This window comes from Palaemon carinicauda, unplaced genomic scaffold (assembly GCF_036898095.1).
Source record: "Palaemon carinicauda isolate YSFRI2023 unplaced genomic scaffold, ASM3689809v2 scaffold24, whole genome shotgun sequence".
Classification (NCBI taxonomy): Eukaryota; Metazoa; Arthropoda; class Malacostraca; order Decapoda; family Palaemonidae; genus Palaemon; species Palaemon carinicauda.
In genome coordinates this window covers 181228-253316 of record NW_027170031.1, presented here as the reverse complement: position 1 = coordinate 253316, position 72089 = coordinate 181228, and the positions used below count along the sequence as shown (strand labels likewise).

The following is a 72089-nucleotide window of genomic DNA, read 5'->3' as shown; positions in this document are numbered from 1 at the left end:
CCTAATGTTTTATTGCTGATAGCTTTTATGCTTTAGCCTCAGTGACTAATTGACCAGATTTAATCTTATAATGAACTTTCAGCTATTGTGTGTAAAGTAGAAAATATTACAGCACACGTCCATTTTCAATTTGAGACTGTGCCAGTTGATTAAGGTATGAATTAATGAAGATCAAAAATGAAAAACTAATATAAATTGATCTTTGATTAAAGGTACTGCCTTTAGTGCAAGCTGCTTGTTGCTAAAATGAGTATAAATAACAGTTCAAACTGAATTTGCTTTGTATAGTGTAGGCAATATTGAACAAGCTAGCTTTGCAACAAACATCTTGCACTAAAGGCATTTTTTCAAGAGTCCTTAATAAAGACTGAATTACATTTAAAATAATAAAGTAAAATGTACAAGAGGATACAATAAAAATCAAAGAAATAAACATGGTAATTTTATTAACATATATATATACCTTACATAAATTAAAATTTAAAATGCCTAAATGCATCTCTTGGGTTGCACAGGGCAGGGAGTGCAGTGTGGCCACCCACCTGAAGAGGAGGGAAAAGGAAAGAGGAAGAGTTGATGGAGAGGTATGGGATCCCAGACACTTCTTTTTCATAACCCCCTTCTCTCTCCCTCCCTCCCTACCCCCCTTTTCTTATTGACTTGTGTGTATGATTCTTTCCCTCAGTGACTCTCCTCTCTCTCTCTCTCTCTTTCTCTCACCCAGGTCTGTGATCCAACCTGTTTTCTCCAGATGTTCAGTTCTGTAACTTTGGTCTGGAATACAAGGCCTTTAATATTGCCATGTTAGGTGGTAGAATTGGCTTGTTGGAATATGATGTTTTAGAGTGACCCTCAAATAGTTCAGGCCAGTAAGTTTTTAAGTGTCCATCTAAAAGGGCTTAGTCATGTTCCTCATAAAAAATTTGGGTGAAATAAGTATTGCATTCAAGAATCATAAACTTTCTCAGAGTGAGGTTACTTTGATCCAATTATTTTTGGTTCAGAAGTTTTCTAATGAATAAATATCAGAATTTAACCTGTGATATTATTTCTGTAGATTATTCAAATGCAAATCTAGAAATGGTGGTCAACAGAAAACACAAGTACATGATTTGATGTATATTTACATGAGAAAATAACAGACTTTACATGGATAAGGAATTATTTAAAATCCTTCATGTTTCCCAAAGGAACAGGAAAGCACTGTCTCTAAGACTTAGCAAGATTGTTTTTTATTATAAAAAGAGAAAATGAAAACCCAACCAAGGCCCACCCCAGGTCCCACCTAGTAACAAATGATTAAAGCAGTTTTCATTCTTTAAAAAAATGTGTTACTAGGTCCTTGAATGTTTTCATTTTCTCTTTTTTTTCTTTTTTTTTTAGCAATTTATTTTCATACACAGATTCACATAGCATAATTATAAACTGCTTATTTTACTGCTTACATTCTAGCCTTCAATATCACTGGTTGAACAATCTTATAATAAACTCAAACTAAACTTCAAATTACATTTTAAAAATTTACTCTAAATTTGCTGCTTGTCTTAAAATAATAAACTCAAACAAAACTTTAAATTACTTTTTAAAAATTTATTCTAAATTTGCTACTTTGTCTCAAAATTTCTTTGGTTGCTAAAAAGGCCACATTATATTCAGAAGAGATAAGATACAAAATTTTTTATCTAAAATATCATCCTCGGTCAAATGCAAGTAAAAGTCACTTCAATAAAATGGTATCAAAAGACCTTAAAGCATTTCTCGCATTAGCAGTAATTGCGGAAATATTTCTATTCAATTTCCATTAAAAACTGCCCGAAATCCGTAAACACCAAAATGTACAGACAGAGACACAGAACATTTCATGGGTCACACGCATCCATCTCTTGAACCATGAGAATTTTCCAAAGAGAACCATAGCCAATATTTGACCGAATCCTATGCGAACCTCTTACGCTCGACTTGTAACAAATCCTGAATAGAAGAACCATGGTATCGTCAAGTGCTTATCAAAGCTATGTGAGGAAAACGTCATCAGCTGAATACAGTATGAAACACTTGTTTAGGCTTGCCATTATTAATCGGCATTTCAACTCCCTTTCAGTTTTTTAAATATGGAATGCTGATGCCCAGGGTATATGAGTCACCTCTGTTCAACAAATAACCAAATGACGTTTTAAAACCAACTTAAGAAACACTTCCAAGTATTATGAAGTAAATTAAATCGTGACAAATCAATTAAATTGGTTTTGGTTCAGCATGTAAATATAATAATTTTGTAACTTTATCTATGTTACAAGGAAGAAAAATACAGTACAGCACTGCAAGATACAAGAAAGCACAGTAATTACATCAGGGTACAGACACCTACTGTAACTTCTCAAATCTTTGATCACAAAATTGAAGATCTGCTTCCAATAATTCACTACATAAGTAGTTTCATTGGAAAGTACCAAACTGTATATTAATGCCCTTCAGTTACAATCTATATCTCATGGTACTTAAGTCCAAAATAAAGAAGTGAACTAAACAAAAAACCTGACTACGAAACACGGTCATCGAGTTACCAAAATCCAGAAAATGCCGATACAAGAATATCTATTAAAAGTAAAGAATCACTTCTTGCATATGTTCTGCAAAGAAAGGGCTATTCATCAAACCTGTCCAAGATATGAACTTGCTGTTAGATTAGATATAATCTTTACATTATTGCATTGAAGGAAAGATGATGAAATCCCATGCAAGAGAGTACAATATCCTACATTGAAAAATTTCTTTGGCATCTCAATGCAATAAAATCTGAAACTATCATAAAGAAAAGAGATCCCAGCTGGAATAAAGGTGGCAAAAACATACTGCATATATGCAGTGTAACATGAAAAAGATGCCATCCTCTAAAATAAGTTAATGTAAGTCATCGCGAACATAGATCAGATCTTTAGGGAAATTCCCAAACCATGGAAAGAATTCTTTAACTGCGAAAGCAATCATGAGATTGACTGGCACACGCCTAGTTCGAAGGATTATGCAACATTTCCCAGATCTAAAACCTATAGGGCTACTACGTAAGAAAAGATTAGGGTATGACAACCTTAGAGGATTTTTTCAAGTACGTAAGGCATAACGTGGAGCAACCTCATCTTAGAAATCAAAACTCAGAAGCTTTTAAGAGAGACCTTAGAAGACTTGAGAAGCCAGTATAAGAAACTGTAAAAGCAAGGTAACGAGTAGTCTATGTACTTGAGTACCAAGAATACTTAAAACTTCATTTCCAAAAATTATTTTAGATTCTGCATATATGAAATACCAATGAGGTTTTATGAGTCAATCCCACAAGGATACGAGGCTAAGGATGCAGGAGGACAATGCCTGTACTAGGAAATCAAGAAATGCTACTTTTCCAGTGCTGTAGTTCCCTCCCAAACCTCTATTAGGAAGATGCAATAAGAGGAAATACAAAGAGAAGCAATTCCCTACTCAAACACCACTGCAAATTAGAAACCTTCACATTGCCAACAGTAAACCAAACTAAAAAAAAGACCCAACCTCTCATCACTATACCTGGCAAATGTGGAGTACATGGATAAATACTACAAACGGAAAAATTGATTCTATACGACTCAAGTTACCTTAAAGCTTGAAATGACCTTCAACTTTCCACTAATAGGACTCCACCAACATAAAAGAATAAAAGTCCTGTCTATCGGCTTCTCTCTATGCACTTTTATAATCAAACAGTTCAACTACGGAGCATTTGGCATCCTTAATGTTGCAGATGCAAAACAAAGAATCAGATGACCATAAAAAATTTCTATAGGAGGTGGATCACTTCATCAATACTGGAGATTTGAGTACAGAACTAAGACAGATGTCAACCAATAATATCTGGTTTCTCATTGCCACTATCAATGTAGTTTCATTTATGGATTAACTTTGATATAAAAATATCTACAAATACACTTCTACCGTCAATATTTCCTTTCCAAGTATCCGTGTGTATGACCAATTCAAAATGGGAAACCAGACTCAAAACTTATTTCCAAAGAAACAAGGGAAAAAATAAAAATGACGGACTTATTGTCAGAAATTCATCAAAAAAGGCTATCTGCCACTAGAATTATTTAAGAAAAGTAACGAGAGAGACAATTCCTTCACAGAACACTGAGACAAACAGCATTCAAAGATAATGCCCTCAATAATACAATTCAAACAGGATTTCATTTCCTTTTGCTCTTTCTACACCTAGCTATCTGATAACCAGACTTTTCTTGCTACAATTTTCATCTCTCAATAAAGATCCTCCGATGCCTTAGATGACCGCGGAGGTAGCAGCAGTAGGGGATTCAGCGTTATGAAGCTTCATCTGTGATGGATAACGGGGGAGGGTGGGCTGTGGCACCCTAGCAGTACCAGCTGAACTCGGTTGAGTCCCTTGTTAGGCTGGGAGGAACGTAGAGAGTAGAGGTCCCCTTTTTTGTTTTTGTTTCATTTGTTGATGTCGCTACCCCCCAAAATTGGGAGAAGTGCCTTGGTATATGTATGTAATAAAGAACAAATGATCCACTAGTCAAAAGAAAGTAGGAAGTTGTCTTGGTAGTCAAGTGGTAAAAATACTAAAACCTTATTTAATCAGAAAACCTTTTTAATCAGCTTCAATTAAACAACAGAAGGCAGAATAAAATAGTCAATAAATAAGACTTAAAAAGACTGATTCCATTTCAAATTAATATCAATGGAGGCAGAAAACCACCACCGATATACTATTCATGCAGTTTTAACCTTCCTTTAAAGAACGAACATGACATTGGTTTATACTTGCAGCCATCCTTATTGGAAAAGGTAATTAAAGTCACCATGGACATAGATGAGAAGTTCTTTAGGGAAATTCCCAAAGAGAAAAGATCTCTTTAACCAAGAAAGCTCTTGTGAGACTGATAGGCACAAGTCTAGTTCAAAGAACTATACAACATTTCCTGAACCTAAAACCTATAGGCTTAATATGAAAGAGAAAAATATGATGGTATGACAAATCTAGAGGATTTATTTGAGTACATAAGCCATAGGTGAAGCACCAAGCAGTAAGGTCACGGGTAGACCCTGAACTTGAGTACTGTACCAAGCATGGCGTAACAAGCAGTAAGGTCACGGGTAGACTATGAACTTGAGTGCTGTACCAAGCATGGAGTACCAAGCGGTAAGGTCACGGGTAGACCATGAACTTGAGTACGGTACCAAGCATGGAGTACCAAGCAGTAAAGCCACGGGTAGACCATGAACTTGAGTACTGTACCAAGCATGGCGTACCAAGCAGTAAGGTCACGGGTAGACCATGAACTTGAGAACTGTACCAAGCATGGAGTACCAAGCAGTAAGGTCACGGGTAGACCACGAACTTGAATACTGTACCAAGCATGCTTGAAATTCCATCTTAAAAAAATTAATTTGTATTAGACTGCATATATACAGTGTAACATAAAGAGGTGCCATCATAAACAATATAAATAAATCATGTATGGACTTTTTGCCTTCCTGTTTACTGTATAGCCAACAGTAGATTGCACACAAAAAATTGGCTTCTTGAGAATATCTTTTATGATTTCCAGTGATTAGTCTATCGACAGGGAATGTTTTAATTCTTTCATTCTACCATGATACAGTACTGTTGTCGTGTCTGGTCTTAAGGTGCTGACTTTCATATCAATTTGTTGGACAATAACTTGGTATATTAAATTCATTATTCATGATCTGGATATTCCCTGGGAACTTTGTTGAATGACTTCTTTATGCATATTACATGAGATTCTTCTTTATTCAGATTTTCTCAGTCTGTACCATCTTATATGTAGAACTAGGTGATAAATTTTGCACATTTAGACATGTTTTTAATATTCAAATAAGCCATATATTATCCTCCTCCTAATATCTGGATTCTCTCTATACCTCAGGATCAGAGACCCAAGGGGGAATCGATTCAAAGATAATAGCTTCTGGTTGGCCCGGGAATCGAGCCCGGGTCCGAGAAACTGAGGTGACAGTGACATACCATCTAGCCGTTTATTCTAAGAGCTTTGCCTTCTCAACACTACACAGTATTCTAGAAATTTTATTCCACCTGTGACCAGATTGTAGAATGACCTTCCCAATCGAGCAGTTGAATTAGTGGAACTTCCGAAGTTTGAACTTTCTACAAATGGTTTTCTGTTGGACTCTGTTGGACAGATTGACTTAAGTCTTAACATTATTACTGAACCATGCTGGAGCATTTAGGCTTGTAGCATCCTGCTTTTCCAACTTGGATTGTAGCTTGGTAGTAATAACAATATGTCAGGAAAAACAATGAAGAGAATTCCACATCGTGTATCTGGGTCTTGAAATAATAAAAGTCACAGGAACATGAGAAAGATTATCCAGGAAGATTTCAAAGAGTCTATTGGCACCCTGAACAAAAAGGTTAAGGATATTGTCCCTTAACTTGTGAAAATTTCAAAAATTGAACCCTCCTAAGAATCAGAGAAGCAGTAATGCTATACTGTACTTTAAGGTGAAGTACCATATAGCTTTTGAAGTTTTACCCGTTTTCATCAACTGGGTATGAGAATATTCCTTGCTTTTTTCAAAATTAGGACATTCTACTCTGCAGAGGACTATCCGTCCATATGGAAAAGGAGATACTTATCTTCTTTGGTGCAAAATTAACTACTTTGTATGCATATAAAAAAAGCACTTTACTACCGAGCATTTTTCTTGAGAAGACAGACTGGACGTGAACTGTAAAAGAAGAAAGCTCCAAGTCTATGTGAGAAGAAACAAACACATGCTCATCTTTGGTTCAAAATGAACCGCTTCGTAAGCATATAAAAAAAGCACGCTTACCACCGAACATATTCTTTGAGACAACAGTCTGAACATGAAACGGTACAAAAAAGGGATTTTGACGAAGGAAAAATCTATTTCTGGGCGAGGGATCTGTGTCGCCCAGTGAAATGCTCCTTAAGGCACCATTTCAAAGGTATAAATACTGCTAAATATACCAGAGAAAAAAGTTACATGGAATGCCAGGAATATATCCAGCTCGCTCACCCGTAAAGGGTGTCGGTATTAAAACTGGGGCGAGTGATACCACTACCAGAGGTTCCTTTCCAATTAGACTTCTCCCTCCTCAAAATCCCCCGTTACTACGAGGTGTCGTTCAAAAACTTTAATGTACAGTATATGTGAGGTTATGGAAGGTGGATGGTAAAACTAGAGACTCTCACTTATTTTCTCTAATTCTGCTTTCTATCCTGAAAAATCAAATTTTCAAGATTTAATTTAATAAAGACTTCAAGAAGTCTCTGTTATAACTATTGCAGTTGTCATCTTCATCAACTTTTGTTTATCCCTTTCTTAGATGATTTTAAAAACAATGTTTTTTCAAGTCCATTAGATCATGACTTGAATCTGATAAGCAGATGACAAATTGAAACCAGTCACAATTTGATCTTCCAGAAAGGAGAGATGACCCTTAAATGGGTCGCACATAATGTTTGCTCTTTCTTTTCCCACAGCCCTGGGTACATTAGGCTCTTTGAGGCGTCAATTTGAACCCTCGGTTTTGAACGGCCGTCTGCTCTCTTAATTCTATCTGGTTGCATTTGTATAACTTCAACTCTGCATTGTTCCAGCACTCACTTATTTCAAAGGACCAAGCCTATAGAATCCTATGAACCAACTAAGTGTTCTGTTCTACTACAATGGAACAATGTAATAACAATCTCACATCGATAAAAACAATGGAAGAATGGGAAAGACCTTAATAAAAGTTATAGACGTTCCCATGTAATGAAATGGATTGTACTGGTATGATAAGATTTAGGCAACAGGCCTGAGGCCAGGAACTTTTTACTCTGTCCATTATCTCTCTCCATATTTGTTTAAAACATGGGAAAAGTAAAGTAAAGGAACTTTCACAATACACTAAATTTGTCTCAAAACTTGAGCCAAATGTGTTCTGCATACAAGATATGTATGTTTATTTATCATTTCCATCAGTAGCATCAGTAATTTAACTATAATCTTTTGTCTTTCTTTGTCTCAAGACATAAGGGGTGGAAAGATACAGGACTTTGAGCCAGCTTCTATCTCCCAAAAATATGGTAACAGTACCAAGAGTTCTTCAAATACAACAAATAAACCGGGAATAAGAATGTCAGCACAGCAACCAGATGAGATTAAAGGCCAAACATCCAGAGCTTTAAATGTTCCTGGAACAAAAACAGGAAACAAAGGACACAACCTTTTCTGGGATACATAGAACAAATACAGTGATCCCTATGATTCCTCCAAAGGTCCATAATATTCAACCGACAATGTTTCCTAGATTCCCAGACATCTGAAAACCTACCAGTTCTTAAATGTTCCTGGAACAAAAACAGGAAACAAAGGACAAAAGCCTTTTCTGGGATACATAGAACAAATACAGTGATCCTTATGATTCCTCCAAAGGTACATACTATTCAACCGACAATGTTTCCTAGATTCCCAGACATCTGAAAACCTACCAGTTCTTAAATGTTCCTGGAACAAAAACAGGAAACAAAGGACACAAGCCTTTTCTGGGATACATAGAACAAATACAGTGATCCTTATGATTCCTCCAAAGGTACATACTATTCAACCGACAATGTTTCCTAGATTCCCAGACATCTGAAAACCCACCAGTTCAGCGACATAGCTAAGACAAGAACGAGACGACGACATGACACCCCTATTCAGAATTTCCTACAGGGCCGCTAAAGGTCTAAACGGCAATACTAACTATGGCCCGCAGTGTCCGACGCCCTGTGGACCAAGAGATCTCAACGCACCCGCAATATCAGTGAGTCTGTCTGTACAATTGGTGAAAACAGTTGACGAGTATTCCTAATGACAATTTAACAGAAATTCAATTCAATTAATGCAGCTAAAGAATATTATACACTCTTTTAAAGCCATTATACAAAAGTGGGTTTTACATTTCATGTGACTCGTTTAAATGATAATTTACAATTCATTTTACATCTCAGTTCAACTGAAAATAAGCGACATTTATATCAACCAAAGAAATTGAAAAACTTTCAATACTATTTAATTACAAAGAAATGCCATTATCCTTTTTTACCTTAAACACTAAGACTTGAAAATATTGTCAACCAGATTACATTGGTTAGATTGTAAGTTGTAATTACAATCTTGCAACCCATTTATATGAGACAGTACATTTCTGTGTTCCTTAATGAGAACAAGAAGTATTTAAAATAAAACCTAGAAAGTGTTAAGCATTACATGTAAACTCATATTTTCTCTTGCAATACACATCAAATCATGAACATAATCATTTCTAAATTTGCTTAAAGAACAGAAATAGCACACAGGATAAAAATTACATATACATTCATTAGAAAAATTTCAGTACTAAAATAATTGGATCAAAATAGCTGCACACAATGAAATAAGCAAATGATTTTAACAAATGCAATACTCACTTCAGTAAACAATTTTTTATGAACATTATAGGTCCTTTTACTAAAGAACAAACTTACTGGCAAGAACATTTAAGAATCAATATTCAATTAAGTCAATTTAACTAACAAGGCAATTAAAGACATATTTCAGACCAAAATTAAAGAACTGAACATCTTGAGAAAACATTGGAAAGAGACCTGGGTGAGAGAAAGAGTGAGAGAGAGAGAGAGAGAGACACTGAGGGAAAGAATCATACACATAAGTCAATAAGAAAAGGGGGTAGGGAGGGAGAGAGAGAGAGAAGGGGGTTATGAAAAAGAAGTGTCTGGGATCCCATTCCTCTCCATCAACTCATCCTCTTCTTTCCTTTTCCCTCCTCTTCAGGTGGGTGGCCACACTGCACTCCCTGCCCCGTGCAACCCAAGAGGTGCCAGAAGGCAAATAGTTTTATCTTTCGGAAAGCTGTTGGGAAAAAAACGGTCAGTTAAGATTCCAAAATCAATTACAGCTATCACAACAAAACTAAAATCCTAAATTTCTAAAGTAATTTGTATTTTTCCTAGCTATACAAACCCAAGTCCTTTACATAGGGAGTGTGTTTTCAGCTCAAAGCTGGACGTCCGCTGAATCGCTGAACAAGCATTTAAGCAAAAGGTGGGAGCGAAGGCAAGAGCCCACCCCCTTACCTGTCATAGTCTCTTCAATTATGACCTTTTGGCTCAAAACTGAGAGGAGTGGTTGACGGGATAAGTATAATCTAAAGAAAGCAGGTTTGTATTGCTAGGAAAAATACAAATTACTTTAAAAATTTGTGATTTGTTCCTACTCAAATACAAAACATCGTCTTTTAGGTAGGGAGACTCACTGCCTGGAGTGTCGGAAGTGGTACGTAAGTGGTACGTTCTTTTTCTTCCCTGGAAATGTTCAAGAACATTAGTACTTGGTCAAAGGCGGGATCCCTTTGCTGCCAAAGGGGTTTGCAGTCAGGAATAATATACCTGGCTTATGATGACCAAGTGCTGGTATATATTCTACCATCTTCATCCTTGTCTATGGAGGATGGGTGAGAACTTCCATAGGGTTTAAAGATGGAGCTCAGAAGTGTAGTTCACATCATCAAGCCAGATCAAGCGAGTAACACTTTGACCACTTTGTCCCTAAGATAGAGGCAGAAAGAATGGAGGAGGGGTCTGTCATTCTTCCTCCTTTACAGAGTTAAATTTATATGTTACCAGAGAGGAGATGCTTACTGTCTCCTAAGGGATCTGGGCTAGCTACCATCACAAGACCAAGCGCAAATGTGTCAAAAGCTTGAGTACTCCTCTGGAATAAAGGCCATGAAAATGCTCTGGTACATAAACTACCTCCTTTCCTGCTGCTTCCTCCGGTACCTTAGATGACCGCGGAGGTAGCAGTAGTAGGGGATTCAGCCTTATGAAGCTTCATCTGTGGTGGATAACGGGGGAGGGTGGGCTGTGGCACCCTAACAGTACCAGCTGAATTCGGTTGAGTCCCTTGTCAGGCTGGGAGGAACATAGAGTAGAGGTCCCCTTTTTGTTTTGTTTCATTTGTTGATGTCGGCTACCCCCCAAAATTGGGGGAAGTGCCTTGGTATATGTATGTATGTACATAAACTACAACAACCAAACCTTCACACTATGCTAACTGCAAGACTCCTCTTGAAGACGAGGGTGGAGCCTAGACCCGGACTTTGCAAGTTCCGGTCCTACCTGAAACCTAGACTCTCTCAGCAATTCAAGCGTTCCCATTACGGATAGACTTCCGAACTCCAAAAGAGATCGTGTTCTACACGGCTCTTTCTTGGTTCGGACCGTGCCAAGGAAGAGTCGCCGTCACTCAGGTTCTGAGCAGTCAGGCCTTCGTCAGACAGCACTGCAGAGCCCTCAGGGTGCACAAAAGCCTCTTCTCTCCGTGTCACTCCACACTTCATACAGGGATGGCAAGAAGACGGGGTTGTATCCTGGCAGGGTCCAAGTTTGGCCATGATCCTGGCACTATTAAATTAATAGTTTGTAAAGAAATAATACCAGTTTGTATGAAAATAAAATCAAGTTATACATTTTCATACTGATTCATTTTATTATAATTTCAACACTTTTACTATAGTTTAGCAATTAGCCATCTTACCCTTTGTCTCCTGGGATTCAAAGCGCTCCTATAATTGAGCCGGGTGGTCATGATGTGATAACATCATTATAGATGCCCCGTTGCAAGGAATACAGTTCAGCCCAATTTTCCCAAATCAGTCATCGGGAAGATCCATGGCAAAGTCGTCTACCTTCGGAGCAGAGGGCTGCTGTCGGAGGAAGAAAGAAGGGTCTTTAAGTGCGACCATCCCGTTAATGTCACGTCTAATCACAAACCTTCTTGACCTGGAGCTCAATTGCCGTATTCGTAGTCATCACCCGTGGCGCTTTTCTTTTTTTTTGCGTGTTAGAAAAACGCCCAACTCGCAGTAGACCAGACAAGATGTACCAAAACTGCATGACCTGAAATAACCCAGATTTCATTTGTGATGAAATCTGTGAAGTAACTTGCCAGAGTTGGCAATATACCTTACGCAGGGGATACTGTATCTCATTTTATTGTAATCATGTAAAGCCACAAGTCACATTGAAAACTGTGGAACAAGAATTCAGTCACAGTCGAGCTCTGAGAAAGCTGCCGAGCAACATTTCTCGTGTTCTCAATCCGGAGCAAGACCATCCTGGTATGCTCTGCTGTGGTCAAAATGAAATTTCTTAACAGGTGAAGTTGGCTGGAAAGATTAGATGTGATATTTCAATCTGGTTTAATGGTCAGTATGATGGCGTAAGCCTTACTGAGATACTTAATTTCATGATGAGCACATTATTATCATTAGTCATAGAATGACTGCAAATTTTGTATAAACTATTTTTGGGCTCAGGCCATGTCGTGCTGATGGAAGGGTTCCTATAGGTAGCCTTCTAAGGGATATTTTCTACAGTGATACTCCCATAGAATTAAAACCAAAGGTCTCCAGGATTCCAACTCCTGGCACGAGTATCCAATAAAGGATATCGTATATCAAGGGACGTATTTTTAGATACGACACATGGCAATCTTCACCTCGAATAGATTTAAGACTTCGATGAAAGGGGGAGGAGTGGCAAATAGGAAGGGGTGCCGTTCTAGGTACCTGTTGGATCCCCTTCCCTACTACTACTGTGACTCCATTCCTATTCTTGTAGCCTGCTAAGAGTGTGTGTGCTCTCCCTTAACCCGGTGTTTTTTCAAGATCTGGATTTTATTTCATCATGCAATCATCAGCATCTTCGTCATCTGGAAAGTTGAGTATTCAATCTTTCCTTGGTGTAATTTTGGTCTCACTTTTCACGGTTATATTCATTAATTCAACTGTGTTTTGGTGAGCATTGCCGATGCCGGAGGCAGCCATTTCATGACTGCTGTCACCCCTTATATTATTGTATATTATTTAGCCAGTCTGGCGACCTTTTCCTGGCTATACACAATGCACAATGTTAGCTATTTAGGCAATTCATATGAGATGTGATATTGCATACATGAACTTTAACTTTTCAAGTTATTATTTAACTTTACATCAATGTATTCGTGCAGGAGCCCCAGTGGTGCTCAATCGCCTTTGCCAGGGCTCCTACCGGAGCAAATTTACCTTTGCTCGTATTATGCATTTATAAAGTGTTTTCCCCAAGCAAGCAGACACAGTCGTTCAACAGCTACGCACCGACGGTGTTCAAGTGGTAGCTTACTTAGACGATTGATTGGTATGGGCAGCATCCAAGATTACTTGTCTGCAGGCAGCTCAAAAGGTGATCCAAATTCTGGAACACTTAGGCTTCAAGATCAACCGCAAGAAGTCTCGTCTCACTCCAGCTCAACAGTTCCAGCGGTTGGGAATCCAATGAAACTTAAAGTCACACCACCTCTCCATTTCCATCCAAGAAGAGGAGAGAGATAGCGGGGTCTGTCAGGAGACTAATCCGTTACAAGAGGATTTCAAGACGCCAACAGGAGAGAGTCTTGGGCTCTCTACAGTTCGCAGCAGTCACAAACCCAGTGCTAAAGGCACGTTTAAAAGATGCGTGAGGAGTCTGGAGGAAATACGCATTGAACGCTCGAAGAGATCAACTAAGGTTGACTCCGGCCTTGTTGTGCAGACAATTAAAGCCGTGGTCCACAGCCAAGAGTCTGGCGCGGATAGTTCCCCTGCAACCACAACAACCATCGGTAGTGATCCATACGGATGCCTCCTTGGAAGGATGGGGAGGTCATATTCACGACATGAAGGTGCAAGGGACTTGGTCGCGCCAGTTCAGAAAATTTCATATCAACATTTTGGAAGCTATGGCAGTGTTCCTGACGTTGAAGAGACTATCTCCTCGCAGATCAACCCACATCAGGTTGGTCCTGGACAACGAGGTGATAGTAAAGTGTCTAAATTGACAAGGCTCGAGATCACCTCACATCAACCATGTGATGTTAGCCATCCTTTACCTGGCAAGGAAGAAGAGATGGCACTTATCAGCAGTTCATCTACAAGGGATTCGCAATGTGACGGCGGACGCTCTATCAAGGCGAAAACCCATAGAGACAGAATGGTCCCTGGATGCAGACTCATTCTCCTTCATCTTGGGTAAAGTCCCAGAACTGCAGATCGACCTCTTCACAACGAACGACAACAAGACTCTTATCTCGTTACGTAGCCCCTTACCTGGACCCTCAAGCAGAAGCGATGGATGCCATGTCTCTAGACTGGAACAGGTGGAATTACATCAACCTGTTTCCACCAACCAATCTCCTACTAAAAGTCCTCGACAAGCTAAGATCCTTCCGAGGGACGGAAGCGGTGGTGGTCCCCAAGTGGCCCAAGAGCAATTGGTTTCCTCTAGTCCTAGAGTTGAATCTGAAGTTGTTCCCACTGCCGAATCCAGTGCTGTCCCAACTGGTCCAAAGGTCGACTGTCTATGCTTCATCCTTGAGAACCAGCAACCTGCATCTCATGATTTTCTCGCCTTAGCGGCGAGCAAAAAGTTTGGAATCTCAAGGGATAAAGTTGACTCCATCGAAGAGTACAAGTCATGTTCTACTAGGAAACAGTACGAATCGTCATGGAAGAAATGGGTGACCTTTGTGAAAGAAAGAAAACCGACAGAAATATTGATCGACTTCTGTCTTGCATTCTTCATACACCTCCACAAGCAAGGTCTGGCCTCTACTACAATTACTTCTTGTAAGTCGGCCCTGGCTAGATCACTTCTGTATGCTTCCGAAGTAGACCTCTCAGGTGGAATCTTTAATAAGATTCCGAAAGCATGTGCTAGGCTCAAGCCTACAGCCCCACCAAAGCCCATCACCTGGTCTTTGGACAAAGTCTTGCACTATGTTTTGAACCTGGAAAATGAAAACTGTACTCTAAAGGATTTGACACAGAAAGTTATCTTTCTGTTCGGAATAGCCTCAGGGGCTAAAGTTAGAGAAATAGTGGCCTTATCCTGGACTCAGAATGAATTTGTTTCCCGATCCTGCCTTTCTCACTAAGAATGAGCTACCCACCAAGAGGTAGGGTCCTTGGAGAATCTGCCCATTGAAGGAAGATGACTCTCTCTGTCCAGTAGTTTCTTAAGGTCTATATTCGAAGAACTTTAAACTTCAAGGGAGGACAGCTCTTCAGAGGTGAAACCTCAGGATCGAACCTGTCTAAAATAACTGAGAGTGAAGCTCACCTACTTTATTCGCAAGGCGGATCCTGACAGTACACCCGCGGGTCACGATCCGAGGAAAGTCGCTTCTTCGCTGAACTTCTTTCAGCATATGGACTTTGAGATACTTCGCTCATACACTGGGTGGATGTCATCCAGGGTCTTCTATAAACATTATACGAAGCAAGTACAAGAGATAAAACATTTTGTGGTGGCGGCTGGTAGTGTGATTAAACCTGCCGTCTAGTACTGTGATGAACAGTGGACTGTTCTGGGACTTTAAAGTGCTTCGGTGTGTGTGGGTATACGTACCCACTTGTGCAGATCACAACTATGGTTGACGCACTGTTCTGAGTAGGTGCATGTCTGATTAATACACCAGTGGCGAGTGAACGTTGCGTTACGGTGTTTTATGCATTTCCGAACACCTAACTACGTCAGATATATTTGGTTTTCAAATCTTCCATTGAGTAGCATTCTTTTGATAATGTCTTCTTCTTTGTCTACATCTTTTCCCACTTCTATGTGGGGTCGATGTTTCTGGCCAGCTTTCTCCATCTACCTCTGTCCCACACCTCATCACCGGTTAATCCCTTTGATCAAAGGTCATCCTTGATACAGTCCACCCACCTTCGCTTTGGTCTCCCTCTCCTTCTCGTTCCCTATATAAGAACACGTGTTTGATGTGTTGTAAGCTGGATCAGATACATACTTTGTTGTAACTACATTTTGATAATCTAGTTGCCTAATAAAATAGTTGAACTGTATTTGCGTTTTATTACTGCTCCCTCAGTTATAAGCTAATAAAGTTTGTTGGATTTTTACTAAACCTTTTATGGTGTTTAGGTTCTTGAAGTCACAAAATTATTTTCCTAAAGGAATAATCATGACCTTAGGGACTTAAGGTAAGTTAACAGGGTACGATTGAAACTCTACCCTTTTTGTTCCGATGGGAAATACAAACCCTTCTTGTCGACATCGACATATCCCTGCTGGGGGGCAGGATACACTAACTCGGCTTCAGGTTATGTATGGGTCAGAGATCATTGGATTTCCACATATAGGTCTAGTAGACCAGACGGGGAGAATCTATTCAAGGTAAAAGGCACATACACAAGCCCACATCTAATAGTAATTTCAAGGCATTTCTCTAGCATAGAGGGGCCTTGGGTGCTGATTATATGTATATATGATCAGTCATCAGGGAATTGTAACTGTTCCTTGCCGCTGCCATTCATGAGCGACCTTTAAACCTGTTTATTTTTTATATTTGCAGAGTTGGTGATACTTAACCCTTATACCCCCAATCTATTTGGAACTTTCCAACCCTTTACCCCAAGGCCTTTTTTTTTTCAAGCGCATTTTGCAATATATTTTAATTTTAAATTGTTCTAACAGCCTTAATTTTTGTCATAGAGAGGTCAGGTTGGTCTCATTCTTTTGGAAAATGCCTGCAGTTTCTCATAAGGTTATCAAAAATATGCAAAAAAAATGTATAAAAGTTTTTTTGCAAGGACGTACCGGAACGTCCATGGGGTAAAGGGAGGAGTTTTGTGAAACGTACCAGTACGTCCTTGGGGGTTATAAGAGTTAAAGAGACTCCAATGAGGCTTTAACTTAAGGAAAGTGCTTTATCCTGACTGTAATGGGTATTCTGGAAATCATGTTCATGAAATCATTATTGTATTGTAAAAAATATTTCTTCATCGATGAACAAAGATTGTCATATTTGTATAGATGCATTTTTCACACATGCATAATATATTAAGAATATGGTTTTGGTGATAAAAACATGCCACTATATGTGGTGTTATCGCATCTACCAACCGGATTCCTCCTCAACGCTCTTGGAAGACTTGCAGCACTATAGGATTGCTAAACCCAAGCCATTAGAGTAGATGCTTCTGCTGATCCCACTGCTGAGACAACTCGGTTGTTCAGGCATGCCCGCCTTCCTTCTTTTAATGCACCTGAGCATAGTTGCATGTAAGGAGTCAAAGATTTAAGTGGGATTCCTTGTTAGTCAAAAGGTAAGATCAACCCAAATCTCCCATCCCAACAGCACAAGAAGAGATGGCAATCCATAGACGCTAACCAGCGATTCTTCCAACAGTGCTCGATGAGATCTTTACCAAAGGAGCTCTTAGAAGGATGAGCTTCTCCAGTTAAGAAAGGCAGCTGAGAAGATTCTATCAGAGCTGGGGTAGTTCTGTATGACAGAATATACGCACTACCTCCTTAGGCTTGCTGATGTGATTACCTAATTAGTTGAATCCGATGCTACCCACACGGCCGAGTGTTTCGACCTTGGCTTGGGTAAGCAATTCAACTTTGCCTTGATTATCACAATCTCCAGATCATGATGGAAATGGAAAGTCGAACGCAATCTTGTCGCCACTGCCACACAGAGGCGAGGATCACCCACTCGAGACGTGCATCTACAGTCGTACATATCGCTTGTAGTGGCCCCAGGTTACTATCCATTTGAACATCTGAATGAACACCTGAGGAGCAGAAACCTGTTTAGCACCCAGAGGACTGAACTGGTACAGTGACTCTCCCCCCAGCTCCACCTCTTTGATGAATGCAAGAGTTGATGGGAGAAGTACAAGAGGAAGGCCTAGGTATGGGTTGATGGATGGAGTGAAGAAAGATCTGGGTGATAGGATAGATGTGAGAGAGGCAAGAGAGCGTGCTAGAAATAGGAATGAATGGCAAGCGATTGTGACGCAGTTCCGGTAGGCCCTGCTGCTTCCTCCGGTGCCTTGGATGACCGTGGAGGTAGCAGCAGTAGGGGATTCAGCGTTATGAAGCTTCATCTGTGGTGGATAATGGGGGGGGTTGGGCTGTGGCACCCTAGCAGTACCAGCCAAACTCGGTTGAGTCCCTTGTCAGGCTGGGAGGAACGTAGAGAGGAGAGGTCCCCCTTTTTGTTTTTGTTTGTTTGATGTCGGCTAACCCCCAAAATTGGGGGAAGTGCCTTAGTATAAGTATGTGATGTACTAGCTAACACCAAGGGCTTAAACGGAAAAATAGCCCAGTGAGGAAGGAAATAAGGAAAAAATATACTATAAGAGAAGTAATGAACAATTAAAACAAAATATTTTAAAAACTGTAACATCATTAAAATGGATCTTTCATGTATAAACTATAAAAATAGACTTATGTCAGCCTATTCATCACAAAAACATTAGCTGCAAGTTTAATATTTTGAAGTAGTGGGAGAAGAGTCACTAAGCGGAGACAGATACTTAGGTAATAAAAGTACACATCCTTCAGATCTACTGAAAGCAAGAAGTCTTCCTCTGGTGGAATTCTTTGAGCGTGATCCACTCCAACATTCCTCCTCCCTTTGTCTGAAAGGCCAGGGTCCTCGATGTTTAAAAAATGGATAAGACCTCTATACCCAAGATGGAGGGGGAGCAAAGGCCTGAAAATGTTGGTAAGTAACTATCCTGAAGGAATCACACAACCCAAGGTTCGGCTTCATGCTTCTGCTGAATTGCCCAAGGCACGACAAGGAATTCCCCTACTCTCGGATGTATAATGGGGGAGAATGCTGCAAAGCATAACCCTCTTCTTCACTTCTTCAGCCGCCCCACTGCCTGAAAGAAACAGGTAGGGTAACACGAAGAGCTGCATGCCCCAGTTCCTTCCAAGAGGTTGCGGGTGGTCCCACCAGTCTGGTACCTAGGCCCCCGGGGAGGGGCAATCACTGCAGACATCATCGGGGACACACTGACTACGTCCTTCAATGAAAGACCTAAGGACACCAATACTTTCCTTCATTCACACTTGTGATCAGCAGTAGCACAAATGGAGAAGAGCCTCCAACCTCCAATGGGGTGTGACAAAAACAAGAGGAACCTGACGTGTCATGGAATCTGAAAGATCGCAAGTATGTTTCATTGTTTAGAATATTTTTATTTGTAAAACTAATTCTTTTACTGAGTTTTTTGCTTAATATCTACAGTTTTTCAATGTATATACCATTAGCTTTCATATACCATCCTTCTTTATCATATAAATATGCATTTCCATTTGTTTTTAGGCTAAGAATCTCATTTATATGTATCTATTTGTATACATATGATTATGTATATGAATGTGTACATTTTGTATATCTATATCCATATTTACTTTATTTTTTATTTTTACTTAATTGATGATATTATTTTAGTTGTATTATTGCCCGAAGAGCTCTGCTCCACATGGGCTTGGACTGAGTCTTTTTTTTCTTTTTGTAAATTTTTGTATGTAAATATTTTTTTGTCCAATAAACATTATTATTATTATTATTATTATTATTATTATTATTATTATTATTATTATCGCCGACTTGGGACAGAGGGCGACTTGCTCCTGACACATACTCGCAGGGGATTGAGCAAGGAGAGTAGGCACAGGAGTAGCGAAAGCAATTGCACCCAACGATCGAAAGGAAGAAGCAAAGCTCTCTCTCTCCCCCTTAAAGCATACGCCTGACACCACAAAGGAGGCAACAACCTATAGTCGGCAATCAGAGACGATTGCAAACAATCCTCCCCCTAGCAGGAGCAGTGAGAATGTTTATATATAGCCGGTTAAGTTCATCCTCTCATGATTGAGTGTCTTGCTTCACCTTCTGAGGATCAACAACCAGAACGCACTTTCTGAAAAAGAAAATGAAAAGTTCTCTGACAGGTACATTGGTATTACTGTACTTGATGTGGCCAAAAACATAAGTGAAGAAACTTTGATAGGTAAGGAGGCAGGGCTCCACACCCTCGCTTTCACCCTAGGTTGAACTGCTTGTTAAATGATTCAACGGCCGTCAAGCTTTGCGCTGAAAACATACTCCCTACCTGTAGGACTCAAGTCTGTATTCGCATACGAACAAACACTCCCGATGAGTAGCTATGATCCAAGATTAAAACTTGCAAATTCCTAACTAAAGAATTTTACAATGGTTGCAAAGGAGTTTGGAAATAGCAAGAAAATTTGAGAGACTTTGACTTCTTAAACTTAATAACTATCAAAATGATATTGTTATTTCAACAAATGTTCAACTAACTTTTTTGTTAATACATGTTATTATGCTACGGTATTTCCATGGTCGAAATTTGCTAAAGCAAACTCCCACCCATAAATAGTAAAGTTAATTCTTTAAAATTCTACAAAATTAAGCATAAAGTAAAAATGAAATGTATACCCAAGTTCTCTATAGATGTATCTCAAAAAATGCTTAATGTTCGCAACATCATATCTTTTTTAGCATCTTTTTGAAAGATAGATAATGTTACACAAACTAAAATTAAAATACGTTTATCTTAGTTAATAGAAAAAACAATATCTGTGCAGGAGCAATGCTGAGAATGTGCAAGAACTCTAGTTACTGCAAGCAACATAAAAAAACAACCTAAATTTCAAGCATCGAGCAGAAGCACAAAAAAACATTTAGTTAATGAAATATAAAATGATTCACTGAAATAAGAAGAGTTGGATCTAGGGGACAAATCTAACTGCAGAGGAAATAAAAATATTTAAGCATTGTAAACCTTGAAGAGTCAATTACCGCAGTTATAACTAACCAACTCAGAGATCTCGCTACATAAAAAGTAAGAAGCCCAATAAGAACTATCAAACAGCACTTTGGCAACCATACCAAAAACTAACTTATCCCAAGAGATTAAATACATATAGCATTATCATTCAGATTATGATACAATAATCTATTTTTGTACTCTAAACTATTAGTGACCGACAATTGATTTAAATTTAAGTAATATTATCCACACTGAATCAGTAATAAAAAGAAATACAAAACGTAATAGATTTTACAAAAGTAATTTCTGTGACCGTGAAAATCTGTTTGGAAACCTGAAGGGTTCTTAACCCTTTTACCCCCAAAGGACGTACTGGTACGTTTCACAAAACTCATCCCTTTACCCCCATGGACGTACCGGTACGTCCTTGCAAAAAAAATGCTATAAAAATTTTTTTTTTTCATATTTTTTTTAATTTTTTGAGAAACTTCAGGCATTTTCCAAGAGAATGAGACCAACCTGACCTCTCTATGACAAAAATTAAGGCTGTTTGAGCAATTTTAAAAAAATATACTGCAAAATGTGCTGGGGAAAAAATAACCCCTTGGGGGTTAAGGGTTGGAAATTTCCACAGGGTTAACTACACACAATAAAGAAGGAAGCCTCCATGTTAATAATCCTTGCACTAATAACCATAAAAGGAAGCCTTTCTGATTTACAGGGCCCGGGCAATACCTGTACCTACGCGGAAACTATTATGATTAAACGTATTATCTATCGCGATCATGAATTCTTAAAAACTGTCTCATCTATAACTGTCATGAAATCTTAAACTATTCAATTCTCCATCAAATAATAAGGGGCAGTATTGTCTCTTCCTGTTTTCTCCATAAACTAAACAAGAAAAAACAAAAAGACATAACAAACATCATGAGCCGACATAAAGAATATTGTGGAGAAAAAACCACAACGCATGATTTATCTTAATCCTGTTTAAAATAAAACTGAAGGACTCAGCCCGTAACTATTTCCTAGAATTGTTTACAGAAATAACCTGTCAAATACGATAATGGAAACAGACGGCAATTCTAATATCAAAATCATTGAATACTGCCGGGCAAAAATAGGACCTACTTTTCTTTTAAATAACAAAGTGATGATATGTGTCATATGAAACCAATTCTACTTGTTTTACATTAAGGAACATCCTGTACTGTACATTAACCTTGAACTGATATCTGAAATTAGAATTTTAATAAAATCTCTTATTTCTCTGCTCATCTGATGTTCATATTACATCTTCTACAGAGGCCAGGGTTTATCAACAGGTTGTTTATATTTTTCTAAAATATTAAAATTCTTCCTTTTTTTTTCAAACAATACATGACCCTAACAAAGAAACAGAGCCCTCAAATATAAGTGGTAGGAAGCACAGATTGTCGCCTTTAGATAGGGTAGGATTAGAAAATTTTGGCCTCAAGCCAAGCACTGGAGTATCAAAGGCCATTCAGTGCTATATGATACAAATTAATCAATTGTATCTGTCGCACATAATTTCTCAGGAACGACACACTGTAAAAAGAAAAAAGAGGCAAGTAAAAAGAATATATAATAATTAAACAATTAAACAAAAGAAGGTAAATGAAAAAAAAGCATGTCAATGATGCTATCTTCCAGCAAATACTTCATGCATCACATAAGTATTGCAGTTCAACCTAGCTTAATTAAGCGAGTATCTTGAAGATTAATTCTCTATTCCAGGCTCAATTTCAAATAGCACTTTAATTGAAAAATTTAAAACTGCAGTTTCCAATACATGTAATGTACATTTAAATTTGAAAAATCACAAATTCTTAAAGATATAATTCTATGTTCCAGATTCAGTTTTAATTTGAACTGGAAATTAAAAGTACTTAAAACTGCAGTTTGTGAATAAAGTACCAGTAGTGTACTGTACCTTTAAATTTCAATTAGCATTGGAAATTGATACATTTAAAACTGCAATTTCTAGTACTGTACATTTAAATTCTAAAATATCACAAATTTTTAAAGATGTAATTCTGTTCCAGATAAAATTTTAATCAGCATTGGAAATTTTAGAATACTTAAAACTGCGATTTCCGGTAAAACATTTAAATTTTAAAAAATCACAAATTTTTAAAGATGTAATTCTGTTCCAGATAAAATTTTAATTAGCATTGGAAATTTTAAAATACTTAAAACTGCGATTTGTGCACTACTGTACTGTACGTTTCTATAAAAATAAATTACAAATTTGTAAAGCAATTTATATTCTACTTTACTATAGAAACCTGAGCCCTTCAATAGGAGTATGCTATCAGCAAAGATAGATGCGGCTATTATTAACGAGGTGGCGGTAGTTAGCTGGAGGGTGAAGGGTAAGCCCCTCCCACCTCACAGCCTAACGAGTTCCCACTTTGACCTTAAACCCAAGACTTGCAAGATGGTTAAAGGATCCAAGTTTGTATACTTAGGAACAAGTAAAAAGAGCAGCCAGAGATTTCAGACCTTCACCAATGAAGATTGTCAACATTTTACTCACGTTTACAACCCAAGCTCTTCCTCTTCCATATGGTGACTGTGAATTAATCTACTGTATACAGTGAACCCTCGCTACTTCGCGGTTCGACCATCACGGATTCACCACTTCGCGGAGTTTTTCATAACCCATATATATATACATATTGGTAATAACAAAATCAACATACTGTACTGAATAATCAATATAATTGATGCAAAAACTAACCTATACACAGATGTGTACAGTAAATGCGTTTGTTTCTTCATTATGATCAGAGAAACGTAAACAAAACATTGGTTGCCATTTTTTATCGTGCTTTTTGGCGTGTTTAGGAAACGCATGATATAAAATCGCCTTTAATATTTGTGCCTGTTTTAGTTTAGGGTACTGTAGTACATGCATTAAGTGTTCTGTACATTAAAGGGTAGTTTGTTAACAGTACTACGTACAACGGAAGGTTTTAAAAGTCTGAATATACATGTTAGATGTTAGATAAATAGGTAAATATGGTGTCACTACTTCGCAGATTTTCACCTATCGCGGCCGGGTCTGGAACCTATCTACCGCGATAAACGAGGGTTCACTGTAATAGCAATCATGAATCCGGATGCAAAAATCTAATCAATTCTAAGTTAAGCCATTTCTGACATATACAATTTTCATCAAAATTCATTTGTAACTTTCTGGGTCAGGCTGGCAACAAACAGACATAGGTAAAATCCCAAATTACTTCAAACTTTGTGATTTGTTCCTACACAAATGCAAACCTTCCTTTAACCCGAGAACTGCTACAAGCCTCAAGACCTACTTTCAAAGTTAATCTCCCAAGTCCAATTCCTTTCCTTCACACACACTCAAACAAAACAACGAGCGAACGAACAAACAACATAATAGTTATCACCCAAACTAAGGCAAACAACACCTTTTTTCTCTCTCGCTTCAACACTTCTATTCGAAAATTTCCTCATCTCTCCCTCCCCATTCCCTGGTGGTGGTGGTGGTGGGGGGGGGGTTTCTTCCACCCCTCACTCCTGGCACAGATACCTAAACATGGTCTTGGGCGGCTGTATGGGAGACTGCTATAAGCCTCTTCAGAGCGCAATTTTCTATCTCTTCTTGCAAATTCCCTTGTGAACTTAATTCGACTTTTATTATTTTTCTTATGATAAATCAATATTTCTGGTAGAAATTTTAATGTTTATAACTTTATTTTACCACCCCTCACTCCTGGCACAGATACCTAAACATGGTCTTGAGCGGCTGTATGGGAGACTGCTATACTGTAAGCCTCTTCAGAGCGCAATTTTAATGTTTATAACTTTATTTTACCTATATAATTATGTATAATATAAAACCTTTCCATATACGGACTTTAACTTTTTTGCAAGGGAAAAAGGCGAATTGTAATTATTTTCAGTTAAAACTGGTTTTATATTAACATATTAGAAACATAAACGATGAAAAAAAAAACATATAACAACATACATACACATACACACTAACGATATCACATCGTTATATATTGTGTAGGAAGGGAAATAAAACCTGTTTTAAATTACGACAACAATACCGAATGTTTTTGTTTTGAATATCCGCGAGTGTTTGTTTACAAAGTATAATTTTATTATAAGTAACTGAAGGGTTGTTTACAAGGAATATGAGTTACTATTATAATGTAATGTAATGTGCCTTATGTCCAAATGACTGCTTTCGTCACTGGCATACCCAAAATAAATGAGAGAGAGAGAGAGAGAGAGAGAGAGAGAGAGAGAGAGAGAGAGAGAGAGAGAGAGAGAAAGAAATGTTTTATATAGCCTGTATTCATTATTTATATCCACAATAGGAATTTTCTATATCTTTTGTATATACCGTATATACTGTATATTTTAATATGCGGTGATGCTTTTGATATACGCATTACTATATACAAATGCTTAAAAATGTCATATAAAAACCTATTGTCATTAGTCTGAACACATAGGCTAGGTCATGAGTTTATTAGTTACTAAGTTTATCTATACAAGATTCCAATAATAGTTATTATGTTTTCAATATGATATAATTATTGCTCTCTTTATGTACTTTATCCCTTTTACCCCCAAAGGACGTACTGGTACGTTTCACAAAACTCATCCCTTTACCCCCATGGACGTACCGGTACGTCCTTGCAAATAAATGTAATAAAATTTTTTTGTTCATTTTTCTTTTTATTTTTTTGAGAAAATTCAGGCATTTTCCAAGAGAATGAGACCAACCCGACCTCTCTATGACAAAAACTAAGGCTGTTAGAGCAATTTAAAAAAAATATACTGCAAAATGTGCTGGGGAAAAAATAACCCCTTGGGGGTTAAGGGTTGGAAATTTCCAAAAAGCCTGGGGGTAAAAGGGTTAAATATTATATTTTAGGTTATAACTACTATATATATATTTGTAAAAGACTATGATATTGCATTACTTTTAATCAAAATGTTCCTTCAAATATTCTAAGTTGGTTTATCAAAATTGTAAGTAAAAATATACATTCTCTCTAAATATGATATATTATTTTAAACAAATTTAAAATAATTGCAATGGTAACAATAGTCACTTTATGAATAGGGAGCCTTTGTAGGGTGACGGCCAGATCCCGTAGAAAACGGGAATATTCTGAATTGTGGCCGTCGTTCTAAAAACGATTTTGGCGGGAGAAACTAACTTAAAAAACCCACCTAACCTATGCTAAAAGCCGTATCCTTACCCAGGGGGCCTTCCACCCCCCCCCCCCTTACACAACAGTTTCCTTACCTACGAGTACGACAGGAGAAGCTAACTTAAAAAACCCACCTAACCTATGCTAAAAGCCGTGTCCTTACCCAGGGGGGCTGCCCCCCCCCCCCCGGACCCCCCCTTACACGACATATTTAAGATCCGTAGACCCTTTCCAAACGTTTTTATTCTATACACGATAACAGTCGGAGCGATAATAAGCAAATTAGGACGCTTGGCCGTAGCGCTACAAACTACCTATGAATAGATAAAGGAAAAAAATGAAGCAAATAAAGTGTTTGTAAATAGTAAATGTTACTACATCAACTAAAATTATCATTATTATTTCAGGAATAGATACAATTCTATATCATAGGATCTGCTTCCTCCGGTGCCTTAGATGACCGCGGAGGTAGCAGCAGTAGGGGATTCAGCATTATGAAGCTTCATCTGTGGTGGATAGTGTGGGAGGGTGGGCTGTGGCACCCTAGCAGTACCAGCTGAACTCGGTTGAGTCCCTGGTTAGGCTGAAGGAACATAGAGAGTAGAGGTCCCCTTTTTGTTTTGTTTCATTGTTGATGTCGGCTACCCCCCAAAATTGGGGGAAGTGCCTTTGGTATATGTATGTATGTATGTACTACTCTTTTCAACATATAGTAAAGGCTGTTTGTTAAAACCTTCATTACATAGTACGGAATGTAGTAAATAAAAATCGCTAACCTCTACCGGGCGCAAGCAGTCCCCTGATATCGTGGGTGATACCCAACATACTATCCAACCCCCCCACCCATGAAAGACAACCCAGACTCACCCATTGGTCATCACGCGAGATTCCACGTCGCGCTTTAAAATTAACTTTGATGGTTTATAACAAAATAACAAACAAGATGTAGGATAAAATATTTGGATGATATATGCACGAAGTTATTACAAAAACATTGGTAAAGTTAATGGTTAGATTCTGAAACATTGTATTTTTGTCAAGATAGCCGCACCACGGGACTGTAGTAAAATGACATTGCCGCATTTCTCGGGCTAAGTCAAAGCAAATGTTAAGCTACCTTGGGGGTGGCCTACTCACCACCCGCCAACTACTACAGTACTACCTCGTTAAAAGTTTAACCGGCCATTTCCAGCCTTGCCGAAGTCGAACGTTTGTATTGCGTGTAGGAATAAAAAAGGGTTTATGAAGCACAAAATATTCAAAGCTTTTTGAAACCTAACAAAAGATTAGAAAACAGAAAAGGGAACACAATGTTTGCTTACGGGTTGTTCAAGTCATATCCACACTACTTACAACGGCATATTCATCTAAATATGATTTTTGTTGTCCATTGGAAGATAATTCTCCATGAGAAGACTTCCCATGAACTGGAGCTTCTTTTCCAAGATGAAATCCCTAGCTTCTGTCGTTCGATATAGAGTCCTCACTTTCTTGCAGATACTCACTGCTGGCCGGGGCAGTCATACATCAAATGAGGCATCATTCACAAGGTCTGCAAAAAGAAAAAAACAATAATCAACTTACTCTCAAACCAGAATACTTCCTAATTCTGATCTTCCTCAACATGAAGAAAATCCTATCTTCAATATAAATGCATCTATAAGGTAGCAAGCCTTGTCTTTTACTTAATTCTCAGCCTAATTGCAGACTTACATATTCGTTAAGCTATTCCACAATGAAAAATAAAGTGTCTTCAAAATATGAACGTCTCGTCTAAAATCATGCACGTCCTACTCTCCAATTCCCATGAAACTTAAAGACTCATTTTCAGAGTACTGTTTTGTCTCTAACAGGCAAAACATCATAGGTAAATTCAGGTACAAAACCATAATAAAAAGTTTTTAGATTTAAACAGTGTTTTCAATAGACGCAGAAATAAAAAATTAAATATACCTATGCTGTGTAGGGACTTCTCTTTGAAGTGAGATTACAGTCATGCCTTCAGCTTCCAAATCCTGCCTTCGCGGGGTTTGTAGATAGAAAAGACCCGGTCTTTTTTCTTCCAACTAAAGAATGATGGAGTGTAAAATCTCTTCTTTTTTTTTTTCTCCAAAGGAAGACTTAAATAACTTTACGAAGGGATTTATCCGAATTGTGCGTCACAGATGCCAAAGAGACGTACATATCTCTTGAGTCGAGTGACTGCTCGAATGGTGTGAAGCTTCTTCTATGCTCCACTCGTTTTCCTCTGCTCACATGAAGATCTTGGCTGCCAATCAATAAGAAGTCTTCAGTAAAGTGCTGCCCACATTCTGTCAGTGCACCATTGCTGACGAGTTCTTTGAAGCCTAAGAAAACGTTTTATGACATCCAAGACCCTGTTAGTTGATGGTCCAGATGATATATGTCCAACCCTTAATTCAAAATTTCATAGGATAGATGGTAAGTTAACCACGGTACTGTTACCATAGAGGAGTCCAAAGATCTTTTACGTAGTTGGCCTGAAGAGTAGCCAAAACCATGAAAATTCCAAGTTGGAACAACTAAATCTGAAAAGGCACAAAAAGTTCATCCAGTGATATAAGATACACGAAAAGGGATTGCCAAAACTTGTGATAAGTCGTATTCACAACTTGACTAAACGACTAGAGTGGACAACTGCTCGATTAAGGATGACAATTTGATCCAGCCATTATATCAGGTGAACCAATTCCTCTTCTGTATCGATGACCATTCCCAGGTACTTGACTCTCATCACAGGTGCTGCGATTCAGGGCTGCTTGACAAAAAGGGACACTAGGCTAGAATGTTGTTTAAGCTCTTCCAACTGTTTCATCTCTTATCAGCCAGTCATGTTGTATTTTAAGGGCCTTAATAAACCTGGACACCCACGCTGCCACTGGCACAAAGTTATTTTGGAAGGGAAAATGAGTGTGGAACAGCCATGGGCTGGTCATACGCTTTGCTATTCTTCCATCAGCTGAGATAACAGTGGCCATGAGTAAATTGAACTCAAGAGTTGGCAGAGTTGTCCTTGCTGGAGCCAGATCCAAGTTCGGAGGGTGAACGGTTATAAATACATCCGATTAATAGCGCCACCAGCTCTGAAGCTCAGTTTTAATTCATGTTGAATAGTGATGAGACTGACTGTATCTTGAATCAAACAACGACCCCATCTCTTGAATCCAACACATCTGAAAAAAATTTAGACAATTAATAATCTTTCATATCATTGTATTCCAAACTTTTAATGTTATTATCTAAGTACTAAGATATGAGTTAGAATTTTTAAGACAATTTAAACAATTTTTATTCACGCATTTGACTTTATGAATGAATTTAATGACACTAGTAATACAGAGGGGCACCTGGGAGATCACTGTATACTTATGTTGTGCAAATCTCTGGCAAAATTTATAACAATATACTTGAAGACAATTAACATTACTGGGGGACATTTCCACATCAGAATGCTTTCCACAGCATACTAGATATAGAAACACTGTTTAAAGGGGGGTCAGAGAAGGGGAAGTCACACAAGTTGAATTAACCGTTTCAATTTTAATTCAGGAAGTGGCATGTTTTTGTTCAGCTGAACTACTTTCCTCTTGGTAAGGGTAGAAGAGACTCTTTAGCTATGGTAAGCAGCTCTTCTAGAAGGACACTCCAAAATCAAACCATTGTTCTTTAGTCTTGGGTAGTGCCACAGCCTCTGTACCATGGTCTTCCACTGTCTTGGGTTAGAGTTCTCTTGCTTGAGGGTAAACTCGGGCATACTATTCTATCTCATTTCTCTTCCTCTTTTGTTAAAGTTTTCATAGTTTATATTGGAAATATTTATTTAAATTTTACTATTATTAAATACTGTATTTCATTTTTCCTTGTTTCCTTTCTTTACTGGGCTATTTTCCCTGTTGCGGGCCCTGGGCTTATAGCATCTTGCTTTTCCAACCAAGGTTGTAGCCTAGCAAATAATAATAATAACTCATATTACAGACAACAAAAACCTGAAGGCTATTTGAAACTGAATTCCATATAATACTATATAAACTGAATCAGGATACAATATAGTACTTATCTTGGCATGAGAGAAAACCATTCTCATCTTGGGGCTTAGGATCAAAGACCGCTGCTCATCAAGCTCGGCTTCCTGTTCGCGTAATATGGTTATTCTTTGCTTGTAGAAATCTGGAATTAAAAAAAGAATAATTAAAATATGCTCTGAATGCTCAAGTAAAGCAAGCTTTGAATTTTCCTTTCAAAATGTTATTTTTATTAATAAAATAAATTTTTGAATATACTTACCCGATAATCATGTAGCTGTCAACTCCGTTGCCCGACAGAATTCTATGGAGGGATACGCCAGCTATCACAATACTAGAAGGGGGTGTATTTACCAGCGCCACCTGTGGCCAGGTACTCAAGTACTTCTTGTTGACACCTCCTCAATTATTCCTCGGTCCACTGGTTCTCTATGGGGAGGAAGGGAGGGTCGATTAAATCATGATTATCGGGTAAGTATATTCAAAAATTTATTTTATTAATAAAAATAACATTTTTCAATATTAAACTTACCCGATAATCATGTAGCTGATTCACACCCAGGGGGGTGGGTGAAAACCAGTGTACAAGATTAAAGGATAGCTAAGTATCCCATATTTCATATAATCAGTTATCCACAATAACAATGAAATAATAAGTACCTGGTAAGGAAGTCGACTTGAACCGTTGCTCTGCCTTTAATAAGATCGTCTTCCTTACTGAGCGCAGCGTTCCTCTTGGGAGGCTGAATCAACTCAAAGGTGCTAAAGTATACAGGGCTGCAACCCATACTAAAGGACCTCATCACAACCTTTAACCTTGGCGCTTCTCAAGAAAGAATTGACCACCCGCCAAATCAACAAGGATGTGGAAGGCTTCTTAGCCGACCGTACAACCCATAAAAAGTATTCAAGAGAAAGGTTAAAAAGTTATGGGATTATGGGAATGTAGTGGCTGAGCCCTCGCCTACTACTGCATTCGTTGCTACGAATAGACCCAGGGTGTAGCAGTACTCGTAAAGAGACTGGACATCTTTGAGATAGAATGATGCGAACACTGACTTGTTTCTCCAATAGGTTGCATCCATAACACTCTGCAGAGAACGGTTCTGTTTGAAGGCCACTGAAGTAGCCACAGCTCTCACTTCATGTGTCCTTACCTTCAGCAAAGCAAGGTCTTCTTCCTTCAGATGAGAATTTGCTTCTCTAATCAGAAGCCTGATGTAGTAAGAAACTGAGTTCTTAGACATTGGTAGAGAAGGCTTCTTGATAGCACACCATAAGGCTTCTGATTGTCCTCGTAATGGTTTTGACCTTTAGATAGTACTTAAGAGCTCTAACTGGGCAAAGTACTCTCTCCAGTTCGTTCCCCACCATGTTGGACAGGCTTGGGATCTCGAACGACTTAGGCCAAGGACGGGAAGGAAGCTCGTTTTTAGCCAAAAAACCGAGCTGTAAGGAACATGTAGCCGTTTCAGATGTGAAACCTATGTTCCTGCTGAAGGCGTGGATCTCACTTACTCTTTTACCTGTTGCTAAGCACACGAGGAAAAGAGTTTTTTAATGTGAGGTCCTTAAAAGAGGCTGATTGGAGCGGTTCAAATCCTGATGACATAGGGAACCTTAGGACCACGTCTAGATTCCAGCCTGGAGTGGACAACCGACGTTCCTTTGAGGTCTCAAAAGACCTAAGGAGGTCCTGTAGATCTTTGTTGGAGGAAAGATCCAAGCCTCTGTGGCGGAAAACCGCTGCCAACAAACTTCTGTAACCCTTGATCGTAGGAGCTGATAGGGAGCTTACGTTCCTTAGATGTAACAGGAAGTCAGCAATCTGGGTTACATTGGTACTGGTTGAGGAAAACTGTATTGGCCTTGCACCAGCTTCGGAAGACTTCCCATAAAGACTGATAGACTCTGAGAGTGGATGTCGTCCTTGCTCTGGCAATCGCTCTGGCTGTCTCCTTCGAAAAGCCTCTAGCTCTTGAGAGTCTTTCGATAGTCTGAAGGCAGTCAGACGAAGAGCGTGGAGGTTGGGAGTACCTTCTTTACGTGAGGTTGACGCAGAAGGTCCACTCTAGGAGGAAGAGTCCTGGGAACGTCGACCAGCCATTGCAGTACCTCAGTGAAACATTCTCTCGCGGGCCAGAGGGGAGCAACCAACGTCAGCCGTGTCCCTTTGTGAGAGGCGAACTTCTGAAGTACCCTGTTGACAATCTTGAACGGCGGGAATGCATACAGGTTGAGATGGGACCAATCCAGCAGAAAGGCATCCACGCGAACTGCTGCTGGGTCTGGAATCGGAGAACAATACAAGAGGAGCCTCTTGGTCATCGAGGTAGCGAATAGATCTATGGTTGGCTGATCCCACAGGGCCCAAAGTCTGCTGCAAACATTCTTGTGAAGGGTCCACTCTGTGGGGAAGACCTGACCCTTCCGGCTGAGGCGATCTGCCATGACATTCATATCGCCCTGAATGAGCCTCGTTACCAGCGTGAGCTTTCGATCTTTTGACCAAATGAGGAGGTCCCTTGCGATCTCGAACAACTTCCTCGAATGAGTCCCTCCCTGCTTGGAGATGTAAGCCAAGGCTGTGGTGTAGTCGGAGTTCACCTCCACCACCTTGTTAAGCTGGAGGGACTTGAAGTTTATCAAGGCCAAATGAACTGCCAACAACTCCTTGCAATAGATGTGAAGTGTCCTTTGCTCCTGATTCCATGTTCCCGAGCATTCCTGTCCGTCCAGTGTCGCACCCCAGCCCGTGTCCGATGCGTCCGAGAAGAGACGGTGGTCGGAGGACTGAACAGCCAATGGTAGACCTTCCTTGAGAAGAATGCTGTTCTTCCACCACGTTAGAGTAGACCTCATCTCTTCGGAAACAGGAACTGAGCCCGTCTCTAGCGTCATGTCCTTTATCCAGTGAGCAGCTAGATGATACTGAAGGGGGCGGAGGTGGAGTCTCCCTAACTCGATGAACAGGGCCAGCGATGAAAGTGTCCCTGTTAGACTCATCCACTGCCTGACTAAGCATCGGTTCCTTCTCAGCATGCTCTGGATGCATTCTAGGGCTTGGAAGATCCTTGGGGCCGACGGACAAGTCCGAAAAGCTCGACTCTGAAGATCCATACCCAAGGAGACAATGGTCTGGGATGGAACGAGCTGAGACTCCTCAAAATTGACCAGGAGGCCCAGTTCCTTGGTCAGATCCATAGTCCATTTGAAAATCTCCAGACAGCGACGACTTGAGGGAGCTCTTAAAAGCCAGTCGTCTGACGGAGCCGGACACAAGATCATGATACTGCTGCACAGTCTGTAAACTGTCAATCATGGGCAAGCGAGGAAGTACAGTGACAACCCGAATCTGTCTAGACTGTCTGGGTCGTACAGACAACTCCTTAACGGGTTGCTGAGGTTGCCCACTGCGTCACAACAAGTCCCTTCTGTTGGTTGTTGAACGTCTTCCCCGTGACACATTGACTCCGTAAACAAAAAATCCTCTAACAAGGACTAAGCTTGGACTGCATGTCATGCAACACAGCTCAAGGTCTATGGGAGCAGGTGTGGTAACAGACGGGATTAGCGGCTGAAGTGTAACCATTACCTTCCCTGTAAGCATGTTATGCTTAAATAAAAGTCCATAAGAGGTTATGCAGCTAAAGGCTCCCTCCAAATGACAGAGTCCTCAAGGGAATATCAGAAGGAGGGAGAAAAGAACTTTCTCATCTACAGGGACCTTATCCTAGAAAAGCTAAGTTCTCTGAGTGAGGGTTCACTGGTGCAAAGCAGCAGACTAGAAGGCAACGTTATGAAACTGCTTGACAGTCTAGTGAGTTGGCAACAACCCAAGATGTGTTGAGAAGCATGCGGTAAGGTATGCAGAGCATGATGTATGCAGAGTATGCTGTATGCAGAGCATGCTGAATGCAGAGCATGCTGTATGCAGAGCATGTTGTATGCAGAGCATGCTGAATGCAGAGCATGCTGAAAGCTGAGCATGTAGGAAGTAGAGCCTGCTGTAAGCAGAGCCTGCTGAAAGGAAAGCAGAGCGTGTGCATGGCGTTTAACATTTCTCAGAAATTCCATGACCAGTGCTAGAGTGCTTAATGCATGCTTGCATGGGGTTTAAACCATGGTATGCTGAACAGCAGAGTCAGAACGAGCTGGAACAACAACAGAGGTTTCCTCAACTTGAGGGAAAACCTGAGGTTCAGACTGCATAGGCTGAACAACAGACGGAGCAGAAGGCAGGTGCAAGGGTGAAGGAGGTTGACTCCTAGCAAGAGTTGCACCCAAGGATTGTACCAGCTGAGCGGAGGACGGAGGCGGAGTAGTCCGTTCCTGTACCTGAGTGAAGGTTGAGGCTGCGCAGAACAAGGTAAAGTTCTAGCAAGCTGAGGCTCCTGAGGCGCAAGTGCATGGTGTAGATGAGCTTGCCTAGATGAGGGTTGAACTCGGTGCAGCGCTGGTTGAGCAGACAGACTCACGGAGGGGAGAGGTTGTTGTACCCCAACCGAGAGTTGCACCACTGGAGGAGCAGCAAGGGGAGGAGGAGGAAGAGTGTAACTCTCCTGATCCCAAAGCAAGGGTTGCCTTAAAGAAGGCTGAGGCTGAACAACACTGTGAACAGCAAACTCCGAAAGTGGTTCAACATCGTACGCCTGGCAGAAGGAGCTGCGACTGGGTGCAGCGAGTGCAGGCGGGTGCAGCACAGGCTGAACGGGTGCAGGAGGTTGGTGCACCACCGGTGCAGGCGGGTGCAGCATAGGCTGAACGGGTGCAGGAGGTTGGTGCACCACCGGTGCAGGCGGGTGCAGCACAGGCTGAACGGGTGCAGGAGGTTGGTGCACCACCGGTGCAGGCGGGTGCAGCACAGGCTGAACGGGTGCAGGAGGTTGGTGCACCACAGGTGCAGGAGGTGCAACACTCTCAGCACGACACTCACGCATCAAGTCCGAAAGCTGTGCTTGCATGGACTGTAGTAGAGTCCACAACATCATACGCCTGGCAGATGGTACTGTGATCAGGCGGAGCGAGTGTAGGAGGAGGGAGTGTAGGCGGAGGCGGTGGAGCAACACTCTCAGCCCGACACTCACTCATCAAGTCCGAAAACTGTGCTTGCATGGACTGTAGTAGAGTTCACAACATCGTACGCCTGGCAGATGGTGCTGCGACCAGGCGGAGCAGGTGCAGGCTGGGCGAGCACAGGTGCAGCGAGAACAGGTGGAGGGAGTGCAGGCGGTGCAACACTCTCAGCCCGACACTCACGCATCAAGACCGAAAGTTGTGACTGTATGGACTGCAGTAGAGTTAACTTGGGGTCGGCAGACACTAAGTTCTGCTGAGGTAAAGCCTTAACAGCAGAGATCTGTTGTGGCAGAACCTTACTCCTCTAAGTCGGAGTGTAATCAACTGATGACTTAGGAGAGTCAGAGCTAACCCAACGACTGCATTCGGGTTGTGAACTTTAACTTCGTACGTCTGGCATAGGTCTGGACTTAACGTTTAAGAAGTCTTGAGACCTGAGACCAGCGTTACTCTGCCTTTATTTTCTCCCCTAATCTCTTCTGCAGACGAGCAAAAAAAAAAGGGCTCAATCGTCTGCGGGTGGGAGTGACGGTCTCGGTAAGACACGCCCACAACCACCGAGAATACTTCTGTGCGCCGATCAAGGCCTGCTGAACCCTTATGCCCTTCGACATTGCTTCTCCCCTGGGCTTGGGAGCTTGCAAGAGGTCCCGGACTGGGAGGACGACTGGCGCGCACAAAAGTACCCTCACGCACTAATCACTTATCACTTTGATTTCTGTTTGCACTTATTTCACTGAACTCGAAACTTAAGTGGTTTGTACCTGAAATACGCAATTCTATCCTTTCTCAAAGTTAGTAATTGCGAAAACAGAATTACAATGTAACAGAAAAATCTAATGAAAGATAAATCAGTGGTTGGAAAGAGACTAAACACTAGATCACTCTAGAAACGTTTAGTTTCTTCCCCTAAAGAGACTAGGGAGAAGAGCAAAAATCGATAATGACGTTACTCGTACGCCTGGCAGGCTTGAATGAAACGTTTATCCTCTTTCTCCCTCCGTCTCTATCTCTCTCTCTCTCTCTCTTGACTTAGAACCTGAGAGAAGAGCCCAATCATATATATCGTTAAAACATATTATTGTTAAAGGAAAAAACTGAAAAGTTCCTTTATTAGGATCAAAACCATTAAGTTAAGAAAGAATGAACAAAACGCTACTCTTACTGCAACGTGAAACCGTGAACATTCTTTCTCTATCGTAACGATAGAGTGCAAGTTGAACGTTCTGAACGTCAACAACTGCAGAGACAAAACAAAACGTTAGTTCAGCTTTGAAAACAGTACGAGACTGTCAAAGAAAATCTTTCAAACTCTGTGGCGGAAATAGCATAATATGTTAACAGGTAAAACCGAAATGACGGGCTCAAAGTTTATTAACTTCGGTAAAAGACCGCCTACTATTAGGAAGGTCGAATATAAACAAATATAAAAATTAATTTTAATGAGTTTATAATAAAAGGAAGTTAATCGAAGAGGCCTATAAGAGGCGGAGAGATATAAAATAAATCTATAACTTTGTTAAGCAAAATTAAGAAAGAGAGTCTATACTCTCTTAGACACCAACACTTCCGTCTAAGGGAAGGGTCGGCCATTGAAAGGTGAACGAGAGTTCATACTCTCTCGTCACCAAAATTAATCAAATTAATTCCAAAAGCTAACTAAGCTAATATAGAAGTTTTCCAGTAAAGCGACAGCCGAAATCAAAGAGAAATACTTCACCAAAGTCGTGAAAATACTCCAAGAACATAAGCGTATCCCAGAACGTCTTGCCGGAAGCACGACAGAGGAATAATTGAGGAGGTGTCAACAAGAAGTACTTGAGTACCTGGCCACAGGTGGCGCTGGTAAATACACCCCCTTCTAGTATTGTGATAGCTGGCGTATCCCTCCATAGAATTCTGTCGGGCAACGGAGTTGACAGCTACATGATTATCGGGTAAGTTTAATATTGAAAAATGAACTAGTATTAGCTATTGATTACATTTGCAAGTTTAGACTTTTACCTAGCCCTCAGTTAATCTCATCTAAGCTATGCAAACTAGTTTTGAACAGATAGATAAAAAAACTAAAGAATTGAAAACAAGACCAAAAATTCAGGGGATATAATTTACAAACTCAGTATTAGTAACCCAAATATGAAAGAAAATGAATAACTACGCAATACTGTATTCCAACTGATACAAAAAAAGAAATGTAAATTTTTTTTAAAAAGTATGATGTATTTTTCCTAACCTGAGACCTGAGACCTTTAATAGAGACATAGCATCAGCTAGCACAACGTGTCTCCTAGATGATAGCAGGAGTGCTACTATAGGACCTGAGATGTCGCCTGTTCTAACTCTCATTGCTCAAACAAGTGTGTTAACCCTTTTACCCCCAAAGGACGTACTGGTACGTTTCACAAAAGCCATCCCTTTACCCCCATGGACGTACCGGTACGTCCTTGCAAAAAAATGCTATAAAAATTATTTTTTCCCTATTTTTGATCATTTCTTGAAAAAAATCAGGCATTTTCCAAGAGAATGAGACCAACTTGACCTCTCTATGACAAAAATTAAGGCTGTTAGAGCAATTTAAAAAAAAATATACTGCAATATGTGTTTGAAAAAAAATAACCCGGGGTTAATGGTTGGAAATTTCCAAATAGCCTGGGGGTTAAAGGGTTAAGATCTCATGTCCCGGGCTGGACTCTGAGCGCAGGAAGATCTAGTTCGGGAAACGTTCTCAGCGCATCCAAAGAATTAGAGTTGGAAGATCTCTGGACTGGGAGCACTGGGAAGAAACAGATAAGTGGAGACCAGTGCATTTGTTCTCTGGCGACTCAAGGTAATTTTCACCTTAAGAATGAGCATGAATTCCGTTCATGTGGCTTTAAATACTGTGGTTTCCGAGGTAGTGGTTTCAAATTGCAAGGCCTCCAATCATGTTTTCAAATCACGTGGTTTAAAATCGCATGGTTTTCAATTTCTCTTCCTCTTGTTTTGTTAAAGTTTTTTTTTATAGTTTATATAGGAAATATTTATTCTAATATTACTGTTCTTAAAATATTTTACTTTCCCTTGTTTCCTTTCCTCACTGGGCTATTTTCCCTGTTTGAGCCCTTCGGCTTATAGCATCCTGCTTTTCGAACTAGGGTTGTAGCTTAGAAATTAATAATAATAAAAATAATAATAATAATAATTTTGGTGTTCCCACACCTCGGTGCGTTTGTAAGGCAGTAGGATGAGCTTAACCGAAATCTCAACTTCCCATCACACCCAGCAGCCTCGCCTCCACGCCCAAAGTCAAACTGCCGCCGTTTTCTCAACACAACACCGCTTCCTGGTTCCTGAGAGCAGACGTACTCTTCCGAGTCGCTAGGCTCAGCGACTCCTGCGCCAAGGCCGACATCGTTCTCACCTCCATCCCAGAGGAGGTATTCGACAACATTTCCCCATGGCTCGACGCCCAGGCTGGCCAAGTTTCCTACGACGACCTGAGAACGAAACTAATCGGTATCTACTCACTCTCCGTTTCAGCAAGGGCACAGAAAGTCCTGGATCTCGCCGGCAAACCCATGGGTGACACCTCTCCTGTCGAGGCGTGGGACGAGTTGAGCGGCCTGCTAATGCTTCCCGAGACCAACAGCAACGGCTGATGGCGCGAGATTAGCCTATCTCGCGAGATTTTCCTTTGACGCCTGCCGCAAGACGTAAGGGCCCAATTGACGGACGCCGACACACTTCCGATGAACGAACTCCCGTCGAAGGCTCAGAAGCTCCGCGAGGCCTCCAAAGCATCCCACCTCGGGGCATCATCAGTATCATCTTCGTTCTCCTCCTTCAGCTGCTCTTCCATAGACTCTTCAGCAAAGCTTCCTGACGACGAGGACGAGATCAACGCTCTGGCAAGGAGGAAACCACCACAACCGACACGTCCGAGCCCTAGGCCTAATCCAGCGTGGTGTTTCTACCATCAGCAGTTCAGCAGCGACGGCAAGAAATGTGGGGCACCATGCAATTTCCTAGATGACGCCAGAAGAAACCACCTACCACCATCGCAGCTGCAGGAAACCAAAGCAAGAATAGTTTCTATATCCTCGACACCGTCTCCAACCATAGACTCATGGTCGACACCGGCGCTATGCAGTCAACGTTCCCTCCGTCACAAGCCGACCTAGACCGTGGTCCCAGCAAAGACGCCCCCTCGCTCGTCGCCGCCAACGCGTCTGCCATGCGGTGTTATGGGACTAGGGTCCTCAGGATATCTATCATGGGCCGTTCGTATTCCTGGCCCTTCGCCATCGCTGACGTCAGTCAGATTTCCTCGCTCCCCACGGACTACTCGTCGACGTTGCTGGGAAACGCCTCATCGACACAGGAACCTACCAGTCCTGCGCCCTAAGAGCCGGCCCTGCCACAATGTCCGTATCTGCTGTTAAGACGCAGCCCTATGCCGACCTTCTGCAAGAATTTCCTGACGTTTTCAAGCCTCAGCTCTGCCAATCGCCGGGATCCCCCTCCAAGCACGGGATCTACCACCACATCACGACGACGGGACCTCCTACACACGCCAAATTCCGCCGCCTCCCGCCCCAGAAGCTGAGGGACGCCAAACGCGCCTTTGAGGACATGGAACGCATGGGTATCTGTAAGAAAGCATCGAGCCCCTGGGCATCTCCCCTACATATGGTAAAGAAGCCTGACGGGACCTGGAGACCTTGCGGCGACTACAGGCGCCTCAACCTCCTCACAACACCCGACCACTACCCTCTGCCCAACATGCAAGACCTGACGAATGCGTTGCATGGTGCGAAATACTTCACCAAGATGGACCTTCTCAAGTCTTACTTCCAGGTCCCCGAATTTCCAGAGGACATTCCGAAAACTGCCATTGTGACACCATTCGGATCCTACACCTTCGCATACTCAACCTTCGGTCTACGCAATGCGGGGGCGACCTTCCAACGCCTAATGGATAGCATCCTGGGTGACCTACCATTCTGCGTCTGCTATGTCGACGACATCCTGATATTCTCAAGGACCAAGGAAGAACACCAGAGGCAAGTCTGCGCCGTCCTCAAACGCTTGCAGGAGAATGGCCTGGTTGTACGTTTCGACAAATGCACGTTCGGCGCCGAAGGAGTGGATTTTCTCGGTCATCGCGTGTCCTCGAGTGGGGTAAAACCCATGACAACCAAGGTGGACGTCATCAGAAAGTTCCCGATACCTACGACCACCCGCCAACTTTAGGAGTTCCTGGGGATGGTCAATTACTACAGGCGCATCATCCCCAACATCGCACAGACCCTGATACCCCTCGATGAAGTCCTGAAGGGAAAGGCGAAGAAACTTGAGTGGGGTTCCCCACAACAACACGCATTCACCCGGACAAAGGACGCCCTCGCAAACGCCACCACCCTGGCTTGCTTCGACGACAACGCCCCTCTGCGACTGACGACCGACGCCAGCAACGTCGCCTGTGGGGCTGTGCTGGAACAGCTCGTCGATGGTTCTCCTTCACCATTGGCATTCTTCAGCAGAAAACTGAAACCCGCTGAAACAAGATACAGCACCCTCGACAGGGAGCTCCTCGCCGTCTACCTCGCCGTCCGCCACTTCAGGCACATTCTGGAGGGCACACCCTTCACCATCGCGACGGACCATCAACCCCTCGTACACACCTTCACAAAATCGACAGACGCATGGTCCTCCCGACAACAACGTCATCTCGCAGCAATCGCCGAATTCGGATGCACCATAAGCTACGTTCCCAGAAAGAAAAACCCAGTCGCAGACGCCCTTTCAAGGATTGAAATCGACACAATCCACCTGAGAATTGACTACGCCAACCTCTCATCCGAGCAGCGCATCAACCTAGAGGCACAGAATCACCTGTGCTCAAGATAACTGCAATTCCCCTCGGGCCGGCAGGAGTAACTATCCTCTGCGACACCAGCACCGGCCACCCACGTCCCTGGATTCTGGCTTCCTGCAGAAGAAAACTATTCGACTTCATCCATGGACTTTCACACCCCTCGGGACGCACCACTGCTCGCCTCCTATCTGAAAAGTTCATCTGGCCAGGGATCAAAAACGACGCCCGGGAATGGGCGAAGACATGCATCAATTGGCAGATGAGCAAGATCGGCCATCACACCAAATCGGGGATAGGTGATTTTCCCCAACCGAAAAGACGTTTCGGTCACATCCACATCGACGTCGTGGGACCTTTGCCGCCTTCGGAATCTGCTCGCTACCTGCTGACAATCATCGATCGCTCCACGAGGTGGTTGGAAGCATTACCGATGACCGAAGCCCTTTTGTCGAGCTGGGTGAGCAGATTTGGCATTCCTGATGACATCACGACGGACAGAGGCCCCGCTTTCCTGTCAGAGATATGGCTCACTCTGGCAAACCTGATGGGAACGACACTCCACAGCACCACAGCATACAACTCCGCAGCAAACGACATGGTCGAACAAACTCATCGCGCCCTCGAGACGTCCCTGATGGCGAGCTGCACCGACGGAGACTGGAAATCACGACTTCCTTGGGTACTTCTCGGCCTTCGCACCGCCCCTCGCGCAGAAGGCGAGCCATCGCCCGCTGAAAAGGTTTACGGAGAGGCAATCGCAGTTCCCAGCGAATTCTTTCCCACATCAACCGACAACACGCCGCTGGATCATCTTAGGGACATCGCCAGGAAGTTCAGGCCATGTCTTAAAACTTACCAGGACAGAACTAAGCATTTCAAGCCGAGGAACCTGGACGACTGTGGCTATGTTTTCGTCCGTGTCGACACCCATCGACAGCCGCTAACGAGACCCTATCGAGGCCCCTACCAAGTAATCAAGAAAATTACGAAAGCCTTCCTTCTCGACGTGCATGGCCAAGAGGACTGGGTCTCAATAGACCGAGTGAAACCGGCGTTTCTCGAAGGAAGCGACACTGCCTCCGCGGGACCTGGCAGATCCAGAGTGCCACCTCAAAACAAGGCACCCAATGAGAAGAAAAGCAACAAACGACGACGAGAGGTAGCGATCCATACGCCGACCACCGACGCGCCCTTCGTTCAAGAACAAGAGGAACCCTCCGGCGCCCGAAACGATACGAAGACTAACCTCATCAGCCTTCTACGCCGCCTGATGTCTTGGGGGGGAGTACTTATAAGGACATCGCTCCCTCCGTCGTCCAGCATTCTCATCGAATTCTCCATTTCATTTAAATTCTCCTTTCGCCCCACTGTGGCTAACTGTATATATTTGTTCCGCTCCCTCAGAGCTACAATTTCATGTATTTATCATTTCACTACATATTTCTATTGATTTGTATTTCAAGCATTTGTACGTGTGAAAAAACATGACAAATTCGAAGATAATTTGTATTTTTCCTAACCATACAAACCTTAGCTATTTACAAAGGGTTATTACTTTTAGCGTAGCTGAAATGGCGAGCCATTAGAATTTAACGAGGGTGTATTACCCCCGCGCTAGTTAGCGGGGGGGTAGGGGAGTGGTAGCTAGCTACCCCTCCTCCCCCTCACACACAGGTGAATACTCACTTTCACTTAGAGGTAGGACTTGTCTTGGGGGACAGGGCTGGCGGGCAAATATGTGTAAATAGCTAAGGTTTGTATGGTTAGGAAAAATACAAATTATCTTCGAATTTGTCATTTGTTCCGTAACCGAAATACAAACCACGCTATTTACAAAGGGTGACTTATCCCTTAGGAAGGGTGGAAAGTCCCCAGCCATACTGGCTTTGGCTTTACCCGGGGACTCAGAATCCGAGTGAGTCGCACTCGAGAAAAGGAGTCCCTGCTCCTCACAAGTTCCTTGCACCGCAAGAAACCATGTGGCCTACGTAAGCTTGTGTGTGAAGGAAGAAGTGTGACACGTCTTAGGCAGTTGACCTGGAGTTCCAGAAGGAACTCTGGGTTAGGACGTTCCCAATACCACCTCGTCAGGGTATGGGGGACGCGACAGTATTGACTCAATACTCGGAACACAAGGAAGCATGGTTTACCTGCAGAGGTTCGAGGTCAGCTATGCAGAGACCAGGATGCTGCTTCCCCGTAGAGGGGATGATGAAGAAAGAAGTAAGGGCCAGACATACTTCTTTCGTTCATGCAGACTAAAACCTGATAACAATGCCCTCAACCTTCTGCTACCTGTCCAAAAAGGAGCCTGAGGTTAGACCAGCTGTTGTGTAGCCACCACAGAGCGATAGAAAACGTATCGAGACTCCTGTGGGTCACGCCCTGCAGGAAGCGGGCTGCGAAGGTCATCAGACGCTTCCAGACTCCAGCTTGTAGCACCTGCGTCACAGAGTAGTATTACTCGAAGGCGAGGGACGTTGCGATGTATCCAACATCGTGCTGTAGGGCGACGTGACGGGGGAGGGTCTGAAGACAGGTCGAGATGAATGTCCTTGAGTCCGGGCTGAAGAGGTATACTGGTGACTCTCCCCCCATGTCCTCCTTGTGTTCCCAAATCGGCTGCAACTGAGGCCAAACTGCAGCTGTTCCCAGCGCTAACCTCTCGATTCCTGTACTGGCAAGAAAGAGAAGGTCTTGGGACATCAGACACAGAATGGAGACTCAAAATCTTGAATGAATCGGACCGAAGGGTCGGGACCCTCAGATTCTGAGTCTAGCCAACAACTCAGGAGCGAGCCTGAATGTTGCCTTCCCCTCTTCCTTAGAAAGGGGGGGAGTAGTAAGAGACCAAGAAGATTGCTTACACACTGGCCGTGGCCAGAGTGAGCAGAAGACCCAAGGCGGAATACAATCCGAGGCCTGTCGTAAAAGGGTCTTGAGAAGATCTCTTAAAGGACTAAAAGTCCGAGCCATGCTCCAAGTTGGAGGTCTTCCTCCGACTAGGGCAGGGACGATCGTAGCTTCGCATGAGCGAGGATAGATCCAGCGGGCAGGAAAAAAGTTATTCCTTTAAGCCTGAAGGTCAGGGAAAGGCTGAGCGACAGGCTTCATTGCCAAGAGCGGAAAGGAGTTTCCTCCCGCCGAAAGGCAATAAGACCGTTATTGCTGGAGAAGAGGCCTCACGGGAAGAGGTATATCTCCCACGGCACCAACCACCTTAGACTCCTCACTTTGCCTGGGAGACCCCTGTGGATGACTATCGCAGATGACGCGACCTCCGTACCGCGACTGTAGCGGGTTGTCTCTTCTAGAGGAGGAAGCGTAGTGTCTCCAGGCATGAAGCCGAAGCGACGCCCCGGTTCGGGAGAGATGTCGCAGTGTGGTTGCTTGAGTAGTCTGCGCCGTGGGAGAAGCTCTCCCGGGAGTTCCGTCAGGGGAAGCAGAGGGTCCAGAAACCGTTCTGCGCATAGTCCCAGTGGAGCTCTCCCATTGAAAGGTTGACAGACAACCTGGTTTTGTTGAGACCCATTGTCCGCAGACAAAAAGGAGGGAAGACGCAGGCGTCGAAGTTGTCCCACCATCACCGGAATGCATCTTGCCAGAGTCTCGGGGTCTGAGACTGGGGGGAAAACTAGCGGAAGCTTGAGGTTCCAAGCTGTCGCGATCAGGTCCCCCAGACCAGCACTTGCTGGTTACCCAAGGTCAAAGACCCCTAGGTACACTCTCTCTATGAGGCTCTGCTCGAATAGTCTGAGAGAAACATTCCCCTGCCTGGAATGAGAGAGCCGATGGTGGAATTGAGAGAATCTCAATCATCCCGGTATCTCTACTGCAAGATGTGAAGGTGTGAAAAAGCGTCCCCTGCTGGTTAGCATGAAGTCGACACGCAACGGGGCGACTTGGCAGGAGCGGTAGGATCTGAAGAGGGGCCAGACTAAGGCCCTTAAGCCTGCCTGAATGATGGAGAGGTATCCTTCAGGTCTTGACCATAGGCCTGGACCGGAACATGCCCCCCCCCCCCCCCCCTTTCCTTTGACGAGTCCGAGAACCGCATCAAGAATGTGGGGAAAGGACGAGAATATCCACTACCATCAAGAGGCTCCATAGGTCAACACCCATTGCAGGTTTAATAGTTCCGCTGGTCCCATAGGGCCAGGGAGTCCGGTTAAACATTGCCTGAAGCCACCGGAACTTGGATCGCCCCACATGGAACTTATCCTGAGGCGACCGTTTGGACTATAAACGGGTCAATGAGGAAAGAAGAACTAGGAAACGTTCCAAGGTAGGGCTGAAAACTCTGCTTGACTGAGAACAGGTACTGCGACTCTCCTCAGTCTTGCCACAGTCAACCGAAAGGAAGGCTCGGAGGATGTGGTAACAGAATCTGGCGTCCCCAGGTGGTCACCCATCCAAGTACCGACGTTGCTTAACCTCGCTGGACGGACGAGAAGCGGGGTTTCCAACGTGGTAAGGCGGTTGACTCAATATCATGGCCAGATACTCCAGATGTTGAGGCAGAGGAAGAGAAGGCTCCAAGCAAAATACCATGAGCCCACACTCATGGTCAGCATTTGGAAGCTTTTCCCGGCGCTGAAGAAGGTCGAAACCCGAGCCTACCGGAGTTGACCAGCCCTCCAAACAGCAGAGGAGGCGGAAGTCTGCATCTGAGCGGCCAAGAGGAAGGCAGGGAGAGTTCTCTGGGGAAACAAACCTGCTATGCCACGGCGGGATAGCCACACTGCATCATAAGCAGGAATACTTGCAGTTTAGGCTGAATTCGACGAGCACCCTGGAAGATGGATGGAATGGAAACTGAAAGTACCCGTCCTTCCGATCCAGGGTTAAAGGAGTCCTGTCGCCTCGTTACCAGTCTGATCGATTCTGCTGGTCTACGCTGGCCGAAGTTTGTTCGACAAACTTGATCAGGGCTGAGAGGTCGACTATGGACATCCCCTCTCAGATCCTTCCTTACAAGAAAGGATCGACTGAGGGGGCCGGGGGTGAAGCCGTCGATGATCCTAAGGAAGACCTTCGCCTAAGGTATGGATCATTCTGCCCAACCGGGCAACTCTGCTGATGCTATGGCATAGAGGTTCAGAGACACTGAATTCGCTGACAGAGACGGCAGGCGCGATATCCTTGGCTACTCACAGAGATTGTGCGGGAATGGGCATCGGGAAGCTGTCATTCGGATGAGTAACCTTAAGCATCCTCCCAGCGAAAAAACCTGCAATCCTAGAGTTCGTGAACTCCTTTTAGGACTATGCCCCCCCGGGGGAGTCTCCCGTGCCATCTGTTCCTGACAGGAGGAAACTGCAATTGGACACCTTGTCCCAGTTGTCGTAGCCGATAACTTAGGCCGACGTGGTTGAAAGAAAAGGGAGCTGGAGCCCTGCAGAGTCTGGAAGAAAGCGCCTTGGAGGAGTGAAACCGGAAGTCGATTTACTCCGCACAGCAGATGTTTAAGTCTCTGTCCTTGGGCAAAGACAAAACTCTTCTCAAGGATGGAAGGGTGTCTGAGGTCGTTGACCTCCACAGATGAGACACCCGAAGGAAGCCTTCAGTCAGTGCGTCCAGATGGTACAACATCGAGCTTGTCCGCAAGTAGATACTTAACGACGAAAGGCCAAGGTGCCTGAGCTCGAGAGGAGGAAAGTACCCTTGATCTTCCTGTAGCTTCCTTGAACCAAACCTCGGGCCGTAACCGAGGAGGGAAAGAACCTGGTAAGCTCCCAGAGGAAGAGGTAAGCAGTCACCCCATGTCCGATGGAGAAATCTTCAACGGAAAGCCCCCCCCCGCCAAAAATCCTTCCAGGGCGGGAGAAGGAGAGAGTACTCGTGTAGGAGAGGGGACCCTCGAGACCGACCTCTTGGGAACCAACTTCGCCCTGGGGGAAGTCACCACGAAGTCCACTCCTCTCTTTCTCTTCAGCGTAGGAGAGACAGCCGCTGGTTTGTTACCCTGGCCGGTGAGTGCTGGTTTCATAACCCTCATTAACGCCCGTGCCAGCGGATCAAACCATGTCTGCTGCTCCAAGGACACAGAGTCCGAAATCCTCGCTAAGGTGAAAGGGATCGGGCGATCCTTTGGAGAGGACACGACGGTTCCTGCCTGAAAAGAAGGTGGGAAGAATGCTGTACTGACCTGTCTTCGTCCTGCACTACCAACCTGTGCTTGGATGGAGGTGATCCCGAGTGCCGCCTGGGAGCACGCATCCCTGCTGCTACCACCGGCTGTGGAATTCGCCGCGAACTATGGTCGCGCGAGGGCGAACGGTCGCGCAAAGGCGAATGGTCGCGCGGGCGCACAGGCGAGCGGTCGCGCGGGCGCGCAGGCGAGCGGTCGCGAGGGCGCGCAGGCGAGCGATCGTGCGGGCGCGCGGGCGCGCAGGCGAGCGATCGCGCGGGCGCGCAGGCGAGCGATCGCGCGGGCGCGCAGGCGAGCGATCGCGCGGGCGCGCGGGCGAGCGATCGCGCGGGCGCGCGGGCGCGCAGGCGAGCGATCGCGCGGGCGCGCGGGCGCGCAGGCGAGCGATCGCGCGGGCGCGCAGGCGAGCGATCGCGCGGGGCGCGCAGGCGAATGGGCGTGACGGCGAGGGATCGTGCTGCCGCGTAGGTGAAGAAGATCGCTGGCGGTAAGCGATGGCGAGCAGCATGTGTAGGTGAATGATCGCGTGATAGGGTGCGATGGTGATCAGCATCCGCAAGAGGGCGAGCGTTCAGGGTTGTGCGATGAGGAGCAGCATGCGTAAGCGGGCAATCGTTCAGGGTTGTGCGATGGCGAGCAGCATGCGCAGGTGAATGATCGCGTGAAAGGGTGCGATGGTGATCAGCATCCGCAAGAGGGCGATCGTTCAGGGTTGTGCGATGAGGAGCAGCATGCGTAAGCGGGCAATCGTTCAGGGTTGTGCGATGGCGAGCAGCATGCGCAGGTGAATGATCGCGTGAAAGGGTGCGATGGTGATCAGCATCCGCAAGAGGGCGATCGTTCAGGGTTGTGCGATGAGGAGCAGCATGCGTAAGCGGGCAATCGTTCAGGGTTGTGCGATGGCGAGCAGCATGCGCAGGTGAATGATCGCGTGAAAGGGTGCGATGGTGATCAGCATCTGCAGGAGGGCGATCGTTCAGGGTGGTGCGATGAGGAGCAGCATGCGTAAGCGGGCAATCGTTCAGGGTTGTGCGATGGCGAGCAGCATGCGCAGGTAAATGAGGGTCGCGCGATGGCGATCAGCATCCGCAGTTGAGGGTCGCGCGATGGCAATCAGCATCCGCAGTTGAGGGTCGCGCGATGGCGATCAGCATCCGCAGTTGAGGGTCGCGCGATGGCGATCAGCATCCGCAGTTGAGGGTCGCGCGATGGCGATCAGCATCCGCAGTTGAGGGTCGCGCGATGGCGATCAGCATCCGCAGTTGAGGGTCGCGCGATGGCGATCAGCATCCGCAGTTGAGGGTCGCGCGATGGCGATCAGCATCCGCAGTTGAGGGTCGCGCGATGGCGATCAGCATCCGCAGTTGAGGGTCGCGCGATGGCGATCAGCATCCGCAGTTGAGCTAGTAGCTGGCGAACCATGTTCCTTCAGAAGTGTTGGAGAACGTTGGCGTGCCAGCTGTAACACACGTGGGCGATTCAGAGATCGCTGGCGAGCTGATGATCGCTGACGAGCTGACGATCGCTGGCGAGCTGATGATCGCTGACGAGCTGATGATTGCTGACGAGCAGAAGGCTACGCGTGGAAGCCTGCGCAAAGAAGAAGAGTCCTTGACCCCGACCTGAACCGAAGTTCTAGATCGCGAGGGCGAACGTGGGCGCACAGGGCACGTAACAGGAACCGCAGGGAAGATCATCTTGAAAGCGCTGACGAACAGGAGAGCGCTGACGAACAGAAGGGCGCGCAGGGAAACCCTGACACGCAAGGGAAGAACCCCCGTGGGGGCAACCCTTTGCCCCGAAGGGATCGTTGTCCGCCGGGAGACTGATGTCCGTCGGAATACCGCTGTCCGTCGGGAAGACCGTTGCCCGTCGGAAGACGAGATTAGACTGCTGTCCATCTGCACCAAGACGGAAGATCGAGAAAAAGAAGTTGTAGGCTGCAAACGGAGATTCAAAAAGGCGCCTCAAGCACCCTTATAGGGAGATGAGAGGCCCTTACGACGAGGCGGACGGAGGGCCTTACGGCGAGGGAGGCCAACAGCAACAGCAACAGAAGAAACCTCCGAAGAGGAGTCTCTATGAGTGTACTCTCTCGCGAACGAAAGAGAAACACTTCGTGGAAGAGACTGGTCAGCCAGTGACCTAAAAGGGGCAATCCTCCGAAGAGGAGCTCCTGCAGTTGCCCAGCCCCTTGAGCGAAACTGCAGGTGCGACCGCTCAGCACCAAGAGCATAGTCGCACGAAAAAAAGGCAAGAGAAGAACCCCCCAAAAGAGGAAAAGCTCAAGCCTGGACAGGAAAAAAAACTTCCCTCGGAAGGAAAGTTATCCGCCCAAGGAGGCAAGCCTCCTGACTGTTCTAAAATGAACTGGAGAGCTGTCCGTCGACACGGGAGTACTACCAGTAGAAGGAGACACGCCCCTGACGACAATACAAGGGGGGAGGCAGCAACAGCCGAATCCCCAGGACTCAACCAGACAGCTCACACCGTTGCTATATTACAGAAACGAACTAGATCGGTAACTGTAAAAAAATAAAACAAATAATATTAGTACACATTCATTCCCCCGGGAAGGCTCCGAAGAGGAATCCCGAGGAAAAGGAACAAGAATTACACAACAGGCACGTGCCCTCACAACCACTTACACTCGCGGAAGGAGAGCTGTAACCAAAACAGAATTATAACAATTATAATTATGTAACTATGTAATTATGTAATTTAAAAATGAATGAACACTAAAGAAAAAACGAAAACCCCGAAAGGAATCGTTCTACAAGCTGAAAAATTAACAACTACAATTAGATTCATAAACTAATTGAGACAAAATGTACGGCGTAGCAACCCCACCCACACGGGAAGGAAGCTACAAGGGCGTAGTAAAACATAGTAAAAGGGTGAACGACCTCAAGAGAGAGAGAGAGAGAAAGACCGAAGTCAAACTCGATCGCAACCCATAAAATTAGGCCGTGGTGGCCTAACTGCCGAGGCCTCCACGTAGATATCGTACACTACACACACACATCTGAAAAGGAAACTTACTTATTTCTATACTCAAATATATATACAAACATGAAAACATGTTTACATATATATTGAGTAAAAGAAAAGTAAGCGATTAAGTAAAGACAAAACAGACAATGGCTGCCAAGCGAGGACCAAGACAGAGACGTCTGTCACAGTCCGAGCCAAAAGTGAAAGTGAGTATTCACCTGTGTGTGAGGGGGAGGAGGGGTAGCTAGCTACCACTCCCCTACCCCCCCGCTAACTAGCGCGGGGGTAATACACCCTCGTTAAATTCTAATGGCTCGCCATTTCAGCTACGCTAAAAGTAATAACCCTTTGTAAATAGCGTGGTTTGTATTTCGGTTACGGAACAAACACATTTTGTGGCGGTTGGTTCAAGAAAGATTGGCGCCAGCGCGCATGCTACATTGCCGTCCGCACCTTGTATTATATTCTCGCACCTGTTTGAATAAACCGTCAGTTGTTGTTGGTGATAGCTCGTCTCACTGTCCTTACAGGGTCTATTTTGCACCAAGAAATACTCTATTGTTTATTATTGATGCCACTTTGCCTATATATCTCCTTCATGCACTTTACACCCAATAGAAACAGACTTAAGATGTTCTTTCATTTTGTAAATAAACGGATTTTGAGCGAAGCGAAAAATCTATTTTTGGGTAAGATGGCCATGTCGTCCTGATGGAAGTTCCTTAAAGGCAGCTTCCTAGGGTATATTACAAGTTAACACTTCGTAGGGGTCAAATGGCAAGAAAACGAAAACGAGAAAGAAAAGGGGAGAGCCGTTCGTAAGGCCCTCTCTTCTCCCGTTTTGTAAGCGTGCCCTGCGCCGATTCTGGCGCCATCTGCATTCCTTGTAGCGAAACACGAGGTGCTACAGATACTGTATGTAGGGAGGGATCCTACGGCCCTTTCATTGAAAGGGAAGGGCGGGTCCATCAGGACGACATGGCCATCTTACCCAAAAATAGATTTTTCGCTTCGCTCAAAATCCGTTTTTTGGGCTCAAGCCATGTCGTCCTGATGGAAGTATACCAGAGCATTACTGTATCTGTGGATTCTCAAAATGTGCCGTACTCCTCGGAAATATTTCCCCCAGTCGACGCGACCTAGAGACCTAAGATGTTACCGTCATACATCTTTTCAACTAATCATAAACCATGATAGAGCTTCCTGCCCCCAACAGGGAAGAGTCTTACTAGACTCTGGGAAAGTCTCGAAGAGTACATATATCTAAGTATGAACCCCAGGCAAGCGAGTATAGTGGTCTCACCCCATACTGGGTAAAGCGAAGTTCGAAAAGAATCACTGTGTCAATATGAAATATCGACCAGTCCTCCGCTCAAAACACGTATTGGACAAAGGTTCATATCCGCTTAGGAGGAAACTCGTAAATCCGCCACCATCCCTTTATGGGATGGAGTCCTCCAGCTAAGGGGAAGCATAAACCAATGCAATATTAGCTTGCATAAGGGAACATTCTATTAGAATTATCCCCGGGTAAATATACATAGAATGAATGCTCACAGGTGAAGGAGACGCAAGGTTCTCAAGAACCAGTTTATTGACAGACAATAAACAAACAGGTTAACCACACTCATATATATATATATATCTATATATAAGAGGAGGATAACTAAAACTTTAAGCATAAGTATGATAGTAAACAGCAACTTGTTTGTCTGAAAGAAAAAACATTGGAGCCACTTTTAAGATACCAAAGTATCAAAGTCAAAAGTCTGTTTTACTAATCAGTCACATTAGCGTTAGAAACGCTCGGCACGCATGTTTGCACTTATGCTGGGTTCACCTTTGAAAGTGGAACAGTCAACGTGGGTCACCCAGTACCCTCACATAGTATGTAGTACAACATGTGACTACATACTCACCCTGGAATTAATTGTCCCAATTAAGTTACTGTTCCTCGCAGAGTTAAACAGCAGGGTTAACGACGCAACCCACTGCCACCACAGAACCTCTTAGTTGCTGCACCTGCTTCGCATAGTGACGAAAGAACACTCTGGAAGACTTCCAGCCAGTGTACGAACGAAGATGTCCAAAATCCCTACAACTAAAGAAGTTTAAGGATGAAGCAACTTTCCTCGGATCGTGACCTGTGGGTGAACAGTCAGGATCCGCTCTGCGAATAAGATATGTGATTTTCGCCCTGAGTTATTTCAGTAATAAATTTTGAGCCTGACGTTTCTCCCCTGGCCAGATGGCCATCCTTGAAGTCTGAAGTTCTACGAAGATAGACCTTTAGGCATTCTACTGGACATAGAGATGCATCTTCTTTCAGAGGGCAGATTCTTCAGGGACCCCACCTGATGGTGGGTAACTCGTTCTTGGTGAGAAACGTAGGATCCGGAAATAGGTTCAGTTCACCCATCCAGGGACTGAACACGACCTTCCTCTCTCGAGAGGGGTATGATCTCACTAACCCTGGCCCCGGACGCGAGTGCAAAAAGGAGGATAACTTATGGGTCAAATCCTTTAACGCACACTCCTTATTGTTCAACAGTGAAGCAACATGAAGAACTTTTCTAAAGACCATGAATTGGGCTTTGGAGGTGCTAAAGGTCTGAGCCTAGCGCAGGCTTTCGGAACTTTTATAAGAGATCTCGTTAGCGAGGTCGACCTGGAAGGCATATAGAATGGATCTTGTCAAAGCAGGCCTACATGATAAAATCGTGTTAGTTACCGATCCATAACCATGGAGATGGATGAAGAAAGACAAGCAGAAGTCCGTCGTGATCTCCTGCGGAATCTTCGTCTGACAAGGGCTACCCATTCTCTCCAAGATGACTCATATTGCCTTATAAAAGGTTTGCACTTATAATCCTTTAGGAAGTCCGTGCTGGCTTTCGACATCCCGAAACACTTTCTCACCTGATTAAGGAAAGAAATCATGAGCTGCTGGGTCCGGGTTTTCTGTGATGAAGCGCAGACAATTGACTTCTGGACTCACTGGGTCAGAACTGGATCTGGTAGCGGACGAAACTCCAATCGTAGTTCCAATGCCAGAGGGAACCCCACACTGTTCGGTCATTTGTGGGCCACTACTGCCGCTACTCCCTTAAATGATCTCAGTTTGTTGAGGACCCTCAACAGAAGGTTGTAAGGAGGGAACAGATAAATCCTGAACCATCTGTTCCAGTCGAGGGACATCGCGTCCACTGCTTCCGCCAAGGGGTCCTCGTACGGGGACACATACAGGGGCAACTTCTTGTTGTCTTTCGTCGCAAAGAGGTCTAGCCGCAGTTCTGGGACTTGACTCAGAATGAAGGAGAATGGTCCTGCGTCTAGGGACCATTCCGACTCTATCGGTGTGAACCTGGATAGAGCGTCCGCTGTCACATTGCGGACTCCTTAAAGGTGAACTACTGACAGGTACCATTTCTTCTTCCCCCAAATCGGAAGATGGCCAACATCACCTGGTTGAGAGGTGGCGACCTTGATCCTTGTCGATTCAAGTATCTCACAACTCCCCCGCTGTCCAGCACCAACCTAATGTGGATCGAGCGATGCGGGGAGACTTTCTTGAAGGAAAGAAGGACTGTCATAGTCTCTCGAAAATGACTGTGAGAGGTCTTGAATAGACTGGACCAAGACCCTTGGGCCTTTTTCTGATAAGAGTGAACTCCCCATCCCTCCTTCGAGGCGTCTGGGTGACTCGTCACCGACGGGGGAGGTGGATGAAGAAGAACCGACTTCCTAAGGAGTCTGGCTTGGGACCAAGGCCTGAGAAGAGTATTTCGACGAAGCGGAACTGGTCTTCTCAGATCTCTTCGCGCATCTGATGCATAACTACTCCAATCTCCGGTTGCATCCTTTAGCTGTGCTCTTAGCACCGGGTCTGTCACCGAAGTAAACTGGAGAGACCCCAGTACACTCTCCAGTTCGCATCTGATATCCATACGGAATCTAGAAGTCTCTTGACAGAACCAGCTATCTCCTTTCTTTTCTCCGCCATGACGGAGAAAACGGTGTGACATTAGGTCCCAGTGGATTCACACCCACCGGAACTTAGAGATGGAGGAAGTTGAGACTTTTCCTGTTGATCTTGAAGCCTAGATAATCTAGGAAATGGATCACATACAGGGAAGCTTGCAAGCATTCTGTCCTGGGTGCTGCCCACCCCAGCCAAAAATCCAGGTAGGCTACTACCTGAATTCCCTTTAGGCGTAATTGACTGAGAACTACGTTCGCAAGCATCGTGAAAATCCTTGGGGCTATTTTAAGCCCGAGAGGCATGGCTTTGAAGACGTATAGTCTTCGTTGTAGCCTTAACCTTAGGTAGGAGGGGAATCGACAATAGATTGGAACGTGCCGATAGGCGTCTGACAAAACTATGGAGGCGGTAATTGCCCTCTTGGGCAGTAAGGTCCTTATGTGTTGTATTGTTAGCATCTTGAACCTGTAGTTCGCTATGAACCTGTTAAGTGGCGACAAGTCCAGAATGACTCCGAGATTTTCGAGTCTTTCTTGGGAACACAAAACAGCCTCCCTTGGAATTAGATGGACTTTACCCTTCGGATCACTTTTCCTCTAACAGTTCATGAATGAACTCCTCCAGAACGGGGGTGGAGTATCGGAAAAACGCCGAGGGTATGGGGATGGAGTGCTGTACCAGCTCCAGCCCAGTCCCTTCTTGAGTAGGCTGTGGACCCAGGGATCGAAGGTCCACCGATCCCAAAAGCGTTGGAGACTCCCTTCTACCAATATCATCTCGCTCGGACTGTTGTCCTGAGGTCTTGCCTCTCTGACCTCGACCACCCATGAAACCCCTTCTCCTTGAGGGGCGCCTAGACGAAATTCTGGCTGCTCCTCTAGGCTTGTTCGACAGGCAGTTGACTGACCTTCGAACGATGGGTTGAATGCCGGAGACTGTGTCGACACGAATTGGGGAACCCACTGAAGTGTGGTCGGGGTTTTTGCCACCATCTGGGGCACTGAGGGCATCAGCAAATGCCGTTGCTGCTGATGTCTACTTGACTTAGCTGGCCGAGAAAGTATCCTAATCCTTTTAGTCTTCCTCCAAGGTTGGGGACCCCATCCGGGGAAGAATTTCTCTTGGTAGACAGGCCCCACTCCCGGAGAAGATTTCTATCGTCCGTGGCGGCCCTATCAACCTTTTTGACCGACTCACTAGGGAAAAGGTCTTTGTCCCAACTGTTGGAGGAGATTAGTTTCCTTGGCTCGTGCCTCATCGTAGCCCGGGCGAACTCGAATTCCCTACAGGTTCTCTTCGCCCTGACGGAGCTGTAGAGATCCTTCGTCACAGTGGCCATATGAGTCTTGATCACAACCATGAACGTTTCATGGACCTTGGGATCACTTGTCATCGTCTCAACGTGGACTGAAGAGACAAAGAGGCAGCCAGTCTTTCTTTTGTCTAGAGTTCTCTCCGCAAAAGAAAACCAGACAGCTTAGAGAGGATCTCGCCGAACCGGCATCCGACAAAATCCGCCTCCCACATCTGGACTGAGAAGGTAAGATGGACGTCCTTCCAGTCCTTGATTTGCTTACTAAATCTTCCTTTCTAAAGGCCAGCAACAAGGGTTTACACTCCACCAGGGAGGGGAAAGGCTTGCCAGCCTCGACTGTTTTCAAAACCGCCGCAAACCCTTTCAGCGAAAAAAGGGGGAAGGCTGTGGCAGGAGAGGACACAAAGGAAGGGAGCCTCTTACTCAAATACAGCTACCTTTGAGTTCATGACGCCCCTCTCTTTCATCGAAGAAGAAAGCAAGGCATGAGCCTGTCATGGTCTATCACTACGACCTCCTTAGGCTCTGTCTCTTCCTTTGAAGCTGGTACCTCCTTCCACCGGACCTTGCAGTCCGGATGTGCCCCTGCAGTTACAATGCAGCTGCCTTCCCATTCTTCTCCCTCTGCCTTTGTTGGATCAAGCCAACAATGGAGGGAGGGCCTGCTCTACTGCGAGAGCAGATGATGTTGAGGGAGCAGGTTCAAGGACCTGAACCGGAGCAGCCGACCTCTCTCGGCCTCTTCCGCTACCTTGTCCGGAGCTCGAACTTCATCCTGGCCTTCTGCCAGGAGGTCTTCCTCCAGACGTTCGGACACGTCTGGCATCCTGTCGTCCAACTGGATGCTAAGCAAGGCGACCGTGACTTCAGCATCCACGGGATCTGAATTAAGGGGACCTCCTCTTGAGGTTGGGGAATCACTGTAACAGTTGATGCCCTAGGAAAAGAAAGCCCTCATCTTCTCATTTGGAAGATAAGGTCCAGAGGTAATTTTATGAAAGCCCCTCACCCAGGTACGAAGCTTCTCCCTAGCTATATCCCTTGAATCCACCGTTGTAGGGGAGACGAAAATGGATTTTAAGCGAAGCGAAAAGAAAAACCTCAATAGATAGGTTAGTGCATATGAAACATACCTGGGGAACCCAATACCGGAGAACATCCGTGGAGACAGCGCATGCCACACGCCTCCTTCAGAACCATGTCCGCAGAAGCCCTACTGCGGACGTTGCAGAAATACATCCGCACTACGGATGGTCCTCCTGTAAAGAGAAGAAATTTCCATGAGTATCAAGTGAACTACGTATCACTGGATATGCACAGTAGCATAACAAAACGGAAAGACACATCCTTGTATTTCCCGCACACCCAATTGTTGTAGCCTTCCAATTCATAAAATCATATAGTTAATCTATGCCAGATTAACCAATGGAAAATTTCCAAAGGAAGAAGGTGTAGCCCCCCCTAAGGAATGATTTTAAAATACCGGATAGTAGACAAGAAAGAACTCACTTTCTTATCTGTAAGGCCAACAACAACGGGTCGTGCAAGACCACAAAGAATAAGGAAAAGACACATACTTGTGAATCCCCCACAATCACCTGTGGAAGCCCACCAGCCATTAAAATCAAATGGTTAGTCTTTGCAAGAATAACCAAAGATCATATTTTCCCGAGGGAAATTAGGTGTAGCTCACACCTAAGGTAAGATTTTACCATTCTGGCTAAAGATGAAAAGAGTTCTCTTTTCATCCCTGTAAGGCAACACCAAGTGACTGTACAAGGCAACACAAGTAAGTTAGAGAAGACAGTGTTGTAACCTACTATATCATGTTCTCCCCTGGTAGAAGACATTAAACAGGGAAGAACTGATACAGCACATGAGGGTGGTGTGCCGGCCGGCTCTTGCCGGTCAGCACCCCCACCCCCTTTTCCAAAGGTAGGTCTCAAGTATGAAACTTAGGATCACCCAGACGGGGGAGAACTCCAGTTCCTATGCCTGAACCGGTCGGTAGTGGTTGCCGGTCCATAGCTACCCGGTTGGTACCCAGCTGCCGGCCATCACTCTTAGTGGCCGGCCAACCGAGTGATGTAGCAGGCCGGCCCGGCAGCGGTGAGTAAACCCTGCCGGCTGGCATCCACTCCAGGTAGCGTCCGGCTGCCGGCCGCCACTCAAAGCGGCCGGCAGGTGAGCAAGGAGACCGGCCAGCAAAGGCATAAGACCACTGCCGACCGACAGCAAGAGAACTAGCGAACACCCCCCTACCGACGGCCGGCCACTAGGCCGGCAGACGGCAAGGACAACACAAGAGAAGACAACAGAATGGGTGCCGGGCTAAGAGGCTATGTACCTCCGGGCCCGACACCCGAAAGAGTGCCGAGAGGAAGGGGAGACACTAAGTCAAGCTTCCTAACCACTGCTTACTGAAACTACAGACGGCAGCGGTTGAGGGACCAAGGAAGGACCGGGCAGCACTCAAAGGATAGGGCCTCTGCCGGTCGGCACTCTCTGCCGGCCGACAGGGGACCACGTCAGCTCCCCATCCCAACCTATGCTAGGTACGGATGTGAGACGACTGACACAAAGGAAACGGAAAATAGAAGGGAAGGACAGAGGGTCCTGTCCAACCTTGCCTTGGTTAAGGATCATTCCAAACTAAGAAAGCTCATCTCAGCCAGCGAGATCCAGGGAGGGAGGCCGGCACTACTGGCTGCCTCCCTAAAACCAAGGCAAGGAAGGAATTGCTATTCCGGAAAGGGAACATATCCCGAACCCGGAACAGCAAAGAGGACAAGTCTGAGGGGTCACCGAGCGAAGGGATCATAATTACCGAAACCTTCCAAGGTGAATCAAGGAGGATAAACCTCCTATGCCCGTGTCAGGCAGCAAGGGAGACTCTGCCCCACGCTAGACCAACACGGACTCAGACTAATACACTGCTGTACTGTCCCCCTCTGAACCAAATCAGTTGGAGCAGGAAGGTACAGTACTACTCCAGCATAGTTATATTTGAAAATTAATTCAAACAAACCACTAGAGTTAAGCCTAAGGCTTAAACAGAGGGAAAGGGTTTGCCCCTTCCCCGAAGAGAAGGGAGCAAACGGGGAAAAGATAATATTATCAAGACCTAAGACAACCTAGCTTAGGCACTAAGAGAATCGATTACCTAAATCACCGAAACTCACTCCAATACTATCTTGGAAATTACTCGAAAAGGGCTGTATGTATAACGTTGCCTAACGCTTTAAGCAATATAAAATCACACTTGGAAGACTAAATATCATGCAGGAAGTACAAGGACCAATAACTAGGCTACGAAGACTAGTGTTGGTCAGCCTAGGCAAAGCTTTCGCCAGGCGCACTACTAACGCATCATAACAGAATTCCTAATTAAGCTAAGCAGCTAATTATTAAAGCGCAGGGGGCTGGGAACGTCGCTCTTGCTAACAAATAAATCCTATTCTAGCGAGCGACAGCGTCCATGACGCCTCCAGCAGGCAACAGCTCTTGTATCAAAGATAACTCTTATAAATACTTTAATTTTAAACAAGAGCCTACATTTATACATAAAAGAAATAGTACTCAACTTATCCGAAGCAGAAGAAGTTGGAGAAAGCATAATATGAGAGTAAATCCAAGATTTTGGTAGAAACACAGGAAAAAAACACCGAGTTGTAAAGCTACGCAAAAAGGAATACAGATGGCGCCAGAATCGGCGCAGGGCACGCTTACAAAACGGGAGAAGAGAGGGCCTTACGAACGGCTCTCCCCTTTTCTTTCTCGTTTTCGTTTTCTTGCCATTTGACCCCTACGAAGTGTTAACTTGTAATATACCCTAGGAAGCTGCCTTTAAGGAACTTCCATCAGGACGACATGGCTTGAGCCCAAAAATTTACTTACCATGATGTGTAAAAGTAATTTTCATTACCACGGCTACTGTGTAACAATATACGAGTCAAAACAAACTTACAGTAGTTTATTGACAGTCCGCCCGTCAGGTAACCCATCGTAAATGTTCAAAATGTTTGTTTTTTTCATTGATACCTCAGATCAAATATACTATTATGACCAAGCTGACACAAGTAGTGCTCAAAAACAGTATACTGTTCGTACAAACGAAGTACAGTACTGTAAGTTTATAAGAAGCAATACTGTACAGTATTTACCAAAACCTATTATTAACTTTGATAGTAATGAAAGGATTTATGCCTGCTGTTGTTGCTTTATAAAAAGCATTACTGTATAAGAAAACAGTAGCAATAAAACACATTTTGCTATGAAGAAAAAGGCTAGGATTGTTAAGAATTTCCTTCAATTCTTCAATTTGAAATATGTACTGCAGGAACGTAGAGAGTAGAGGTCCCCTTTTTATTTTGTTTCATTGTTGATGTCAGCTACCCCCCAAAATTGGGGAAGTGCCTTTGGTATATGTATGTATGTATGTACTGCAGCCATCAAACAAAACTTTACACTGGGTATCATAACACCATGCAATATTATTGACGAGGTTTCAATTTCATACCATAGGCCTGTCGTTGAATAATACTGCCACAGCACATTAAACATGTAAAAATCTTCAGGAGCGAATGCAAGTAGCCAGACACTTACCTTACCTGGCTAATATACACAATACTGCTAAAGGTCTGGCTACTATTCCCCACATCTACCATTAGATATAACCTTCATCCTCGATCTAACACATCTTCAATTCTATACTTTTATAAGTTACTAAAACATTCTTTACCTGTGCACAACTGAAATCTCATGGTAAACTTCTAACCCAACCTAGGGGAGCAACACTTGCCTAACCTGACTAGGATGGGTGCCCCATTCTTACACATTGTTCATTAAACTCTGCACAGTGAAGTTAGACCAATCTTCTTAGTTCTATGATAATTTTTGATAGCGTCTCCTTTCATATAAAGATTGGCTGGTGACAATTACAGCATAGTTTATTGCTACGTAAACAAATAACAGGTGGTAACAACTCCCTAAGTAACTCTTTCTTACCTACGCTACACATAATAAGCATAAATGGTCAGTTATATTAAGACAAAATTTAAAATAGGTAACAAAATATTCAAACATAGCCCACCACGTACATTAGTAACCGTGACTAATACGCTTATGTGCGATGTAGAATTCGGGATATAGGACCTGGCATTGGGGCCAAGGGAAGTTATTTGGTGGTAATATCTCACATAAGTTTACCCAAGCACCTTTTTTAGAGAGTTTGTGGTGTATGTATGCCACAAGCCGCATAACTCCCTTATTTTCAACCCTATCACAAACTCGTATCGAATAAAAACTGTTCAGAATGTTTTAAATACCGCAAGTAAGTACTTACCAGATGGATAGAATGAGCTCTGTACACACATGCACTTTTTCGCTCCAGTAGTTCCTAGAACGTTTTGATCAATTCAGCAGGGTGGGGTAACTTAAAACGACCCAATCAGACCCCACTTGACGGGAAATTGCCAAAGGGTTTTTTCCTACAGGTAGTAGGTTGGCCACCCGTTAAGATACTACCGCTAGAGAGTTATGGGGTCCTTTGACTGGCCAGACAGTACTACATTGGGTCCTTCTCTCTGGTTACGGTTCATTTTCCCTTTTGTCTACGCACACACACACCGAATACAGTAGTCTGGCCTATTCTTTAGACATTCTCTCCTCTGTCCTCATACACCTGACAACACTGAGATTACCAAACAATTTTTCTTCTCTCAAGGGGTTAACTACTGCACTGTAATTGGTCAGTGGCTACTTTCCTCTTGGTAAGGGTAGAAGGGACTCTTTAGCTACGGTAAGCAGCTCTTCTAGGAGAAGGACACTCCGAAATCAAACCATTGTTCTCTAGTCTTGGGTAGTGACATAACCTCTGTACCATGGTCTTCCACTGACTTGGCTTAGAGTTCTCTTGCTTGAGGGTACACTCGGGCACAATATTCTCTCTTGTTTCTCCTCCTCCTTGTTTTGTTAAAGTTTTTATAGTTTATATAGGAAATATTTATTTCAAGATTGTTGCTGTTCTTAAAACAATTAATTTTTTCCTTGTTCCCTTTCCTCACTGGGCTGTTTTCCCTGTTGGAGCCCCTGGGCTTATAGAATCCTGCTTTTCCAACTAAGGTTGCAGCTTAGCAAATAATAATAATAATAATAATGATAATAATTAGAATTCAGTATTTCAAAAATTTGAACAGGGTACTGAGAGCATCAAGCATGAGTCGGAGATGTCCATTCTTAGCCCTTAAGACGCAAGGATGGCAACGCATCACTCCAAGAGCGACGAAGTTCGGCCTGATACTTGTGAATGATTTTCTAAACCAATCAACCTAAAACTATCGAATGTTACGGACTTTACCCAGCAAAAGGAATTTGCATAAGACAAGGCTTGTAGGTTAGGTTAGGTTGGGAAGTTTAAATCAGGTGGTGTTCTTGTGTAGAGTTTTTACACAACAAGGAGCAGTTTTTATAGCATAGCGGTCATGCCTTAACCCTTTTACCATCAAGCTATTTGGAAATTTCCAACCCTTAACCCCCAGGGGGTTATTTTTTTCCCAGCTTATTTTGCAGTATATTTTTTTTGAAATTGCTCTAACAGCCTTAATTTTTGTCATAGAGAGGTCAGGTTGGTCTCATTCTCTTGGAAAATGCCTGAATTTTCTCAAAAAATTATCAAAAATATGAAATAAAAAAAATTATATAGCATTTTTTTGCGAGGACGTACCGGTACGTCCATGGGGGTAAAGGGATGGCTTTTGTGAAACGTACCAGTACGTCCTTTGGGGGTAAAAGGGTTAAGAGGGGTTTACAGTCGAACGGTTTGTCGAACCCCATTGTTGCACCTGCCTGATAAAAACGGTTCAAAGAGGTGGTCAAAGCCATAAATGCATAAGGTTTGTGGACAATAAAACCCTGATCACAAAAATTCAGGGGAGAACAGGCTTTCTTTGAACACCCAAATACGCCATTCACACGTTCGAACATCACTCCAAACACTTGACGATGAACGACTAGAAAACGTGAAGAAAATTCTCCCATTTTCTAAGCACGAGGGAGGAAATGGCCGCTGATATACAAAGGCTCCTAAATCTTTACCCATGGACTGTTTAAGGTACTTCAAGGTATCAGGAGTTGGAATACATTAAACTAGAGGAGTTTAGGGTAATAGAGGTGTTAGGTTAGGTAGGCAACCCGGTAATTTTGTATATTATTCCATGGTCTTTGGGGGGGAAGCCTACTGCCAGCTATTGATGATGCACATTCAATAGCACTTATTGCATAGGATCTATGGGCTATCTCAGTTAAGGAATGACGTAAAATGTCTATAATAAATGTCTAAATGTCTAAAAATCTTACGTAATGAGGTAAAGGTTATCTCCCAAAGGCTTCCACACGCCCAGTCTAGCCTCAGAAATGAAGCGATTTTTGGGTCTAATGGCTTCATTGGTTATAATATCCCTTACAATTCCTATTTACAATATATCCTACGTTATTATACATGTAATTTTATCAATAAAAACTATATGTTAACCATAAAATAAGTTAAATAACGCTTACCGAGTTACCGTCACTTTTTTCACTTTTCATATTCAAAACCTGAGTCACGTGACTTTGTTTACATTATTAAAGAAGCTTTGCACTTGTGCGGTTCTTCTTCTTCTTGAGTGGCCGCAAACTTATTTTGCGGAGTGAGCAGTTATTCTTTACTTTTAATATATTTCTTCCTTAGATAAGATATTTCACATTATTTTCTTATTTTCCTCTTCATGTGGCTGTTAAAATTCTTTTTATCTTTCTTTAGAAATGACCAAGTTAAGGTTTATGAATGGTTATGTTAGAAGAGATAAGTGAGCTTAACACTTTTAGGGAGAAGTCATAGTTATAAAGACAAAATTGCTTATGATAAAACTAAAATAAAATTTATAGAAATTGGAAAGAAAATTATAGAAATGGGAAAGAAAATGATAGAAATGGGAAAGAAAATGATAGAAATGGGAAAGAAAATGATAGAAATGGGAAAGAAAATCATAGAAATGGGAAAGAAAATGATAGAAATGGGAAAGAAAATTATAGAAATGGGAAAGAAAATGATAGAAATGGGAAAGAAAATGATAGAAATGGGAAAGAAAATGATAGAAATGGGAAAGAAAATTATAGAAATGGGAAAGAAAATTATAGAAATGGGAAAGAAAATGATACAAATGGGAAAGAAAATGATAGAAATGGGAAAGAAAAAGATAGAAATGGGAAAGAAAATGATAGAAATGGGAAAGAAAATGATAGAAATGGGAAAGAAAATGATAGAAATGGGAAAGAAAATTATAGAAATGGGAAAGAAAATTATAGAAATGGGAAAGAAAATTATAGAAATGGGACAGAAAATGATAGAAATGGGAAAGAAAATGATAGAAATGGGAAAGAAAATGATAGAAATGGGAGAAAATGATAGAAATGGGAAAGAAAATTATAGAAATGGGAAAGAAAATGATAGAAATGGGAAAGAAAATTATAGAAATGGGAAAGAAAATGATAGAAATAGGAAAGAAAATGATAGAAATGGGAAAGAAAATGATAGAAATGGGAAAGAAAATTATAGAAATGGGAAAGAAAATGATACAAATGGGAAAGAAAATGATAGAAATGGGAAAGAAAATGATAGAAATGGGAAAGGAAATTATAGAAATGGGAAAGAAAATGATAGAAATGGGAAAGAAAATTATAGAAATGGGAAAGAAAATGATAGAAATGGGAAAGAAAATGATAGAAATGGGAAAGAAAATGATAGAAATGGGAAAGAAAATTATAGAAATGGGAAAGAAAATGATAGAAATTGGAGAGAAAATTATAGAAATAGGAAAGAAAATGATAGAAATGGGAAAGAAAATGATAGAAATGGGAAAGAAAATGATAGAAATGGAAAAGAAAATTATAGAAATAGGAAAGAAAATGATAGAAATGGGAAAGAAAATGATAGAAATGGGAAAGAAAATGATACAAATGGGAAAGAAAATGATAGAAATGGGAAAGAAAATGATAGAAATGGGAAAGAAAATGATAGAAATGGGAAAGAAAATGATATGCTTTGTGGGTTGTGCAGTGAAGCATATGATACGACAGAGCATTTATTTATCTGTAAAGAACTAGGAAAATTTAGATGCAATAGCACAGAATTCAGAAAATTTTGAAGCAGTAGCATAGAATTAAAGAATTTAGCATTAAAAACAGATATATTGCCCAATATCTTATTATCATTAACATTATTACTTGCCAAGCTACAATCCTATCTGAAAAAGCAGAATGCTATAAGCCCAAGGGCTCCAACAGGGAAAATATCCCAGGGAGGAGAGGAAATAAGGAAACTATAAGAAAATTACTTGAAAATTAAAATGAAATATTTTAAGAACAGTAACAGCATGAGAATGAATATTTCATATATAAACCAGAAAAAAAAACTAGAGGAAGAGAAATAAGATAGAATAGTGTGACTGAGTGTACCCTCAAGCAAGAGAACTCTACCCCCAAGACAGTGAAAGACCATGGTAAAGAGGCTAAGGTACCGTCCAAGACAAAGAATAATGGTTTGATTTTCTGCAGAGTAAAGCTCTTTGCACCTACCCATCTAATACTCTGGTCAAAGTCGTGGTTCCTGATTAATAATTGCTCACTTTGCAAAATAAGTTTGACAGGAGCAAAGCCTCTAAACTTATATTCAGTAATCCAATTGAGATATTTTCCTGTAAAGTAAGCAAATCTTAGAAAAGATCTTTAGTTTTAAGCTTATCCTAATGTACCTTGTAATCAGCTGGGATATATTTTGTCAGTTTTAGCCATAATTATGGTACTTTAAGTTCTTCTTTCAGATTCATGGCCCAGCTTATTTAGGTTTATATTGTATCCTGTTCCTTCAACTTTATTCATTTTGGGATGCAAATTAATGTTCTGCAATTATTTATTTTGTCTTTGCATAGGTCACAAACATCATCTATGTATTTTTCCCATGATTTATTTTAATTTGAGCATTTTAACTTTGTTTTCCCAATTCTTTATTATCAGGATTGCCTTATCCATATCGATTTCTCTAATATATGGATGAGGGCCATTCCTTTGTATGAATCTCAGTTTTATTAAATTATGCATTTTCCAAAATCAAGGCCACTTCCCAAAGTATTTCAATTCTCGTTTACTCTAAGAACAAGGAATTTCGAAACACCTTGAAATTAGAAGTAAAAGTATGTAAGCTGTGCAGCTTGTGTATAGATGTTGCCCTGTATATTAGACAGGCCCTTGAAATTAGAAGTAAAAGTATGTAAGCTGTGCAGCTTGTGTATAGATGTTGCCCTGTATATTAGACAGGCCCTTGAAATTAGAAGTAAAAGTATGTAAGCTGTGCAGCTTGTGTAGGAGGTAAGTAATAATAATGAATTTTCATACACTTCTAGTAGTGTGCCCACAATCATACTATCAGTGTGTTGTGGAGAGAGCAACGAGGAACCTGGAACCTACGCTATATTGGACGTCCCACGTCGAAGTTTATCTCAATTTTATAACTTTTTTGTGTAAAATATCAAAAGAGAAATTGTGTTACTTAATAAATTATCACCTATAAATACAAATGTGTTATACTTTAAAGGATACGACACATTAACTGATATGAAATCGAAATCCAAAGTAATTTACAATAGTTTATGATTAAATGATAAAGAAAACGGAGAATATAGAGGGAGAGAAAACCATTTTTATTGGGGGGACTAAATTATATTTGCTGCATATTGGACTTTCTCCATTACATTATATAGGTCTCCTAACTACTTTTACACGTCAATGACTGCGAAAATATTTTGAGTTTTAGATTTTTTATCGTTAAAAAATAATTTGAACAACACCAAGTACTCAAACCAAAGCAGTCACAGTAGACTTTACCTTACCTAACCTAGGTGACAGGTCGGTATTATTGTAGTGTATTACATGGCAATGTAACCTTGGAAAAGCACGATGCTATAAGCCAAAGGGCTCCAACAGGGGAAAAATAGCCCAGTGAGGAAAGGAAACAAGGAAATTAATACATTACAAGAGAAGAATATAATCAAAATAAACTATCTTGAGAACAGTAACAGCATTAAATTAGATCTTTCATATATAAAAACTTAAAAACAAAAACAAATGGAAGATAAATATGATAGGAAGGCGTGCCCCAGTGCACCTTAGAGTAAGAGAACTCTAATCCCAGACGGTGGAAGGTCATGGTACAGAGGCTATGGCAATATCCAAAGACAAGAGAACACTGGTTTGATTTTGGAAATTTGTTGTGTCCTTCTCTTAAAAGAACTGCTTACCATAGCTAAAGAATATCTTCTGGCCTCCATCTGGAACTATCTCTATAGTCCATTTCTTTTAGCGATGCAGATTTGCACCGACTCGCAGCGGTGCCCTTTTAGCTCGGACAAGTGTCCTGATCGCTGATTGGTTGACGAGATAATTCTAACCAATCAGCGACCAGGAAACTTTTCCGAGCTAAAAGGACACCGCTGCGAGTCGGTGCAAATCTGCATCGCTAAAAGAAATGGACTATAGTTCTATGTATAAATTTCCAGCTATTACATTCCCATTTACAACCTCCATTAAGCTGTGCAGGAACTTTTTTCTTTGCAGGATTCTTGCTCTTTTCCTATCTCTCCATTAAGGCACAAAAGTTTCATCTTTTCTCTTTTAATATGTCCTAGAAATTCCATTTGCCTCCGTATAACTTTTATAATTGACCTTTTCTTGAGTCACTCTCCTCAATACCTACTCATCTGCCTATTTCTCAGTTCATCTGACCTTCAACAATCTTGTGTAAATCACAACTCCTCAGCTGTATTTATTTAATTTTTCAAGTTCTTGTTTAATGTCCACATCTCCCACCTATAAGTGTGGACCATACCTAGCTTATTAGTGCTCTAACTCTTGTCTGAATGCCTCTCCTGTTGTTTGTCAATAAGGTCTTCATACTGTTAAGAGCAACTTTTGCTATTAAGTATTCTTTTCTTTATTATTATTATTACATCTTGCATTGTGTTATTATTTACTGTACATAAATATAAAAAGATATGTTTGGTTTATTGTTCCTGGGTCCATGATGATGATACAATTTGGAGGTTCCAGGTTTTTTAATTCTACTACCACCAGTTTTTTATGTTTTTTTTAGTCACAAGTTCTCACTGTCGCATTTTATAGACCAAATGATTAAAAAAATCACTAAAAACTTTGGCGCTACAGAGGAAAGAGGAAGAACTATTTGAAATAAAGAGATGAGAATGGTGAGAAGGATTGCTGAAATATCACTACTAGAAATGAGGGATATTCGAGATCTAAGCAGAATATAAAGTAGAACTTCAGAAGTTCAAACTTGCAGAAAATATTATGTTGAACAGGTTGACATAAGTCTTTTTATAGTTTTTACATGAAATATCTTTTAATGCTGTTACTGTTCTTAAAACATATTTTAATTGTTCATTACTTCTCATAGTTATTTCCTTTGCTCACTGGGCTATTTTTCCCTGTTGGAACCCTTTGGGAAGCACACTGTTTTACCAACTAGTGTTGTAGCTTAGCTAGTAATAATAATCATTATTTCCTCCTACGGTTATTGACGCAAAGAGACTCAAGAATAAAAATGATGATGATAATGTAATGTAGAATGGAATGGAAGCCTGTCTGAGTTATGGAAATGATCAAAAGTACTAAGAACATGCCAGTGTTAGGGAGGAGGAGTGTGGGGCGTCAGCAGATCAGATGGATGAATATGGTGAGGTAGGATTAGGGAGATACAAGAAACAAAAGTAGTTAGATGGAAAAAGTCGACACAAGCGCCCTCACAAGGGCAGCCGCGACAGTAACTTACTGTATATACATAACTCCTTAGACCAATTAGTCTTTAGATATCATATTAGAAATATAAAATCATTATGTAACAAATTTTAAAAAAGATATTAAGCATTATCTAGGAGGTACCATAGATTTAACTATGAAATTTGGGCTACATTCATAGCCTGGGGTCTGGGAGGGCCTTCAGTGCCCAAGTTAAACTGAAATAGAACTCAGCAGTTGAACTATGAAGTTAAAGTTAAGAAGTTGAATAGCAGAGCAGATATAAGGAAGAGGAACCCAGAGGTCAAAACATGGATCCATTTAGAAGACAAAGGGATGCTGCATTCACTCGTTTGAAATTGCCTGGAACTTGTCTCTATGGCTGCGGCTGTTAGACTATAAGTTATAGCCCACAAGAGTAGTTTGGTTCTTGTCTTCAAGAGGTACTCTTGTCTGATGTCTGATGTGGTCATTGCTTTGCAGGAGGTACTCAGCCCAAGACTACTTTATTATTTGGCAGTCTATTTAGGAAGTCCTTGGCAAGCTAAGGCCAGTTAAGAAAAAAAAGAAAATTTACTTGACCTCAAGTCTTTTCTTAAATTGCCTGTTTATATATTACATGCCCTAAGCAGCAACCCCTATACACTGTAGGAGGTATACTAACCGCAATAGTCCCTTACAACACCTTCAACAATGATGCGTATTCCCTTGATAGCAGTAGACTCTGATGAGGATATTGCATCACTAAATTCTTATAACAAGAAACTTACCTTAAATGTCTCCTTCTTATTATGATCAAGAACCAAAATAACCTAAGTAAAAAATTCTTTAAACCTTACAATAAACCAAGAATATGGACAACCCATGCTTTTCCCTTGGACTGATTCGTAGTAGGCAATATTACCGAGCAATTTTAGAAGAATTACAGGTAAAGTTCTTTTTTTAGATTGTTGTACCTTACGTAATACACTGGCTCTTGCATTCTTCTTCTTCTTTGTCTACATCTTTTCCCTCTTCAATGTGGGGTCGATGTTTCTGGTCAGCTTTCTCCATCTACCTCTGTCCCACACCTCATCACTGGTTAATCCCTTTGATTGAAGGTCATCCTTGATACAGTCCACCCACCTTCGCTTTGGTCTCCCTCTCCTTCTCGTTCTCTTGCATTAGCAGCCCATTAATCTGATTCAAAGGGAAGGGACAAACTTGGCAGCCAGGTTTCATATTTATCTCCAAATACCTCTCATTTGGAAACTTCAATTTTGGTTACATAAAAGACGAACCAAGCTTATATATCTTAAAAAAAAGTACAAATACTTTTGCTCTTTTGCAAGGAAACATTTGTATATCATATCTAAAAACCATAATTTCTATATCTCGGTAGAATTCTTAGTAATATTTCTGAGAACACACGTTTTTCTGCATCCCGGAGTGACAGGAGTGGCGTTTCTTTAGTTTTTAGTACAGATGACAAGACTTTCCAAGTTGAATTGAACTGGATGGTTGAAGAATAAAATTACTGCAGGTCATGAATGGGTACCGATGACGGAATGGAGCTGTCGGAAATATTCATTCCATGCAAATGGAATGTAATTTAGTGTAGCGTTATAAGTAGTATTTCAAGTCTTGTAATTCTTGACAGTAGAACCTTTATTTTGCATTCTTTTCTGGTCAGCAGTTGCCATTGTACTTCCATTAATGACATATAATATTTTACTTTTTGAATTCAATATCAATACATCACCATCCAACAGAGGATTGCAAGCATTGATATTGCTGAGTATAGCAGTAGAAAAGGAGTAAGAAAAGCAATACAGTTATTAAATTCTGAATACTGCTTTCACCAACACAATAAGTGGAAGGAAAGGGGAGCAAATGGTGAACAGTCTAACTTTACAGCAATAATAACAGTTCCTTAAGAGGAATTCGGGTTCAAGACAAAGCTGCTAAGTTTTATCTATAAAGATAGCAGTACTTGTCTATATTTACATCAACAGTCACAGTCTGCTAAGAAAAATTCAGGTCCAAGAGATAAAGTTGCAAAGACTTACCTACAATGATAGCAGTCATGTACCTCTGTACCGGGTCACTGGCAGGAGTGAAAATACAATAATCCAGCCCAGTATTAGATGAATTATTGCATACCATGGTCTGCTGCAAGCGCAGGAGGATCATTAAATTTTGTTATCGATTAAAAAGGGACAACTTAATAAGTAGGCACATAATTAGAGGATTTTGATCACAAACATTACCTTGAGCTGTTCAGCTTTAGCTGAAAAATATCTGTCTTGAATGCAAAACATTAATTAGATTTCTTACCAGATATACTTTTCCCAAGAGAAGAAATAATTTATCATTACCATCATCATTAGCTAAGCTACAACCCTAGTTGGAACAGCAGGATGATATAAGCCCAAGGGTACCAACAATGTAAAATAGCCAAGTGAGGAAAGAAAATAAGGAAATAAATAAACTATATGAGAAATAATTAATAGAGAATTTAAACCATCTTAAGATCAGTAAGATTTGTCATATATTAACTATGAAGAGAGATAAAATCATTCACTGCAAGTGTGAATTTTTGAAGTTCCACCGATTCAAATGCCTGAATAGGAAGATCATTCCGCAATCTGGTCACAGCTGGAATAAAACTTCTAGATTATTGTGTATTGTTGAATCTTATGATGGAGGCACGACTGTTAGAATTAACTGCGTACCCACCCACTACCACATACAGGAAGGTACAGTCAGGGAAGATTTGAGTGCAAAGGATGATCACTATTATGGAAAATCTTATAGGAGTTATTGGGTCCTTTGACTGGCCAAACAGTACTACATTGGATACCTCTCTCTCTCTCTCTCTCTCTCTCTCTCTCTTTCTCTCTCTCTCTCTCTCTCTCTCTCTCTCGTTACAGCTCATTTGGTCTTTGCCTACACATACACCGAATAGTCTGGCCTATTCTTTCTACCTTCTCCTCCGACATCATACACCTGACAACACTAAGATTACCAAACAATTCTTCTTCGCTCCAGGAGTTAACTTCTGTATTGTAATTATTCAGTGATTACTTTACTCTTGGTAAGGGTAGAAGACTCTTTAGCTATGGTAAGCAGCTCTTCTAGGACACTCCAAAATCAAACCATAGTTCTCTGGTCTTGGACAGTGCCATGGCTTTTGTACCATGGTCTTTCACTGTCTTGGGGTAGTGTTCTCTTGCTTGAGGGTACACTCAGGCAAACTATTCTATCTTATTTCTCTTCCTCTTGTTTTTTAAAGTTTTTAGTTTAGATATGAACTGTTTATTCTAATGCTGTTACTGATCTTAAAATATTTTATTTAATTGTTGATTACTTTAATTAGAGCTCTTTTATTTCCTTTCCTCACTGGGCTATTTTCCCTGTTGGAGCCCTTGGGCTTATCGCATTCTGCTTTTCCAACTAGGGTTGTAGCTTAACAAGTAATAATAATATGATTCCTTTGAACGGGAAGGAATCTCCTTGTGATGTGGACAACTATGATAAGGGATCTTCTACCCTTCCATTCTGTGGAGTCAAATTTGATTAACCCTATTTGGAAATTTCCAACCCTTAACCCCCAAGGGGTTATTTTTTTCCCAGCACATTTTGCAGTATATTTTTTTTAATTGCTCTAACAGCCTTAGTTTTTGTCATAGAGAGGTCAGGTTGGTCTCATTCTCTTGGAAAATGCCTGAATTTTCTCAAAAAATTATCAAAAATATGTAAAAACAAATTTTTATAGCATTTTTTTGCAAGGATGTACCGGTACGTCCATGGGGGTAAAGGGATGGCTTTTGTGAAACGTACCAGTACATCCTTTTGGGGGTAAAAGGGTTAAAACAAATTAC

The 72089-nt window shown here is 42.5% G+C and overlaps 1 long non-coding RNA gene across 2 annotated transcripts; it reads right to left on the bottom strand.

Moving 5' to 3' along the window:
* Nucleotides 1-15290: 15290 nt before the first annotated feature.
* Nucleotides 15291-62977, bottom strand: LOC137636144 (uncharacterized). 2 transcript variants are annotated; one of them, XR_011042958.1, is made up of 4 exons: nucleotides 62938-62977; nucleotides 27913-29153; nucleotides 27313-27511; nucleotides 15291-22300 (listed from the first exon to the last, which is right to left on the bottom strand). It is a non-coding gene; the product is annotated as an uncharacterized lncRNA (long non-coding RNA). The 2 variants fall into 2 exon arrangements; XR_011042957.1 differs by lacking the exon at nucleotides 62938-62977 and having other exon boundaries at nucleotides 27913-30132.
* Between the last annotated feature and the right edge of the window lie 9112 nt (nucleotides 62978-72089).